This window comes from Gorilla gorilla, chromosome 19 (assembly GCF_029281585.2).
Source record: "Gorilla gorilla gorilla isolate KB3781 chromosome 19, NHGRI_mGorGor1-v2.1_pri, whole genome shotgun sequence".
NCBI lineage: Eukaryota > Metazoa > Chordata > Mammalia > Primates > Hominidae > Gorilla > Gorilla gorilla.
In genome coordinates this window covers 73905497-73977585 of record NC_073243.2, presented here as the reverse complement: position 1 = coordinate 73977585, position 72089 = coordinate 73905497, and the positions used below count along the sequence as shown (strand labels likewise).

The 72089-nt window shown below is 40.5% G+C and overlaps 1 long non-coding RNA gene across 3 annotated transcripts; it reads left to right on the top strand.

Annotated features, from left to right (window-relative positions):
* Positions 1–13993: 13993 nt before the first annotated feature.
* LOC129528071 (uncharacterized) lies at positions 13994–49731 on the top strand. Of its 3 annotated transcripts, XR_010131676.1 has the most exons (5): positions 13994–14725; positions 15606–15743; positions 16369–16460; positions 42816–43062; positions 49404–49731. It is a non-coding gene; the product is annotated as an uncharacterized lncRNA (long non-coding RNA). The 3 variants fall into 3 exon arrangements; XR_010131675.1 differs by lacking the exon at positions 13994–14725 and having other exon boundaries at positions 15512–15743; XR_008673256.2 differs by lacking the exons at positions 13994–14725; positions 16369–16460 and having other exon boundaries at positions 15452–15743.
* The last annotated feature ends 22358 nt before the right edge of the window (positions 49732–72089 follow it).

The window sequence follows — 72089 nt, the reverse complement described above, 5'->3', positions numbered from 1 at the left end:
ATTGGATTACTAAATTATTGAGTACTAAAAGAGTGCCTTGGAGCTTTCTTTCTACTTATAGCTATGTGTATTAAGTGGAGCTATTGGGCTTTATATCTTACTTGTCAATACTACCAATGGTTATTTAACTCTGAGAAATTGTTTAGCATAGCTTGGTCTGTTCCTTGAAAAAAACAAAAATGCAGATTCAACTAGGTAATTTTGGTGGAAATGAGCATCTGGGGAGATGGAATTGGATTCCTAATTGGACACTCTAAGAACATTCATGCTTGAATTCTTCCGGGGTGAGAGAGTATCACCCTCCAGATCTTAAGAGTTCTTAAAAGGGAGGTGTAGTATTTCAGAAACAACCCTTTCAAGCCTTAATGCCTTTCATCAAAGGCTTTTAAAGCACTTTGCCTTTAACACGGCCCATGCCTACCTCCTGCCCAGCTTATACACATGCTTCCCTTTGAGGTCAGTGGAGGCTAATAGTGCTGAGAAAACAAGTGAGTGCATGTAGTGGTAGTAAAGGCTGCAACCTTGTCGTATTTCAGTCTTGCATGTGAGTGTGCACCTGAGACTTCAGAGAAGTCAGCGGAGGCCAGAAGGAAATCAAGCACGAGCACCAAAGAAAACCAGCTGCCCAATGAAGGGACCTCAGGTCTAATAATTGGACCCTCTCAAAATGGAACAGTTTACCACTGGAGGTAGTGAGGTCCTCATTCTTGGAGAAACTCAAGCTGAGGCTGACTCAGCACTTGGTGGCAATGCTGCAGTGGTGGGGGCGAGCAGGAACCAAAGGCAAGCTAGGGGAACCAGTTTATGGTCTATGAGAACTCTTACCCTCCAATGTCTGAGTCTATAAAGTCAACTGTGCCTCTCCTTTCTGGAATGGGCCATCAGAAATCTCTGATTTACTTGGACTCTCACCTACTCACATTTCTCCTGCTACTCAAGTTTAGTGAGAAAGAGGCAAATGACTCCCACTGCCAAAAGTCTAGCTGGAATCAGATAGGAGTTCAAAAAGGAGCTCCCAGAATAGGTTTTGGGACTAGGGCATACTCACCACTGATGTTCTCAGTGAGGGCCCTAAGCCCAGAGAAGTCTGAATCACCAGTGACTTGATAGGTTTCCTACTGTGTGCTTGTCAAGGCAGGACATGGGCCTGGTAGATTTTATCATGGTTAATCAAGTCATTAACTGTCAGTGTTGAGTTTTCTTGGCCATCTCTGTCTGAATGTGTTTGCTTCAGGGGAATAACTGTGATTGCTTAGTCTAGTGAATGGTTCTCAAACTTTTGCAGGCATAAGAATCACCTCGCGGGCTTGTTTCAAGACAGACTGCTGGGCTCCACCCTCAGATTTTCTGATTCAGTGGGTCTGGGGTGCAGCCAGAGAATTTACACTTTTAGCAGATTTCCAGGTATATTAGTTTTCAATTACTGCTGAAACAAATTACCACAAACTCTGTGGTTTAAAACAGCACAAATTTATTATTTTACAGTTCCAGAGGAGGGCAGAAGTCCAAAATGGGTCTCACTGGGCTAAAATCAAGGTGTTGGCTGAACAGAATTCCTTTCTGGAGGCTCTAGGGGAGAATCCATTTCCTTGCATTTGCTGGCTTCTAGAGGCTGCCTGAATTCCTTGGCTCATGGCTCCTTTTCATCTTCAAAGCCAGCAAAGGCTGATGGAGTCTTTTTCAGATGCCATCTCTCTGGTTCAGATTGTCTGCCTCCCTCTTCCTCATTTAAGAATCCTTGTCTTTACACTGGGCTCACCTGGATAATACAGAATAATACCTTTATTTTAAAGCAAAATGACTAATAGACTTAATTTCATCTGCAAACTTAATTCTTCCTTGTCATGTAACCATATATTCACAAATTCCAAGGATTAGGATGAGGATATCTTTTGGCAAGAGTCATTACTGTGCCTGTCACACCAGGTGATACTGATGCTACAGGTCTAGGGACCACATGTTGAGGACCTCTGGCTTAGTGATATGAGGGACCATCTAGAGGGTGCATAGTTATAGGGAGAATTGTTTGTCAATAAAAGTGGGCAAGAATGTGCATGTCTTATGGAAAACTGGCATTTTGTATAGTTTAAGACTTTATCAAACTATTATGAAAAATACTACTTTGTAAAATGTTAATCCCAAGATCCTTGTGGATATCCAAACTGAAGGACCAAAGGCCGATTTCTCACGACTCTAGCACGCTGCCCTTCAGTTTTCCCCCACCAGTCTCATTCACTTCTTGCACCTGATTGGCTTTGCTCTTGTGATGGTCTCTACCTGCCACATTGTTCTCTTGCTCTTTACCTAGTGAGACCCTGCCCCTTTGGCCTGAAGCCTCTCCTGGCCATGATGCCTTCTCTGATTGCTCTACTTGAAAATTATCTTATTTGCCAGTTTACTAGGTATTCTCACACATGAAATCATTTGGTTCCCATAACAGTGCCATGAGGTGGGCAGCCTGTCTGTTTCATAGAGAGAACAAGGCCACAGCAAGATTGAACAAGCTGCTCAGGTTCACCCAGCACTCACAGGTCTGGGGACTCGGCCTGTAGTGCCATGACTCCGAATCCAAGCTTGTCCAGCTTGGATGAAAGGGGCATTTCAGGGGAACTCCCAGCTGGCGAGTTCCTGGTTAAATGACCAAGTTTTGGCCTCAGGTGAGCAGCATATCCTCTGGAGGACCTGACTTTCTCTTTAAGCTCTTTTCTTGTCCATCTACGTCCAAGGGCAATTCTCTCTTGTTATGGTGCTCTTTATTGGGTAGCTTAAAAAAAAAAGAAGCCTCTTGTAAATGAAACTAGAGTTCCTTGCTTAGGAATTTAACTTGTCAAATATAAATGCTGTCATTTTAATTATTATGTGCAACTGAGATGAGCTGCTGTCGTTCACAGCTTCATTCCTGGAGTTTTAAAGAAAGAGACTCTTGGATGATGAGAACCACAGATTTAGGAAGAAGGTTTTTTTTAAAAACAGACACTAATAGCAGTGTGTTTTCTGTGATCTGTAAACCTTGTGTACCATGACACAGGTAGTCACTTCTTTTACTTTAAAGAAAATAATAATCATATGGCTGAATCTGGTCTGGGTGAAAGGTTATATGTTTAGATTAGCTCCATGAGATAGGAGAAGCAAGAGGAGGGGCAGAGACCTATGAAAAATTATAGCCTGAGGGTAGTAATTTTGTAAAACAAATGTATGACTAGATGGTGATTCAGCCCGCATTCTTTTTAAGCAAGTATTTAATTTACTGTTGGTGAGTGGGAGGGGAAACAGTGAATGAACATGGGATTAAGATATAGACCCTTACACCTTCTAATCTTTCCTATCACTTGTCATCCCTGGAAAACTCCCTGAGTTCTCTGCATTCATTTTCTTGAGGCTGTGGATGGATAGGCTGGGATTGATGTTTACCTGCCTGTTTGGAAAGCTTGTTGGGTCAGTTCCCCTGAGTGGTCATGAGACAGTACCCAGCCCAGCAGGTGTGTCCCTAAAGTGCATCTGTCATCAGAAAGGGAATTCCTCCTTGTTGCAAATGAAGTGTGATTGCTCGTCAGGTGAGTGAGCACCTGTGGGCCCTGGGTTTCTGCCAAACTTGTGTGGGTTTGGGCTGTTGGAAATATTGCGGGATGTAAGGGAACATTCCACTGTTAACCCAGGGAGTGAAAATTCACTATAGTGTGATTAATACAGTGATGAAAGATGCACTTCCTTCACATTCTTAGCTGATGCTTTGAACGTTCAGAAGAAATGTTAAATTCATTGATGAAAATATAAAAATTTAACAGTTCTGAATGTACTCCACCATGTCCTTAAGCACTGTCAGAACACAAAATTAACATGTTAAATCACCTCCTGAGTAACGGCCAACAAACATCCTCAAAATAGTCTTCTTAATATTTCACTGGTTACTAAATCAAGATATTTCTAGAACAAGAGACCCAGTTTAAAGATCAATAGGTGGTAGTAACATTACGAGATGGTATCCTCACTCTGCCATGATGATATGATGATGATAAAGAAAGTAAAATAATTCACATTTATGGGGTATTATTTACATGTATTACCACATTTAATCCTCATGACAACCCAATGAGGTAGGTGCTATAATAATCCTCATTATACTAATCAGGAAACTGGGGCTTAGAAAGCTTAACAAACTTGCCCAAGGTGACCCAGCTAGTGAGTTCCAAAATTGAGATTCAAACCACCAATCATTCAAGAAACAGTGCTTTATTTAGTTTTCTTTATTTTATTTTTATTTTATTATTATTTTTTGAGACAGGTTCTGGCTCTGTTGCCCAGGCTGGAGTACAGTGGCACAATCTTGGCTCACTGCAACCTTTGCCTTCCAGGTTCAAGCTATCTTCCCACCTCAGCCTCCTGAGTAGCTGGGACTACAGACATGTGCCACCACGCCCACCTAATTTTTGTAGAGACAGGGTTTCACCATAATGCCCAGGCTGGTCTTGAACCCCTGGGCTCAAGGGATCCACCCATGTTGGCCTCCCAAAGTGTTGGGATTACAGGCGTGAGCCACCATGCTCAGCCTTATTTAGTTTTCTTATACTGCCAGAAATCGTCACCTATTTTCTTCCTTCTTTCCCTCCCTCCCTCCCTCCCTTCCTCCCTTCCTCGCTTCCTTCCTTTCCCTTCTTTTCTTTCCCTCTCTGCCTTCCTCCCTACAGACTTTGATCTTTTCCATGTCTGTTCATTCTTTTTCTATTATTTAATTCTCCAGGCATTGAGTAAGCACTTGCTATGTACTAGGCACATAGGTGTTAAGAGGTAAGGATTTGAAGATGAGCAAGACTCAGATCCTATCTGCAAGAAATTTGCAAGTATCTTTGCTTCATCTCAACTTTCTCCACCTCTTCTTTCTCTTCCCCCCATCCCCCTTATTTTCATCTTCCTTGGCACACATAGCAGATGACTGGGGGCTACTCTACCAAGACTTCTTAAGAATTTTCCCTTCCAGATATGAACAGACACTTCTCAAAAGAAGACATTTATGCAGCCAAAAGACACATGAAAAAATGCTCATCATCACTGGCCATCAGAGACATGCAAATCAAAACCACAGTGAGATACCATCTCACACCAGTTAGAATGGAGATCATTAAAAAGTCAGGAAACAACAGGTGCTGGAGAGGATGTGGAGAAATAGGAACACTTTTACACTGTTGGTGGGACAGTAAACTAGTTCAACCATTGTGGAAGTCAGTGTGGCGATTCCTCAGGGATCTAGAACTAGAAATACCATTTGACCCAGCCATCCCATTACTGGGTATATACCCAAAGGATTATAAATCATGCTGCTATAAAGACACATGCACACGTATGTTTATTGCGGCACTATTCACAATAGCAAAGACTTGGAACCAAGCCAGATGTCCAACAATGATAGACTGGATTAAGAAAAGGTGGCACATATACACCATGGAATACTATGCAGCCATAAAAAATGATGAGTTCATGTCCTTTGTAGGGACATGGATGAAGCTGGAAACCATCATTCTCAGCAAACTATAGCAAGGACAAAAAACCAAACACCGCATGTTCTCACTCATAGGTGGGAATTGAACAATGAGAACACATGGACACAGGAAGGGGAACATCACACACCGTGGCCTGTTGTGGGGTGGGGGGAGGGGGGAGGGATAGCATTAGGAGATATACCTATTGTTAAATGACGAGTTACTGGGTGCAGCACACCAACATGGCACATGTATACATATGTAACTAACCTGCACATTGTGCACATGTACCCTAAAACTTAAAGTATAATAAAGAAAAAAAGAATTTTCCCTTCCAGTGAACACTACCTGCTGAAGGTGGAAAAAGCTAGAAGGTAACTATGTCCTTGTCAGAGGAATTCTGATAGAAGAAAGGTAGACCTGAAAGGAAATAGTGCCAAAAAACAAAACAAAACAAAACCAACCAAACAAACAAACAAAAAACACGAGCAAGATGTAGACAGACTGACAGCCAGAGGCTTCCAAATGAGAAAGTGCAAAGCTGGTGAAGGGGAAAATGGCATTCAGTCCTTGATCATTCCCAGGGTGATAGTGATCTGCTTGTAGGTGTCTAAAGGGTGTGTGCACACAGGAAAAGAGGCGATTGGGCCAAGTTCTTCAGATTAATCTACAAGAGAGATAAAGGAAAATAGGGAGGGGAGGAAAGAAAATGATTGATTGCAATTTCTAAGTAGATTTGTTTTTTTTTTTGGTAGACATTATATGCCATTTCAGACTTGGGGCCTGCTCATGAAAATCCAGGGGAGATGTCCTTGTTTGAACTACTTTTAGACATTCACTTTGCTTTTAATATCAGCTGAATAACATAGTTTATTTAAAAAGCACAATGCCCAAGGGACCTAAAGAAACTCCTCTGCAGTCATATGGGCTTCAGTGGCAGAACACAACATGCTTCTCCCTATGTTTTATTCCATTTATTTCATGTGTCCAGAATTTAATGAGAATTGGATTCCATGAGAGATACTGCCAGATCAAGTGAAATCATGCATGGAAAAGCCCATCCTAAATGATGAAAACTTGTCTTGAAGTCACTTTCAGATCCTGACACCTGAAATCTTATCCTGTTTAGTTATTTTCTTAAAATTGTCTGCTATGAGCATGTATTTGTAAGTAGAAGCTTTACAAAGACTTCTAAAATGAGGGCTAAATGGGATTTCTGCATTTGTAGGTTTCTGCTCTTTGGGATTGGCTTGAACCACTGTGTTCCTGGAAGCTTCTTCCAGTGCAAGGCCTCATGAGAATCAAGAAGCTTCTCATCAGGTTCTGTTCTACTGTAGGGGCTGCTGTTCTCAGGTGCTGCATTTGTCAGAGTTCTCCAGAGAATAGAATCCAGAAGATATCTATGTATATATACATCTATGGGGTATAATATGTATACATAATGGGATATGTATGTATCTCTCCATGTACACCTACACACACAGAGAGAGAGAGAGAGGAGAGAGGCTGGACACGGTGGCTTATGCCTATAATCCCATCACTTTGGGAGGTCGAGGCAGGCGGATCACCTGAGGTCAAGAGTTTGAGACCAGGCTGGCCAACATGGCAAAAACCTGTCTCTACTAAAAGTACAAAAATTAGCTGGGCATGGTGGCAGGTGCCTGTAATCCCAGCTACTCAGGAGGCTGACGCAGGAGAATCATTGAACCTGGAAGGTAGAGGTTGCAGTGAACCGAGATCACACCACTGCACTCCAGCCTGGGCGACAAGAGCGAGACTCCTCCATCTCAAAAAAAAAAAAAAAAAAAAAAAAGAGAGAGAGAGAGAGACAGAGAGACAGAAGAGATTTATTAAGGAATTGGCTCATGATATCGTGGTGGCTGGCAAGTTTGAAACCTGTAGGGCAGGCCAGCAGGCTGGAATCTCAGGCAGGGTTTCCATGTTGCAGTTTTGAGTCAGAATTTCTTCTTTGAGAAACTTGAGTCTTTGCTCTTAAGTCCTTCAACTTATTAGATGAGGTCCAATCATAATGGAGGGTAATCTATTTTATTTAAAGTCTATTGACTGTAAATGTTAGTTATGTCCACCAAATACCTTCACAGCAACATTTAGATTAGTGGTTGTCCAAATAATTGGGCACCATAGCTCAGCCAAGTTAACACATGAATGAGCCATCACAGGTGTCAGGAGCCCAGGAGTTTCTGGGGATTTCATCCAGAGCACAGGGCTGACAGGGCCTGTTTTAGAACTAAAGTCAAACCCATGTTGTGCAGCTGTGGGAGCATACCCTGCCTGATGATGACTTCTTGCCTGAATAATTGCCCACTGTCATGGCGAATCAGCCTAGTGAATCCACGGGGCTTGGCCTAAAAGTGGGAGAGATGGAGCATGGGAGCTCATTTGGCATCTTTGTCTATATTTTTAAGAGGCCCCCCTTCTTCTGAGTGGATTAATCCCCAGCCAGGATGTTATGACTTGGTGAGCCCTGGACATCATCCCCCTAAGATATCTTAGCCAGGTGTCCTTGTGCAGCGAACAGCCCTCCCAGCTGTATGTGTTGGCCTTGCCCAGAGAGAACCAAGCAACATTTCTTAGATGAGAAACTGAGCCTGGATATTGATGAACTTGCTGAACTGTGTGTCCTGGGTAATCTGTAATTGGGAATTCTAGATTCTAAAACTAGAGTCTGAGTGGCCTGACTACCCTTGCTACATGTACCTTACTCCCTAGGTGAGGGAATCAGAGGGAGTATGCATGGGAAAAAACTGCCTATCCAAAGGCTCCCTCTCCACACCTGTCAACTCACCAATTTCAGAATTAATTGGATTGTAAAATAAAAATGCCTTCTGAGAGTGTTACCTTATTCATATGTTTAGCAAGAATGACTTCATTCAGGTGATGATGATAATAATTATTTGTATCTAAAAACATCGAGTGGTTTCAAATACTCATATTATTTGATCTCCAAGACCACAAGGATTTCATGGCTGTTTAGGGCTCACTTGAGGAAATTAACATTTTATGATTTAATGAAGCACTATTTTTGTAAGCATAATTTTTATTAAGTGAAACAAACATACAGAAAAGTGCATAAATCATAAATGTACAGTTCAATGAATCTTCACAAACTGAATATATCTATGTAACTCCCATCCAGATAAAGAAGTAGAATATTTCCAGTACCCCAGAAAACATCCTTCTCTAAAAATTTTGATGCTAGACTCCACCCAAAGAGCCAGGGTCCAAAGAGATAACAATTCCAAAATAAAATCTCAAGGTGAAAATGAAAAATTATGGTCAAATCTGTGGATAAGGCCGGGGTCATTAACCTTTGTTAGGCAAGTTAGGAATAAATGAAAAAAGTACTAAATATTTCCTTGCCTTTATTGCTTTAAAACCTTCTCTAAACCTTAAATAATGTTTATATCCTTTGACCCAGTGATTTTGTTTCTTGAAGTCTGGTGGAGATTCAGCGATTTCTGTGGGAGATAGAAATTGGATTCAACCTAAGTACCCAGCAATGAGGGCTTGGTTAAATCTGTTTTTCATTGACTGATAGATAAATGTAATATTATACAATTGTTAAAAAATCAGAACCCATGCTTAAATGTTCATGACACAGTGAAAAGTGAAATGGAAAGATATGAGAATTGTACGCATATTAGACAATATGAATTTTATTTTTGTTAAAAATGTCTGGGCTGGGCATGGTGGCTCATGCTTGTAATCCCAGCACTTTGGGAGGCCGAGATGGGTGGATCACAATGTCAAGAGATGGAGACCATCCTGGCCAACATGGTGAAACCCTATCTCTACTGAAAATACAGAAATTAGCTGGGAGTGATGGTGTGTGCCTATAGTCCCAACTGCTTAGGAGGCTGAGGCAGGAGAATTGCTTGAACCTGGGAGGTGGAGGTTGCAGTGAGCCGAGATCATGCCACTAAACTCCAGCCTGGCGACAGAGCCAGACTCTGTCTCAAAAAAAAAAAAAAAAAAAAGTCTGAAAATATTAGAAATACATGAAACAAATAATGGTGGTCTCTAAGTGTGAAATTAAAGGCAATTATAATTTTATTTTCATGCTATTTGTTTTACTTACTGTTTAATTTCTAAATGAGTTTATGTTACTTTAATAATAAAATATTCAGAACTTCTTTATAAAACTATTTTTACCTTTGATATATTTTCACTTATTAAATAACTCTGTTTTGTCAAAAATAAATAAAAGGCAAACAATCATCCTTATCTTCTTATCAGGAAGAGGCACAGCAGTAATTCATTTTCCCAAATTCCACACCCTTGACTGATGTTTCAGCCTCACTTAAATTATTGCCTAGTTCTTTTGATTGCTACACGAACCTTTGGAAATAAACCGAAACTGCAAATGACATGGAGATAAAGCAATGCCAGGCATTCCTGTTATCTTTGCCATTCCAAAATGTCTTAGGCATCATGAAGAAAGCATTCACCTACCTGCACTATGGGTTTCAAAGGATGTGGACTTCTGTTTTCTAATTTCTAATTGTTTCCAATTCTTCAAAAATTGATCATCCATACATCATATGCTTGGTAATTTTCAATCAGAACATTCCATTTCTTAATTATTTTTGTTAAATAGGATAAAGAGTTAAATTTTTTCTTTTTCCTTTGCACTTGAAATCCATACCCAGTATATAGCCAGTGCCTGCTGAGGTGTATTTGTCCACTTGTTCAAGTGTGGGGTTTGGTGGTGGGAAGGTCATGGACTTGGAGCTGGGTTTTGCAACTTTGCAATCTTGAGAAAGACAGCCAACTTCTTCGTGCCTTTGTCTCTAGGAAATGAAAGCCCAGAGATGTGATGATTTTTAAGAGTTGAACTGAGCTGCAAGCTTGTGGATCATGTAAGTGCTAACAGAGGCAGACGGAGAAGGAAGATCTGCCATGAAGTGCTATGGTGGGAGGTGCGTCAGCTTGGGGTGGAGGGGTCCCAGGTGGCCCCAGGAGAAGAGGCCTCTGAACAAAGAAGACAATGCTTGGGTTACGGTGGAGGGGACATGGAAGGTGAGTGTTTTCTTCTTATAATTCTAGAATGATAGGGCTCCAAGAGTCCTCAGCGATCTTCTAACTGAACAAACTCATTTGAAATATGGGAAAATGGAGTATACAACAAATTAGAGACTTGGCGAGGAAAAAGGATCCAGTTAGCAACAGAGGTGGGATTTGAACAGGTTTTCCATTTCCAGCCTCACCATTCTTTCTCCTATCTCTATTCCAAATTGAATGACTCTCCGAGGGTGCCAGTGGGAAGTAAGCTTCTTTTCCCCAAACCGGACACTTTGTCAGATGGCACAGCCTTTCCTTAAGAGCTGCAGCTCACATCGTGCCAGTTTCAGATGCCAGTGTTAGCTGCTTACTCCTTGGGGTCTCCTAGGCCAGTCCCATGGCTTTATTACTTAGCCAGGCCAAGAGTTGGAGAGACTAGTTGCTGAGAAATATAAGATTTGAGGGATATTTTGTGGTTTGGATTTCCCTCGAAGCAGAATCTGAAATGAGGAATTCAGGGCAAGTCATTTATTTGGTAGGTGATCCCAGGAAACACCACCTGGGAAGTGAGACAGGGAAGAGGAGGGAGGAAGCCAATAAATGATGTGTTATCAAACCAGTCACCACCATGGGCAACTGGACCTTGGTTCTGCCAGGGTACTCGGGGAGACCATGTAGAACAGATACCTTAGAGCAGGGTTTCACAAACTCGGCACTGTTGATATCTGGGGCTGGATAATTCTTGGTTTAGGGGATTGTGCTTTGTGCTGTTAGATGGTTAGTAGCATCCTGAACTGTACCCATTGGATGCAAGTCGCATCTCCTCCCCACCCCTCCTCCCACCTGTTGTGACAATCTAAAAATTCTCTAAACATTGTCAAATGTCCCCTGGGGGAATCATTTGTGAAGGATTGGGAAACCACTGCCTTAGAGTTATCCCGTTTAAGGGACAAGGAAGCTGGGGTATATTTATCCTCTGACTCCCTGTCTGTCACTGGTAGCAGGCTGTTTTTTGGGGGCATTGACTTTCTAGAATTCATTGGCCAGGCATGTTATCTTCATCAGAAAAAAAGTATTCAGGCCAAGATTTTCAGGAAAACAGCTCTTGGCATTTAGAGGACAGTTCTGAATGTACATGAGTGAGGCAGAGAAAACACCTAAGATTGTAGTCATTTGGGCATATGCTTTATCATTCATCATTAGCCATCATTTCTTCACCATTCTACAAATGTTTATCAAGGACCTACTGTGTGCTAGATGCCAGGCACGACATAGGAGATTCAATGTCCAATGATGAGCAAAAAATGGATACAGCTCCTGCCTTTATGCCTTTTGAAGTAACAGTCTAGAGGAGCAATGAACACTAATGAAGTAATACAAATGAATTTTTAAATCATATAGTGATTGTGCTATGGTAAGCTACAAAGTACTGAAATAAGTCATAATACATTGGGTATTCTTCCAACACCCTGTCTTCAGGGCATTGGCAATTGTCATTCCCTCTATCAGGATCATTTTTCTTCCAGGTAGCAGAGCTTTGTTTTTCTCTGCATTTAGGGTGCAGTTAAGTGGTCCTCTCTTCAGAGGAGCTTCAGAGACCACTTAACTTTGACCACTTTATCTAAAACAGTGCTTGGCCCTTTCACCCTTTACTCTGTTCATTTCTTGTTCATAGCACCTGTCATACCTGACAGAGGTATTTTTATTGTTTATTTTTTGTCCCTCCCTGGCATGTCAATTGTCTCATTGCCTTTACATTCCTAGCAACTAGGTCAATGCCTGGAACTTGGTAGGTGTTCAATAAATACTTGTTGTATGAATAATCGAGAGGGATTGACTTAGTGAGGTCAGGGAAGACTTTCTTAAGGCAATAGCAATAAGCCAAGATCTAAAGAGATAAGGAATTACCTGGATGAAGGGGATAGGGAAAAGCATTCTACACAGGAGGAATAGCATGCGGAATGGCTCTGTGGGTAGGGAGAAGCATGGAGATCCTAAAGAACTAAAAGCAGGACTGTGTACATGGAACAGAGAGAGGCTGGAGCCGTTAGGATTTTAAGCTTCAGAGTAAAAACAGCAGAAAGCCATTGATGCATTTTAAGCAATGGAAAGTTGTACATGGGAAGGTGGAAGAAGGGTGGAAAACACAACCAGATTTTTATTTAAAAAAGATCATCTGGTTTCAGGGTCTGGAATGCTGGAAGGAGCCAAGAGCAGACGCCATCTTGGTGATGTGTTTCATCTTCAGGACCTGAGACCCATCTGGTCAAATATTTGTGTGTATATGGAAAATTTTAGGTCATTTGTTAAAAGGAGCTCATGAATACATGTCCTTGACTTCCCAGAGATGGAAAAAACACTTCTCTCCGCCAAAGAACTTCCAAATAGTGCTTCTAGCCTATGCTCCTCATCAGTGTCCATGTCTCTCGGATGTCCCTAGTTTTGGTTGAGGAATGAGGAACTGTGGTTGCCTCCTTTTATTGGCTGATTCTTCTGCTGAGCTCCTAACTTCTTAGCTAATCTAGGTGAAACCAACCCTTGTCCTGGACCCTGGGCTTTTGTGGAGGACTGTCTTACTGTTCACAAATACTCCACCTTTTCCATGGGAAGCTAATTTATCCCTGACTGTTGAAATTGGGCATGGACAATGACTTGCTTGGTTGTGTAATAAAATGTGAGCAGAAAGGATATGCGTCACTTCTGAGCCAAAAGTTTTCAGAGCCAGTGCATGGTTGGCCATGTTTTCTCTTGCCTTTGTAGGCACGCAATAAATGTTTGTTGAAAAAAGATGAATAAAAGGAAAGGGCCCCAATTAGGAGCTGGGTTAGCTAAGGCCTATTCCCAGAGTTTCCACTAACTAGCTGTGGCAGAATCATTTTGCTACTCTACTGGCCATAAATGGTTCTTTGTTATTTTGAAATGGAGTCTCGCTCTGTCACCCAGGCTGGAATGCAGTGGCACAGCCTCTGCTCACTGCAACCTCCACCTCCTGGGTTCAAGCGATTCTCCTGCCTCAGCCTCCCAAGTAGCTGAGATTATGGGTGCACACCAACACACCTGGCTAATTTTTATATTTTTAGTAGAGACGGTGTTTCACCATATTGGCCAGGCTGGTCTTGAACTCCTGATATCAAGTGATCTGCCAGCCTTGGGCTCCCAAAGTGCATAAATGGTTCTTGAGATTTCTTTTTCTTTTTTTCTTTTTTTTTTTGAGATGGGGGAGGGTCTTGCTATGTTGCCCAGGCTAGTCTTGCACTGTTGGGTTCAGGCCATACTCCTACCTCAGCCTTGGAGTAGTTGGGATTATAGACGTGAGCTACCATGCCCAGCTCAGGATTCTTTCATTTCTAAAACCCTGTGCAGATATTGCAGAAGTAAAGTGATGATTTTTGGATGCTTATTGGAAGTCTTGTTCATGCTGGTGAATGGGGAAAAGACTTGGGTGGGGGTAGGGAGCACTGATTGGCAAGTTATTTTGTGTTTTTAAAACAAAAATCGCTCTTCAGGGTGGTGCACTATTCCCAGATTTTCTCTGGAAGCTGTGTTCCATCACCTTTCTCAGACTTCCCCACACTCCCCCTCAGGACATCAGAGGGACGGCCCCCGAATTCATTCTTGCAGCAAAGAGCCTCAAGACACTGCTCAGACCAGGAAATGAGGGACCTGTTCCTACAAATTGCTGTCAAAATGTATTCTTAATATTTGTTCTCTGGAGTCACTGTTTTGGTGACCTCAGTCCCTGGAGGCTCCTCCTGGGGGCGATAGGATGCCTTCAGAGGGGAGCTGACAGCCCTGTGTTGTGTCTGGGCTCGCGGGAGGCCATCGCTGTCTCCATTGGAGCCAGATGTTTTCCCAGCCCTTAACCTGCTGTGGTTTCTTAGCTCAACGTCTCCAGTGCGACTCTCCCACAACACCCAGCGCCATCTTGTAGACGCGCTGATGCTTCCGGACCGCGGGCGCCCCACCGGGAAGAGCGCTCCACGCTGAAGAGGAAGGAAACTTCACACTTAATTCATCAAATTCAAACTGAGCTGTGGTGAAAGGAACGGGGCGGAGTGAAAGGAACACCCACATGCCCCAGAAGACCCCGGGGCATCGCTGCCTTTCAGCTTCTTTTGCGCTTTCTGCAGCTCGTGTCACATTCCAAGGACACTCAGCTCTGCGCACATGCACAGAGGGCCGCGTCTGTCCCGGGGGCGTGTTACCTAAAACCAGGCGCTGACCTCCAGGTCAGGAACTCTTGAGTATTTAATCTCTCCGCCGTTCATGGCTACCTGGGTGGCCTCTGAAATATTACTTAATGTCTCTGGGTTCTGATTTCCTCAATTGTGTGGTACCCAGTGACCTTACGATGACATTTCACTACCTACGAAAAATGGCGCCATCTGAATGTTTAGTCTTTACCTAGAAGTATGAGAAGGGGTTTCTTGCCTGGGAATGATCCTGTGAAGCTGAGGTCACAGTTTATCTTCTCAATTAGGGCAGGGATTAGTACCACAGAAGGTCATTCGTCAAGAAAAAGGAAAGCTTCTCCCTTTCCAAAAATGCAAGTAGTGAAACTTACATTTCTCACTTTTCCCTGATTGCTCAGAACTAAATATAAAATTTAATTGGCAAGTATGTTAGCACTTATTTTTAACATATTTTCTTTTGGTCATAATTTTTAATTTTATTAACCTTACTGATTTGACAGGGTCAAATCTAAATAAATAATAATATTTTATTTATTATACAGTAAATAAATTTCTGCATAGCTTGAAGGGACCTTGTGGATTGTTAAATCCAACTATGTAGTTTACAGATTAAGCAGTTAAAGTCTGCAGAGAAGGGACAGGACTAAATGTCATCAGCTTGTTAGTTCCAAAGCTGGGTGCGAATAGCAGTTCTTCCTTCTGATTCTTAGACCAATAATTCATTCCTCCATTCCATAATGACGATTCTTAGAACGTGACCTTACCTGTAACAATAGGGACAAAGCAAGACAATTGTCTTTGAGTTTCAGGAACAGACTTTTTAGAATTAAATAGTTTCAGGTACATGTTATAGGGAATTCAGTTGATTTGTCCTGGTTAGAAAGCACTTTGTTCACACCTATACATATGACTCTAGGTTATGGGTTCTTCTGGAGTCTTCTGAACCTGCCGGGCATTTCTGACTGGATGAAAATTAACAAAAGTCCACGTTCATCCTGATGAAAATTAGCAGCAGTTCATCTTAGTTTAATTGCCACAACGTGCAGCTATGAGAGTATGTATATTTTCATTCACGTATTTGAAATATTTATGGATTGTCTGTTATATGACTAGTACTAGGGGTTCTATAAATTTACCCTATAATGTGTATGTGTTAAATATATATTATTAATATGGGTAAATGTAATATGTTTATATAGGTAAATGTAATCTATTTGGTATGTAGATACACAAATTTAGAGTATATAACAGATATGTTTCTGTATAGACATATATTTTGGAGACATTCTGTTGTCTGGCTTCTTTATATTCCCATATGTGCTCAATTTCTATATTCCCTTTCCTGATTCATTGTTTTCTTCTAGTATTGAAGTAGAATAAAGGCAACCATGTATTGTGGAGCAGGGGGTACACAGCACAATTTTCAAGGACTCATTTCTACCTCTACAACCATGCACAGCAGCCTTGCAGTTCAAATCACGAAGCTACCACCCATCTGATGACATTTTGCTGTCCTAATCGGAAAGGGTAGCTTTAGACAAAATGAACCATCTTTTGAGGGCTGAACTTGCAAATATGTTCGTGTGTGTGTGTGTGTGTGTGTGTGTGTATGTATATATATATATAAAACAATTGGATCAAAAACATGAATCAAACTAATTGGTAATTTTTTTTTCCAGAATTAGGCAAAGTGACAAGACTGAATCCTCAGGAAATATACTTAATTCTCCTTATTGGTGTTGCCTCTGAGGACATGCTGTGATGTGATGGTGTAAGAATAGTAATGTTATGTTGAAATTCTTTCAGTTCTCACTGATATGAAAAGAGTTCTAAATGTATTCCAAGTTTTGGACTGTAGTAGATTGAAATATACCAAGACCACAGAGTAATTAACTTCTCCATAGTTTGGAAAATTGATTGGAGAAGACACTAAGAATTTTGCAGATAATCTCTTTTAAAGTAATATTGTAAATATTTAAGTATGGTTAGCATACTTAAGTATGGTTAACCATACTTAAGTGTGGTTAACATAACAGTAATACCATATATTTATATGTCATCCTATCTCCAAGGAGCTCTTAGTAATTTACAAATTGTTTTTAAATACGGTTATAGCTCTCAGATTCTCTAGAAAGCAAGCAGGAACAAGTTCTATGAATACTGCTTAAATCAAGGAGTTTGAGATTCTTTGAGTGGCAAATCCAGACTCATCCAGTATGTCAGCATCTGAGTTAGATGCTCTTGGCACCCATGTCCTTCCTGTTTTGTGGTTTTCAGTGGGAGCCTAGATTCCTATTTGATCAATCTCTTCTTTCTAGCTTGCTTCCTAAACACTACCACACCACACTCCACTACATGAAGTTCGAAGCAATGTGGAATCTGTGCTGTTTTAGTGAGAGATTGAGACCTCTTTCTGTGCTCCCAGGAAATTTTGCCAAAATTGCAAACACACGGTTCTGGTGAATCTTTTTAAAATATTTGATGGTTAGCAAAGAATAATGTTTCACTGGATTTTTGAATTTTACCAATGAAGGGAGGTGATGGGGTGTAGTGGATTAGACACTTGCCTGTGATTCAGGGACCTGGGTTCTAGTCTTCAGCTCTGAGGCACTTATATAAGTTTGGCCCGGGAACTGAGCTGGGAACATGAGGACCTTCCTCGGGAGATGGGGCCTCAGGAAATGACCTTGGCTTATAAGGGAAGGTGTAACTGAGGCCTTTATTGCAGATCCTTTCTATAAAAACACAGTCTTTCCCTCTTCTCCTGTTACTATCACAGACTTTTGGAAATTTGAAATACAAGGACAGACCTAGTAATAATTGCTGCCATTCTTGAGGTCTTTACTTGTGTGCAGTCATTACTCCCTTTCATCTTACAATCTAGGTGTTAGCTCTGTGACCTTGGGCAAGTTACATAACCACTCTGGTTCTCAGTTTCATCAAATATCAAAAAGGAGGGATTTGACTAGGTATAGTGGTTTTCAAATTGGGCCCTGTGAATCTCTAAGGATCAGGGGAGAACCCTTAGGAACTAATGAGTGCATCAAAGAAACAGCTACATAGGCAGGTCTCCTCAAGCTAGCAGTCCCTTCCCTTACTCTCAATCACAGAAGCTTTGCTTTTTATCTGTGTTAAATAGTGGAGTTATTTGGAAAAAAAGCCTCTCACATTAAAAAAGTTTAGCTTTACTCGGTCAAGATGGTATAAAAAGAGACTAGATTTACCCTTCTACCTAAAACAAACACATAACATATAAAATACAGTTGTGAGCCACATAATGACATTTCAGTCAATGATGGACCACATATACTACGGTGGTCTCATAGAATGTAATGGAGCTGAAAAATTCTGATGGCTTGGTGACATCATTCATAATGTCATAGTGCAATGCATTACTCACAGGTTTGTGTTGATGCTGGTGTAAACAAACTTACTGCACTACCAGTTGCATAAAAGTCTAGCATATAAAATTATGTAGAATACATAATACTTGATAATAAACTGTTACTGGTTTATTGTAGTATACTCATTATCATTGTTTTAGAGTGTACTCCTACTTATAAAAAAAAAGTTAACTGTAAAACAGCTGGTCCTTCAGAAGGTGTTCCAGAAGAAGGCATTGTTATCATAGGACATGACAGTTCCATGCATGTTAATTGTCTTTGAAGACTTTCCAGTGGGACAAGATGTGGAGATTGAAGACTGTTGTATTGATAATCCTGACCCTGTGTAGGCCTAGGCTAATGTGTGTTTGTGTCTTAGTTTTTAACAAAAAATTTAAAAAGTAAAAGCAATACAAAAATTTTAAAATAAGTAAAGCTTATAAAATAAGAATATAAAGAAAATATTTTGGTATAGCTATACAATGTTTGTGGTCTTTTTTATTGTTTTGAGATGCAATTTCACTCTTATCACCCAGGCTGGAGTACAATGGCACGATCTTGGCTCACTGCAACCTCTGCCTCCCAGGTTCAAGTGATTCTCCTGCCTCAGCCTCCTGAGTAGCTGGGATTACAGGCATGCGCCACCACGCTCAGCTAATTTTGTATTTTTAGTGGAGACGGGATTTCTCCATGTTGGTCAGGCTGGTCTCAAACTCCCGAACTCAGGTGATCTGCCCACCTTGACCTCCCAGAATGCTGGGATTACAGGCATGAGCCACCGTGCCCGGCACAATGTTTGTGTTTTAAGCTACATGTTAATACAAAAGAAGTTAAAAAAATTTAAAAGTTTATAAAATAAAGTTACAATAAGCCAAGGTTAATTTATGATTAAAAATGAAAACTATTTAAAAAATTAACTTAGTGTAGCCTCAGTGCACAGTGTTTCTAAAGTCGATTGTAGTGTACAGTAGTGTCTGAGGCCTTCACGTTTACTCACCACTCACTGACGAAACCAGAGCAACTTCTCGTCATGCAATTTCCATTCATGGTAAGTGTCCTAACAGGTTTGCCATTTTTTATCTTTTATAAAGTATTTTTATAGTACGTTTTCTATGTTAGATATGTTTAGATACATAAATACTTACCATTGTGTTACAGTTGCCTACAGTATCCAGTACAGTGACATACTGTACAGGTTTGTAGCCTAGGAGCAATAGGTTACACCACATAGAGTAGGGATGTAGTAGGCTATATTGTCTAGGTTTGTGTAAGTACACTATGATGTTTGCACAATGATGAAATCACCTGATGACGCACTTCTCAGAAGGTATTCCCATTATCATTAAGTACTCATGACTGTAACAGTTTTCAAGACAGTGGACATTAGCCCATGCACATGAGGAAACTAACAGAGGCTAGGGAAAGAACCACCCAAAAGAGTTAGAAAGAATGACATCTGGTACTCACACTGGGCCTGGAATAGTGCCTGTTCCCACCAGTCAGACTGGAAAATCTCACAATTCGTGAAGCAATGGGTAAAATACTTAGAAAACTCTTGTCTCAGTGGAGGGAAATAGCCCTAGGCTAAACACTGCTCTAGTCCTGCCTAACAAGACTTGAAAGCAAGAACAAAAAGGACCAAACTGTATCTTTGTAATTTAATTGTATCTCAGAATAAAGCTTAAAATATTTATAGGAATATGAAAATGTCCAGTAACAAACATGGTGCAGTTTATAATGACTACAATCCAATAAAAAATTACCAGGCATGCAAAAAAGCAGGAAAATACAACCCACAATGAGGAAAAAAAATTAAAGTCAACCTATAATTTATACAGATATTAGAATTAGTAAACAAGGACATTCATTATAACTATATTCCACATGTTCAAAAAATAAAGTAGAGACATGGAAGATATTAAAAAGAGAAAAAAAGTTTACATCAAGCTTCTGGAGGTGAAAGCTATAATGTCAAAGGTGAAAAATATGTTACATGAGATTAATGGTAAATTAGACATTGCAGAAGAAAAGATTAGTGAATTTGAAGACATAGCAATAGAAACTACCAAAAATGAAACACACAGAGAAAAAAGAATTTTAAAAAATAAGCAGAGGATCAGTGAGCTATGGGACAACTTGGAGGCCTCATATATATGTAATTGGAGTATTATTAGAAGAGAAAAGAGAGAAGAACAAAAAATATTTGAAGAAATAATGGCTGAAAAATTTCCATATTTGATACAAACTATAAACCCACATGTATTAGTTTCCTTCTGTTGCTCTACCAAAAATGTAGTGGCTTAAAACAACACAAATTTATTATTGTATAGTTCTGGAGTTCAGAAGTCTGATATGGTTCTTACAAGCTAAAGTCAATATGTAAGTTCAGCATAGCTACATTCCTTTTACAGGCTCTAGAGGAGAATCTGTCCTTTGCCTGTCCTAGCCTTTCAAGGCTGCGTGCAGTCCTTGGCTTGTGTCTGCATTGCTCTAACTTCTTTTCCCACTGTGACATGTCCTTTTCAGACTCTGACCTCTTGCCACCCTCTTACAAGGACCCTTGTGATTACACTGGGTTCACTATATAAGGCTGGATACTCTTCCCATCTCAAGATCCTTAACCTAATCACACCCACAAAACTCCCTTTTGTGATGTATAGTAATGTATTCTTAGATATTATGGGTTGAAATGTGTCTCACAAAAAGATATGTTGAAGCCCTAACCTGTGGCCCTTGTGAGTGTGACCTTATTTGGAAATAGGGTCTTTGCAGATACAACTAACATAAATTAAGATGAGGCCAACCTGGAATAAAGTGAGTCCTTAATCCAATATGACTGGTGTCCTTATGAGAGAGAAGGGAAACATAAAGAGAGGAGAATACCATGTGAAATCACAGACACAGATGGGAAAATGGCAGTGTGGCAGAGGTTGGAGTTATGCTGCCAAAAGTCAAGGAATACCAAGGGCCACCAGAAGCTGGATGAGGCAAGGAAGGATCATACCCTAGAGGTTTCAGTGGGAGCCTAGCCCCACCAGCACCCTTGATGTTGGTAGTTCTAGCCTCCAGAACTACGAGAGAATAAATTTGAAAAAAAATACACAAAGGCACATCAGAATTGTCAAAAATCATCGATAAAGGAAAAATCATAAAAGCAGCCAGAGAAAAGAGGCTTAAATACAGAGGAACAAAGAAGAATAACAGCTGCTTTCTAGTCAGAAACAATGCAAATGAGAAGACAGTGGAACATCTTTAAAGTACTGAGAAAAAAGCTGTCAACCTTGAATTCTATACCTAGTAAAAATGCCCTTTGAAGATTGTTGGGAATAGGCCTCCAAAATCTGGCCATAAACTGGCGCCAAAACTGGCCATAAACAAAATCTCTGCAGCACTGTGACATGTTCGTGATGGCTGTGAGGCCCACACTGGAAAGTTGTGGGTTTACCAGAATGAGGGCAAAGAACACCTGGCCCACCCAGGGCAGAAAAACCACTTAAAGGCATTCTTAAACCACAAACAATAGCATGAGCAATCTGTGTCTTAAGGACATACTCCTGCTGCAGATAACTAGCCAAACCCATCCCTTTATTTAGGCTCATCCCTTTGTTTCCCGTAAGGAATACTTTTAGTTAATCTATAATCTATAGAAACAATGCTTATCACTGGCTTGCTGTCAGTAAATATGTGGGTAAATCTCTGTTCGAGGCTCTCAGCTCTGAAGGTTCTGAGACCCCTGATTTCCCACTCCACACCTCTATATTTCTGTGCGTGTGTCTTTAATTCCTCTAGCGCCACTGGGTTAGGGTCTCCCTGACCGAGCTGGTCTCGGCAGAAAATAAAAACAAACAGACATCTTCAGACAGAAGCTGAAAGCATTCATTACCAGCAGAACTTCACAACAAGAAATGTTAAAGTCCTTCAGACAGAGAGAAAGTGATACCAGATGGATCTACACCAAGGAATGAAGAGCACCAATGGTAATTACATGAATAAATATGGAAGAATTTATCCTTTATTGTTAATCTTTTCAAAAGAAAATTGACTGTGAAAAATAATAATGCCATTACACGTAAAATATGTAAAGGTAACGTGACAGCAGTAGCTCAAAGGCCAAAAGTGAAACATGGAAGTATGTCATTGTTAAGGTTCTTATACAATACTTAAGATGGTATAATATCACTTGAAGGTAGATTATGATAAAGAAGTATACTATATCCTAAAGCAACCACTAAAATAATAAACCAAAGATTTATAGCTAAAACATCCAATGAAGAAGATCAAATGGAATCATAAAAAATAATTAATCCAAGATGATGGCTGTATAATAGTTGCATAGGAGAATGATCTTAGAAGATATTGCTGGAGTGTTTGAGATTGAAACTTAAGAGTACATGAAACTTACTCTCAGAGAGTTAAGGAAAATATATATGTAAAGAGAGCTCACAAATTACAGAACAAATCAAGCAAAATGTGGATAGTAAGTCAATCTGAGTAAAGGATATATGGGTGTTTTTTGTCCATTCTGGCAAGTTTTCTGTAAGTTTGAAATTCTTAAAAAGAAATTACCCATTCTGGGCAAAGAACTTGGAGAGAGATTTCTCAAAAGATGATACAAATAGCCAACGAGCATATGAAAAGATGCTCAACATCGCTAATCATCAGAGAAATAAGCCATAGTGAGATATTGTCTCACACCGAATATGACTGCTATCAAAAAAACCAGAAACTAACAAGCGTTGGTGAGGATATGGAGAAATTGGAACACTTGTGCCTTGTTTGTGGGATTGTAAAATGGTGCAACTACTATGGAAAATGGTATAGAGGTTCCTCAAAAAATTAAAAATGTAATTACCGTATGATCCATCAATTCCACTTCTGGGAATATATGCAAAAGAGTTGACAGTAGAGTCTTGAAGAGATATTTGCACAGCCACGTTTATAGCAACATTATTCACAATAGCCAAGAGATGAAGAAACCTAAATAGCCATTGATAAATGAATAGATAAACAGAATGTGGCATACACATACATTAGAATATTACTCAGCCTTAAAAAGGAAGGAAATCCTGTCACATGCTGCAACATGGATGAACCTTTAGGACGTTGTGCCAAGTGAAATAAGCCAGTCATAAAAGGACAAATATTGTATGATTCTACTTATATGAGGCACTAAAATGGTCATATTATAAAAACAGAAGGTAAAATCATGGTCAGGGTCAGGAACAAAAGGGAGATTGTTGTTTAATGGGTTTAGAATTTCACATTTGCAAGATGAAGTTCTGGAGATCTATTTCACAACAATATAAATATACTTAAGAATACTGAGCTGTACACTTAAAAATGTTTAAGATGGTGAATTTTATGTGTTTTTTACCACAATAAAAATTTTTAAATAAAAAAGAAATGAACCTAAGTCAGAGAAAGAAGAGTTAGTAGATAGACTGTGGTATATCCTTACAATAAAATACTACTCATCAATAAGCAGGAATAACAATTGATACATGCAACAACATGGATAAATTTCAAAACAATCATGCTGAGTGAAAGACCAGAAAAATAGTGTATATACTGTATTATTTAATTTATATAAAATTCTAGGAAGTACAAATTATTCAACAGTGACACAAATTAAATCAATGGTTACCTAGAAATTGACAGAGTGAGGCAGGCAGGGGTGGGAGGGAGGAACTGTAAAAGGATGTAAGGAAACTTGTAGGATTATTGAATATGTTAACTCTCTTGATTGTGCTGAGGATTTCACAGGTGTAAACATAGGTCAAAACTTATCAAGTCATATACTTTAAATAGGTGCAGTTTGTTATATGTCAATTATACCTTTATAAAACTGTTCAAAAAAACCTTTTACCATTAGTCTACTTGAAATATAACTTCTCTTTCAGTTCTAAACAATGAGCAAAATTTCTAATGAGGGAACTGCTGATAGTGGTGTAAATTATTATAATCCTGTAGAAAGGAATATGGCAATATGTATCAAGATCTCTGAAAATGTTTATATGCTTTGCCCCAGAATCTCATTTTTGGTAATCTGGCCTAAAGAAATTATTGAGAAGACAAAACAAGTATTATAGGTAGCCTTACAACCTCTCCCTCTCACCTCAAATCCCTAGAAATTGGGAAAATACTGTGTTTAAAATCATGTTGGAAAGCAATAAAGGAGTCTCAGTTGGCCAAAAATTTGATGAATTTCAGAAAGCTGGAAAATAGTTGGGATCAGATTGAAGAAGGAAATCACAACCCAATACTCATGCAGGAGAGAACATCTACAAAAGTGGGCAGGGCTCTAAGGATGCTTCTAGTTCAGAGATCTGTGGCTCCCAGAGGTCTGGCAAGAAGTCCCCTGGAGCAACTGACTGGGTGATTAGTTGGTGTTCTGCAGTAGAAGAATCTAGGTTCACTGACCATCTGCACCCTCCCTCTCCTCTATTTCTTTCTTGCCCAGCAATCAGCAACCAATGTGTCTGCTTTTAGGCAGGAACAGTCAGTGAGCAGAGGCTAGATGGGGCCTTTGGTGGCTGTGACACCAGGTGAAACAATGAGCCCAACATCAGGAGACTGACTGAATGCCTGCTTTGAGGAATAGCACATTCTGTTCCTCACCCAAATCACAGTAGACAGGCTAGGGGTCACACTGCCCCGAACAGCATGTCCTGCTGTCTCCAAGTAGGCTGAAGCCATACAGAGGTTGAAATGAAAGGAATGGAAAAATATATAAAAGGAAAATGCTAACCAAAATAGAATAAATTTGGCAATGCTATTATCAGACAAAAGGAAATTCAAGGCAGATATTATTAAGAAGGCCAAAGAAAAATGTTTCAGGGTGATAGAAGGTTATGTCAATCAAACAAGCCTTAATTACTCTGACAACATAGCTTCTAAATATAGACAGCAAAACCAAATAGAAAATATAAGGATAAATGGGCTGCTCCACTATCACAATGAACTTTAACATACATGTTTTAAAAATTAATAAATCAAGTACGCTAAAGATAAATACAGATGTGTGGGATTTGAATACACAATGGATAAATTTGACATACATACGTAGTCAACAAACAGCATCCATTTTTTTTTCAAAAGCACATTAAACATTCAGAAAACAATCAATCGTATATTATAAAATATTAACAAATTTTAAAAAAAGAAATCATGTAGGCAGCATTCACTGCTCATGATTAATTAAAATTAGAAATAAGAAAAACAGCAAAAACAAAACAAAAGTCAACTATACTCTTCGAAATTAAAAAAAAATCACTTTTTTGTAATACTTGTGTTAAAGAGGAAATAAAAAACAATTTAGAAAGTACATCATGTTAGAACCAATGATATGGCCAGGACAGTACTTGGAGAGATATTTATTATCATAATTATATTTATTAGGAAAAACAAGGATGACAAAAAATAAATGAACTAATCTTTGAAATCAAGACACTGGAATACATCTGAGAAAAATAAACTAAAAGAATGTGGGGTGATGGAATTAATAAAGATAAAAGCAAGAATTAATAATGCAGAAATTTAAAAATAAGTAACAGTGGAATTACTCTGTAAAACCAAGAGCTGTTTTTTTTTTTTTTTTTTTTTTTTTTGCAAAGGCCTTTGCATTCTGGTTTGTATTCCAGGCCTTTCCCTCTGTGTCCATCCTTCCTCCTTCCAACCCCACCCCATCAACCTCAGTTACTAATGCTGAAACCCAGTGGACATCCTTTACATCTCTGCTCAGAGTCCCTGCCTCTTGTACTTAACGTATTTCATATACTTGTAGCAGGTGGCATTTATTGGTTTATTCTATTAAACGCTACACATGCCACATTAGGAAATGTGAATACAGCCTGTGGAACTGTACACACTAGAGATTGTGTACAAATCTCAGCAATCTGGACCCTTTCTGAACCTACTATCAAAAATCCAGTACTTATAAACACAGAAGAATTCCATGGACTTTCCCATTTCTTTTTTTTTTGGGAGGGGGGGACGGAGTCTTGCTCTGTCACCCAGGCTGGAGTGCAGTGGCACGATCTCAGCTCACTGCAACCTCCACCTCTCAGGTTCAAGCGATTCTCCTGCCTCAGCCTCCTGAGTAGCTGGGACTACAGGCATGTGCCACCACACCTGGTTAATTTTTGTATTTTTAATAAAGGCGGGGTTTTATCGTGTTAGCCAAGATGGTCTCAATCTCCTGACTTCATGATCTGCCAGCCTCAGCCTCCCAAAGTTCCCCATTTCTTTTGTGGGGGAGGCCCGAAGGAGGAATGTGCATTGCTTCAGTCCGAGAGGCCCTGCCAGTGTGGCCATACGTGCTGAGGTGAGGTGGGCACTCTTGCTTTTATTTTTTTCCTAGGTATGTTGTGTTTCACCTCCACTTTTTGCTCTACAAAACAATAGGCCCTAGGAACATTTGCGAAGGTCACTGTTGCATATGTGGTCACATTCCCAGCCCTTTTAGTACCAGTGAAGTACCTAGTACTTCCCACTTTGATCCCACTGATGTAGGATGGAACCTTAAATTCTAACCACTTTCTCACCCATCTGAATTAATAGTCTCATGACCTTGTATCTCCAAGGTTCTGGTAACTAATTAGCTAAAATGATTTGAATGTAGAATTCCTGGGTCTTAAAGGAGCCTGAGAAATAATCAATTTCACTGTCCTCAACTACTTTAAATCTTTGCACTAAATTTAAACAGGGACCTTTCTCACCTCCATCTTTGGAACAGTCGTACTAGTCAGGAGGCTTTTGTATAATTTTATTTTTTGTAGTGTTTGTGAATAAACCAATGGGATGTAGGAATGCTCCTAACCTGATACCGAAGTGCTTTTCTCAGGAGGTCTGTTCTCCTGGGGGGAAATCACTGATACCCAGTGCAGTATTGGGGATTGTATTTTAGTACGTAATAGAAGCACAAATGCAGTGGCTTAACCAAATAAGGCTTCACTAAAAGGCTAGGTAATAAGCAGTCTGGAGGCAGAGAAGTTGGGGGAACAACTAACCTTCCCCTTCTAACTACAGCCTGCTACTGAGAACTACCAAAAAGGACATAATAGTTGTGTGTGCAAAATGGTTTAGGCCAACTTACAATGCCTTTGATAAATATTTGTTTAATAAATACATGTTTCCAATCTTTGAAAATCAGCACTATGGTTACAGATGATCTCTTAGACCTCAGTAGGCCACTATACTGCGGATACTCTGGGAACATTTTACTATGTGGTTGGGCGTGATCTGGATACCAGATTCTCATCCTGAGTAACTTTATGTAACAGAGAATTGCTTAGAGCAGGTGTTTTACTTTAGATTCCCCTGTGAAGCAACTCTGAGACAAGGACTTGGGTGTCATTAGTTTATTTGGGAGGTGATCCCAAGAGGATAGGGAGTGGGAGGAGACAAAGAAGGGAGAAATGCAAATAAAAGGAACATTAATGGTGCGTTACCACCTATGCAGTTAGTCTTCTTGCAGGCCTTCTGAGAGTTTGGGTGGAACACACCAAGGATTGAGTTTTTCCACCAAGGAATAAGAACACCAAGGTATTCATTCACCAGCCTCCATGCCTCACTGGTTGTGAAAGCCAAGTGTGCTCCTGAGTCCAGAGAAAAACCTTACACCGAGAGAAATGCAGGGGCTTGAGGAAGGAAGGCTTGGGCCTGTCTGGGAACTGTCCAATGAAGCTTCAAATGACCTTCAAATGGGCTGAAGGAATATAGGCAGGGCCTGACCCACAGCGAGAAAGACTGGCCTGCTTGCAGTAGCAGAGCCTTTCCAAGATCATAGCAAGCCCAAGGGCTCCCCTCCTGGCAGGGCTGTACTGGAGGGAATGAGGAGGAGCTTGGCACCCCACTCCACCCTGCTCCGTGGTAACCAGCCTGTACTGAGATGGGTGGGAATTGGACCCTAATGTGGGGGAGACTGAAGGGAAATAGTAGTGAACCTCTTGGCTAGTTCATTCCCATTCCTATCTGATTATGCTCCCAGTGGATTTGGGAGAGAATGTCTGCCTGTTGGGTCCTCACCACCACCACTTGTGCTTTGCGGTAAAGAGCAATTCAAGTGTGGTCTCAGAAATCTCCTGACTCTCACATGTTCTTTGAAACAGGGACGCCTGTGGCTTCACTAAATCCCAAGTGCTGCCACTGTAACTCCTTCCTCACACCTTGTGTCAGCCACAGTGAAGAGTGTCAAACTTTATGGACAGCAGTGATGCAGTCCACGTGTTCAGGCTTTCCTCTCTTCAAGGAACAGCTGCTAGCTTTTTATCTTAGCCTGCAATGGCCCCAGGCTATGGAAGGGCAAGACACCATCTTCAAAAAATACAAAATAGAAGAAATACCTTGGCAAACCCAGAAAGCTTTAGCAGTTAGCTGAGTCAATTTATTTAAATGAATATCAGCTTCTCCATCATGAGGAAGAACTGAAAATTAAATCAGCCTAATAATAACCGTTTGTTTCTCCCTCTGCACATACTGGTTAGCAAAACTTCCGTCTGCTTCCAACCAGGACATTTTATTCATTTCTGGTTGCATTCTTGTCATCCCAGTTCAATATGGATTTTTTTTGGTCCTGGAGCTAATTAGTTACAGCTGATATTTACTCAGCATCAAACTTTTTGGAGATAAATACAAGTTGAATAGCCAGTTGGTGGGATGGAGTCTATTTTTTTTCTGTGTTTGTGCCATCTTTACTCTCTTCTCTTTTACATTTTTCTGCAGAGGCTGATAAAGAAAAGAAAACTCAAATCTTACAAAAATCTATCAGCATAAAAGGACAAGAGCTTTACAAGATAGATAAGAGAAAAGAATCATTTGCCAAACCTCGGGGCAGGTTCTGAGGGAGAATGTACAACTTTATTTTGATGGCAGGAATATATTTGCTGGATGAAAAAAAAAAATCCTGCCTTGGCATCATGGGTACTGTTTGTAGCCTACAACTTGAGGTTTTTGCACTGGGGATTGAAAAAGTTATCAGTGTTAATAAAAAGAAGTTTTCCTGAGAATGGCTTTGGTGCACTGTGTGCAAGCATGTACTAGTCCTAGTGTTTGGTTAAAAAGAGACTATAATATGGAATGCATTACACAGAAGAGCCAAAAATAACATCTGTCTCACAAAGAAGGGGAACGATCTCATTTCATATCTCTTCTTATTTGACAGCCTCTTTTTTCTTCACTGGAAAATTATAGTTTTGTATAGTTTACAGAAATAACATTTAAACATTGCATGTGATTTTAGACTCAAATGGGATCTACTTAATACAACACACAAGCAATTAGAGAACTTCGTTGTAATCACTTCTGAAACCCCAGAAGGTTCACATCTACAGGCTGAGATGCTGCCTTCCCAGCCTCTCCCGTTTCAGAAGCTTAATAAAGGAAATCACTGCTGCCCACATTATATATACAGATCATCTTTACCTAGAAGTGCAGATGTTTTTGAACTTTATGCTGCTACTGGTTGGGTGGATTTCTTGTTTCTCGAATAAAAATTATATTCACCAGGGATTCAAGTTTGGTGGACACAGAGGTTAAGCACATTTGGCAGCTTATCCCACAGATCTTTTTAGAGAAGAAAGAATGATTAGAAAGAAATTCCAGTTTTCTGTTTCTAATTTTAGGTAACAGAGGAGTTACCTGTTTCAGCTGTAAGCTAAGCCCACCTACTTACTTTTTTTTTTTAATGCTTCCAAGTATATAAACTCTTCTTCAGGTCCAAATGTGCATATGTAAAGGCAGCTATTTTGGCAAATGTCTCCTGGTAGCCTGGGTATTTTCATTAGGATTTGTCTTGCTCTTGGATCCTATTCTGTGCTTCAGCTGTTTTGATCAAATGGGCCTCCATATTTCAGAAGGAGCTGGTGCTCCCTAGTATTATGACTGCTTGATAAACTACCAACCTTCAGTTATTATAATCATTATTGTTTGATTGGAGATCAAAGTCTTTGATTTCAGTGTCCACATCCATTGGTTGAATCATCTCTTGAATGCCAAGAAAGAGTCTATTTGAAAAAGTAACAAATCTATTGCTTAAGTAATTCTGATGGTCTACAATGGACAATTTTGAGTTTAGAGATGGTAGTGGTCTGGTGGTGTTGATGATGGTGTTGAAGTTGGTGGTAGAGGTGTTGATGATGGTGTGGATATAGGTGGCAATGACAGTGGTAGTCATGGGGATGGTAGTGATAGTTGAAAGGATGGTGGTAGAAAAGGTGGTGATGGGGTGGTGAGACTAATTTTCCAGGCCCAGTTTTTAGAGGGAGTTACATGTAAGAGGCACAGAAGGCCTGCTATTAGTGGTGATGGTCAAAATCTTACTATTTAAAGTGTTGCCCACAGACCAGTGGCATTGGCCACCACCCAAGATTTGGTTAGAAATATAGAAGCTCAGACTCCGTCTCTACCAACTGAATAAGAATATGTATTTTAACAACATTCTCAGGTGATTTGTATGCACATTAAATTTCCCAAAGCACTGGTCTAAAGGAGAAATAGCCACAAACTTACCTGTCACCTTTGTGGCCCCATATTCCTGCCCTGACTCCTCCCATGAGGGAATCTCAGCCCTTACCTGTATATAAGATAAAAGAGGTCAGTTTTCGGTTGACCGGTGATGGTTATGTGGTCTAAACTCCAGGGTCTAGACTCAGCTTTAAGTATGGATCCAAAAGAAAGCTGTTCATGCCCTGAGACTTAAGATTTCCCAAGTAAAATAAACATATCTTCTCTAAAGATTGCCATCATGCCTGAAGCTCTCATTGGCTTCACTTTTTAAAAGAAGCATAGCTTTTTAACAGGAATAAGACATTTAGGCGTCACACTGAGGCACTGACTGTTATCTTATTAATAAATTGGCATACAGTGAATCTTGGGACTGCGACATATGGGCTCTTTAGGGAAGTCTGCAAAGGGCTTGCCGATCTTACCTGATATACAGTGGCAACCTATGGCACCATGCACACACACACACACACATGCACGCATGTAAGCACATCCACCCAGAATAAGCACATTAGCAGAAATTTCGGGATAGTTAGTGGTTTGTGTATAAATTGTGTGAGGGTAGACAAAGTTGATTTCACACATATATTATGGTTATGTGTTGCTATATATCAAACTACCACAGGACTTGGTGACTTAAAACAACAATCACTTATTTTTACTCATAAGTCTATTGTCTGGGCTGAGCTTGGTGAGGAAAGCTTGTCTCTGCTCATCACATAGTGTCAGCTAGGTTGGCCCAACTGAGACTGGAGAATATGCTTCCAAAATTGCTCTCTGACATGGCTGGCAGGTTGTTGCTCAGCTGGGGCTGTTCACGGTCCTAGGTTCCTCTCCAAATGGGCCCTTTGACTTGGGCTTCCTCAGAGCATGGTGGGTGAGTTCCCAGAGCAGATGTTCTAAGAGGCCTGGGTAGAATGGTAAAGCTTCTGAGGATCTAGCTTCTGAAGTCCCAGATGTCACTTCTTTGTGATTAACCTTTTTCTGGGTAGCTGTCCTTTTATCCCAGTGGCTGGCACATTTTTTGGACAGCACTAGTGTGTTAATAGCTAACGAATCTTCTCATAGCTGCATGAGAATTTTTAACCTGGACTTCATCTACTTGCCCAGGTACTGTGAGAAAAAAAAAATCCTGCACAAATAATGAATATGTAGGTTAAGCTGTGGAGTGCTCTAAAAATTACATTGGACTGTGTGGAATAGGTTAGTCTGGAGGTCAAGAGGAGAGAAAGGTCAATACGGTCTCTGGCTCAGGTTGAGCTTACAAAGATCAGAACCCTGACAGATCAAACTACACTTGCTCTCACAAGAAAACTGCATATGAAAATGTGAGCAATATTAGAGGTGAAGTTGCAGTTCCTCACATCTGGGAATATTCCCCAAATAACACTTTTATTAGGGCTTTCCGCAACATGAAAATCTATAATGTCTTCCTATTCCCATGTCTGGCTTTCAAAGCTCCCCATAAATAGATCTCATGATCTCTGTCCCACCATATTTCCCAAAATTTTTCAACATTTTTGGCCTAAGCCAACTCCATTCTCTTCAAGATCTTGATTTATCAGAACTCCACCATTCATCCTTGTCTTGCTTGGCTATGCTGTTCCCCCAACAACAACAACAACAACAGCAAACTCTCTTTGACTTTTCCACCTAATCAGATCACATTTCCTCAAGGTTTAGCTTCCATTTTCCTCCTTCCACAAAGCCTTTTCTGGCCGTTCTAGCTGTTAAGGAGCAATTTGTTCTCTGAACTCTGATAGTCCTACAATCAGTGCAAAGAACACTCCCAACCTTCTTCAACTTTCCATTTCCCCCACTTGGGGAAGGGTTCCCTTTTTCCCTACCACCCCTTCTCAGTATTGAATTTTCTTCTTGGTCTTCTCTCTGTTAGTCCTAATCCAAACATCAGAACAAGAAACACCATTCACATGCAGGTATTCAATGATGTGAAAGGTATATAGCATTTTCTTTCTCAGGAATGTTTGCCTTATAACTAGTGACTATATTCTTATTTCAACTAAGTCAAACCAACATATATTTATTGAGTACCTATTATGTGCAAGGCAGCAAGGAGGGCTATAGAAATGTGAAATCAGCAGTAGACATGACTTGTCCCCAAGGAACTTACATTTTAGCTGAATAGAAGAACCTAATATTTGAATGCCCTGTGTTCAAAATCAACAGTTTAGTTTTAAACTTGTATTTTGTTGCTGCATGGAGCTTCACCAGATCTCATGTCTTTTCTTCTTGAGGGCACACAGCTAGACTAACTTTCCCTACCTCTTTTGCTCCGTGGAGCAACAAAATACAAGTTTAAAACTAAACTATTGATTTTCAACACAAGGCTTCTCATGAAGCATGGTAGACTCACCACCAGGTAAAAACATAAGGGGCAGCTGGAAGGTTATTCTTCTGCCACCAGCCTTGACCTTTCAAGGTGCTTAGTTCTGCTTGTATCGTGGGAATGTTTGCAAGATCTCAGGGAAGCTGTGACTGAGAGATGTTTACGGTGGAAGTGGCAGTGGTGGTAAAGGGGGAAAACTGGTAAAACTTCTAACTCATTATGCTTGCAGATGCAATCAGGTGACTGAGGAAATTATAAAGGAGCTGTGAGGACATGGCAGATGTCATTGTACCTCATTTTATTTAAATAGCCAGGTTTCTTTACCATGATCATATACTTTCTTTTGACACAATGCTGCTGGTGTTTGGAGGAAACAACAATTCTGATTTTCAGAGAATGACAATCTGGATTGAGCCATGCTTAGAAACTGCTAGTAGGCATTTCTTCCCTTCTGTTCAGTAGAGGGCAACAGAATATATGGTGATAGGTCAGGAACTGAGGCAAGAAAATTAGTAGCACAGAGAATGGAAATAAGGGAAAACAGATTTACAGAAAATAGAAGAGAATTAATAAGCAGGGAGGCATGTGGCATACATTTAAATGAGACAGTTTCCTAGCTTTTAAGACAAATTCTACCAACTTTTTATATATACAAGGAGACCACACAGTGTTTGTTATAAAATTCAACTAGAATGTATTTCTGGAGATCCCCACTTCCTCCTGTTCCAACCCTCTCCAAGAAACAAAAAGGAAGCCAAATTTGGGGGCTGGTAGGTAACATGACTACAGAAGAATACCACTAACTGAACATGGAACTGGAACTGTGACATTTAGTTCTAGGCCAGGCTGGCTGCCAAGTCCTACAGAAAGCAAATGCACACCCAATGTTTTAGCCACAAGTTAACACTGAAACAGCCCATTAGTAATTTGTAAATCAGTATTTCTACTGGTATGGTTACTATCTCATCTGGAGCTAGGTAGAGGCAATTTTAAGGGGGTTTGAATCAGTAGTTAACTGCTGATTCATTCATTCATTCATTCATTCATTCATTCATTCCTCCAGTCACAGTCTTTTCTTTGTGCTAGAGCTGCATTCTGTATACATTATTCTTACAGTGTTTATCACATTATATTGTTAGCTTCACCAGATCTCGTTTCTTTTCTTCTTGAGGGCACACAGCTAGACTAACTTTCCCTACCTCTTTTGCTAGAGTTCTGTCGAAAGAAATATGAGTGGATGTAGTGTATCCCACATACAGCCTGGCCCATAAGAAAACCTCTCACATAAAACTATATATGCACTTTTCTTCCAGCTGGCTGGAATGGATATAATGCCTGATGAAATTTTTTAATTTTCTTTTTTTATAATGTCTTTATTTAGTTTTGGTATTAAGGTTAGGCTGGTCTCATAAAATGAGGTGGGAAGTATTCCCTTCCCCTCTATTTTCTAAAAGAGTTTGTGTGAGACTGGAATTATTTATTCCATAAATATTTGATAGAATTCACCAATGAAACCCTCTGGGCCTGGAGTTTTGTTTGTGAGAAGGGTTTAAATAACAGATTTAATTTACTTAATAGCTACAAGGCTATTCAAAATTTTTACTTCATTTTGTGTTTTTTGATGTTTGTAGAATCTGTGGTAATAATCCTTCTTCCATCCCTGATATTGGTTGTGTTCTTAATGTAACTTTGGAAACCAAGTGCAGAAGATGTTGAAGCCACAAGACACGATGAACCTAGGTCGTTGGATAACCTTTTGGCAAAAACCTACCAACTGATCAGAAACACCTGCATCATTTTGTTACATACACTAGAAATCAACATTAATTACATTAAGTCACTGAGATCTGATGGGGGTTGGTTTGTTATAGCAGCCAGTGTAACCTGACTTATTGCAGATTGTCATTATTGCTTTATGTGTTTATATTCCCCACTGGCGAGGGCTCTTGGAGGGCAAGGGGCCTGATAATCCCGCTCTTGGTTTTTGTTTCAGTGCTTAGCACAATACTTGGTGAATATTAGGTTCTCAATAAATGTTACTTGAATATAAATTAATGACTAAAATGTTTCCTATATATTTGGAGTTAGAAGTTTTATTTTCCTGGAATGGTTGACTCAACTCCAGTGGAAAGCTCTGAACACTCAGTATTGAATTACTTAATCTTTTTCTTTCTCCATTTCTTTTCCCTGCTTTTCTCCTCCCTTCTCACTACTGTCTTTGTTTTTCCTTTATTCAGAACTACATCTCTGCATTATTGTCAAATACCTTTTACTAAGGTAAAATCTCTTCAATTCAGATCCCACTGAAAAGGAATTCAGGATAATAGACATGAGCTGGGCTTATGTTTGCTTTTGCTTTCTTATCAAAACATACAGACAAAAATGTCAAACAACCAAACTATAACCATGACACTCAGAACTCTATGCAAATGCTGTATAAAAATGGATCCCAGGGAGAGACATTGAGATTATTTGAAAGAATAAACTTTTAAAGGACTCTTCCAGTGACATCAGTTTAATCTTGTTGCATATAAACAATAGACTAATTACAAATTACATTTAAAGTAGGTATCAGGTCCACATTTTGCTACACCTTAGTATATATTCCTATAAAATTATTCCTTCAATAGTATTTTCTAATTCAGACATTCACTGAATTGGATCAGTCCTCTTAAACAACAAGATAGCTTTGGTGAGGGGCTCCCTGCACTAAGTGGGATGTTAACAAAAGTGGTGCAAATCATGCCCTCTGGATTCAGTCTTTTGCCACCACTGCTTCTTTGCCATAACCTAAAAAACATGACCAGCCTAGCTGCTAAAAGACTGTTCTGAAAGACCCAAAGAAAAGATTCAGGTTCTTTGAGGCCATCCAAGAAGAGTCAGCCTCCAGCCACCCTGCTAGCTGACCCCAGACACAAAAGTGAGCCAAGACATGATGGAGCTGAGCATGGCCCACATCAGCAGAACTACCCAGCTGACCCACAGACTAATGAGAAATAGTAAATTGTTGTTGTTTTAAGCCACTATGCTTTGGGATGTTTTGTTACATAGCAATAGCTAAGTGATAGAACTTCAATTGTAACAGTGACTTTCACTACTTGTGATTCCCCATTTGAGTGTGCATTCAAGCTTTTCAGCATAGTGGTTTAGGTTCTAGGCTCTGGAGCCAAACTACCTGAGATTCAAATCCCAGTTTTGAGCTCACTTAACTTAATAATAGTGCTTGGCAACTAGGAAGCACTGTAAGCACGTTAAATAAAATGCTATGTTGCCAGTTCTGTGGCAAGTGTATACACAAGTGATCTCTCTCTAGCCCTTCAATAACTCAGTGAAGTAGATCATATGACCCGTATTTAGTAGATATGAATACCAAGGCTCAGAGAAGCTAAATAACTTGCATAATATCACAGTTAGTAAGTGACAGAGCCAAGTTTATGAATCCAGAGCTGACCATGTTTATAGTCACTCTATTACACGGCCATAGCATCTTTGCCATTTTGGCCTTCTTTTGGAGATTTGGTCCCAAGTTGAGCTTTTGCCTCAAGTAAAATTTTAAAAAGTAAATTCAGAAATATAGGTAATATTAGCAGGGCAGGAGAGGATGTAGTGGAGAAAAAAAATGTGGGCTGCATCAAGTCCTAGGTATCTCCTGTTACCTGCTAAAGATACTTTGACATAAAAATCCTGTGTATATGCATCAGTTTGGTCAGGAGAAATGAAGATAAAGGGAAACCGTAATGGCTAAATCTCATTTATTTAATACAGTAAACATGTTATTAAATCAGCCTTATTATTGGGTATGAGGATAAAGTTGGGGAATAAACCTAACTGAACTTACAACATTTGTTATGGATTTATTTTTCAAAGAAATGCAGTTTTATTAGGTAAAGAATATTTCCATGGCAAAAATTGTTGTTTATAAATCCTACTGAGCAAATATAAGATAATAACTTATATTTAGCCTTTACCTCTTCCTTTTCCCCTGCTAAAGCATATGGAATTATAATGTAATACATTGCTTAAACACAGCCTCTAGATTTTTTCATTGTTAAGTTCCTTGGAAAGACAACAATGATAGAATGAATCCTAAATTCTGAATTCTAGGATCTGTTTTACTGAGATTTTACAATTCCTTCATTAATCCAGATTTTCCCATCCAACTGTTGATCATTGTCACCAACAAGCAACAAAATGAACACGTTAAGCTTCCCGCTTTCTTACACACATGCTAACGAGTCATTAAAAAGCCCCAAAACCCACTGAAGTTAATTCTTTGGGAGCAGACTTTGGAAAAAGTGGCCCGCATAACATGCCTCTACACTTTGGATTCTGTTGTGAATGTTCTTTTTCAAAGTGTTCAGTTTCTGTTTTCTTTTACTCTATCCAGTAAAGGAGAACCAAACTGCCATTTAACAGTTCATGCCTGGAACCAATCTTAAATGACCCAGGTTTTTCTGTTTGTTATCATGTACATCAGAATCATGCTGTGCCTCCACCAAACATTTGAGAGTTGTAATCCACCGCAGGAACACAAGACCAGTAACTTCATGTGTACAGTGACAAACGTCTCTGCTAAGATTGATGGACAGCCTTCTATGTTGGGAGCTTCCTTGCTGAGAATCAGCTGTTGTTGCATGCAACCAAAGCCGCATCCTTGGGGATAGGCTAGTGGCCAAGTCCAGACTCATGGACAAATAATTATTATCATAGTAAAGTAACTTCAAAGATAGAGTGGAATTCTGTGGCTGTGAGATCACGGTAGATCTGAGTGCAACTTTTGCAGCATTTCATTAGTTTTCTCCTGGAATAGTCCAGGAAGTGGCATGCATGAGGCTTTCTGGCTCACAGATTTGCTATGCTTCTGGCTGAAAAAAATATTGAAATCTTAAGAAATATGTTTATTGTGCCCATATCTTAAGAAGCTTTTACTTGATCTTGGCAGGGCGAGCCGCTGTTTGAACAATTGAAAACATCTTTTTTAACTGTTTCCAGAAAGCATTTGCAAACACCCTGAAGTAAGGTTACATACTTACAGTTCAGCTCTAAGCCTCAATTAAGGCTGTTGTTGTATAGCGTTTGCTGCCTCTAACAGCCTGACACCATAATAATATTATACAGTATCCTGAGATAATGAGAAGAATGCCTAACATCTGCTTATACTCAGAGAACAAAGCAGAAATGGAAGGATGCGTCCGGCAACATTTGCAAAGCATTGCCTCTGCTTGCTGGAGATACACGGTGGATTTTCCCAAGGATTATTTTTCTGCCATCCAAGGACAATGGCATAATGTTCAGAAAAAGCTTAACATAGGCCACTTGGGCTGGGGGCTCAGCAAGACTGACGTCATGAAGGGAACCATTTCTGAACTCCTCCAGAATAGTTAAAGATTATATTTTTTAGTTAGTTTATTAAAATAAGAGGAGCTTTTTTCAAGAGAGTGGAGAATACTCACTTGGATCTTTATTCCAGTCTTCCCTAACCTCTAATGCTGTCCTCTGCAACCAAGTGATGGGGAATGATGGTGTTACGCCCTTCTGATACTTTCAGCAACAGTCTCACTTGGAAAGAAGTTTAAGGTGGACTTGCTTTTTGCCATGCTCTGCTCTCCTGCGGTCATACATTTTAGGAACAAGGGTCATCATTCCCATTATTCTTTAAGTAGGAACTTGAGATATGGTGAAGATAAATAACCTGCAAATGGAAACACAGCAGGTAGGAGAAGGAGCAGCAGAAATGAAACTCAATGTGTACGCTTCCTGGCTCGTTAGGCAATTCTGTGTTCCTGTCGGTTTAACAACGCTATAGGAAAAAAGCATGATTGGCTTATCCAACTGAGAAAGAGGGAACAGTAATTGACTGTAGTGGACACTCATTGGTTGACTTTACAGTACTTTCTAGTTTTACCTTTTCTCTTTCCTAACAGAACTCTGAATTTCCTTCCCTGTAGCTTACTAGGTCTTGTCCTGATCTGGATACTTCTGGAAGCAAATCTGACACATGGATTCAAGTAAAAGTAGTTTATTCGGCAGAATTACTGGTGGGGATTAGGGAAGTGAGATAAGGAGAGGAGAAAGTCAATAAAGAGTGTGTGCTATGGTCTGAATATTTATGTACTTCCAAAATTCATACATCAAAATCCTAACTCCCAAGGGGTTGGTGTTAAGAGGTAGGCCTTTGGGAGGTGACTAGGTCATGATGGTGGAGTCCTAACAAATGGGGTTAGTGCCCTTATAAAAGAGGCCCCAGAGAGCTCTCTTGCTCATTCCACCATGTGAGGACACAGCAAGAGGATGGCTATCTATGAGGAAGCAGGTCCTCACCAGACACTGGATGCACCCATGCCTTGGTCTTCTCAGACTCTAGAACTTTGAAAAATAAATTTCTATTGTTTAGAATCCACCCAGTCTTTGATATTTTGATCTAGCAGTCTGAACAGACTTAGTGTGTTAACCAACCTCTATGAGCAACTGGAACTCAGAACCCCTGGGGAAACTCTGGAATACTCTGTAGAACACACCTCAGAGTTATCCCAGCTGAAGAGTGAGATTGCTGAGATATTTATCTGCCTGTTAAGCATTAGTTGAGGGCTGCCTCAGAGGGCGTTGGCTCTGGAACTTCTAGCTTGTCCTGTGCATGGGCCAAACATGTTGCTTGGGTGAGCAAGTTGAGTGCAGCCAGGATGTGTGTGGGCACCAGCAGCTACTGCTGCAGTACTTGACTCCTCCCCCATCCCAAGGGGCTGACCTTGATTGGCTTAAAGCAATCAGCTCAGTCCATCCCCTTGAACACCGCCACTGATTTGTTATTTGGGCATGTGACTCAAATCAGTCTCTATCAGGAAGGACGCTCAAATCCCAGACTTTAAGTGGTCTTGCAAAAGTCATCTCTGTCTTCCCCATTAGATATGAACATGCATGGAGCCTTGGAAATCGCTAGTGGCCATCTTGGAAGCACATTAGAAGCACCACGTGAGCCTGCTGACTCGTAGCCAAAACTGGAGATACAGAAATGGTCCCAATCATAGAATTTGAGCTTTGTTTCCCAGGGCTTTTGTAACACAGTACCCAACACTAGGTGGCTTAAAACAATAGGCATTTATTGTCTCACGGTTATGGAGGCAGGGGGGTTGTCAGGACCATGCTCTCTCTGGTGGCCTAGGAGAGACCTTCCTGCCTCTTCCAGCTTCTGGTGCTTGCTGGCGATGCTTGGAGTTTCTTGGCTTGTAGATGCATCGTTCTAATCAATATGCTGTCTTCTGCTGGTGTGTCTTCAAGTTGTCTTCCCTCTGTGTCTGTCTGTCTCTGTATCCATGTTTCCACTTTTTTTTTTTTTTTTTTTTTTTTAGAGACAGAGTCTTGCTCTGTCACTCAGGCTGGAGTGCAGTGGCACGATCTCGGCTCACTGCAACCTCTGCCTCCTGGGTTCAAGTGATTCTCATGCCACAGCCTCCTGAGTAGCTGGGATTACAGGCGCGTGCCACCACGCCCAGCTAATTTATTGTGTATTTTACTAGAGACGGGGTTTCACCGTGTTGTCCAGGCTGGTCTCGAACTCCTGAGCTCAGCAATCCACCTGCCTCGACCTCCCAAAGTGTTAGGATTACAGAAGTGAGCCACCGTGCCCGGCCTCATGCTTCCACTTTTTATAAGGACACCAATCAGATTGAATTAGGGTCCACCCTAATGACTTCATTTTACCTTGATTACCTCCATGGAGACCTCACTTCCAGAAAAGGTCACCTTATGAAGTATTAAAAGTTAGGACTTCAACAAATGTATTTTGGGGACAAACTTCAACCCATCACGAAGCCAAAACTGTTTAACCATGATAGGAAAGCAAATTTTTTTTGGTTTAAAGGCATTTGGCTTGAGACTTCCCATTGCCTGCAGTGACATCTTACATACCAATTCCTTGACCTTTGCTTATGAATGAAGCAAAACAAAAAAACCCAAAGCAAGTGAGGTACTTTTTTGCTGAGAGCTCCCATGGCTGGCATCATCAGAATGTGGGAGCAAGCACCAGAGTCAGCATAAGTATTGCTAAGGTACTCAGTAAAGGTTTTAAAAAGGGCCTCCTTTCATTCATTGACTCAACAAGTATTTCCTGAAATCCTCTCCTCCCCATGTGTCAGGTACTGTTCTAGGCACTGGGAATATAACACTAATCAAAAAAGACACATTGCCCTTCCCTCAGGAAACTTACATTCTGGTAGGGGAGACAGGTAATAGACAGGAGAAATCAGTGAAATGTAGAGTATATTAGATAATGCTACAGGAATAGGAAATATCAGGGAGACTTGGAATTTTAAATAGTGTGGGCAAAGTAGGCCTCACTGGGAAGATGAAATTGCTTTCGAATGTCATCACAAACGAAGTGATGTAGTTATTCATGTAGGTGAGTCTTAATGGAAACATGGTATCCATTCTGGGTCTAACTGGATGCATAAAATGGGTGAAAAGCAAGAAAAGCTTATTCGTAGAGGAGAGGCGCTCTGTCTCTTCTACGGGCTTATAGGTAGCAGCTTTTATGTTTGGAAGGGAATTTGGTTTATTTTCACCTGGCCCATCTGGGCCACCCTAGAAAACTCTACAAATCACTGCATCTACAGAAAACTAGTCATGGTAAAGGTTGAGTCCAATTCATAGCCAATGACAGGCTAAATGTGGCTTTAAAAGCTGAGACAATCCTTGCCAGCTGTTACGAGTATTCTCTCTGGCTTCAGAGTTTCAGTACTATGAAAATGAATGAGAAGGACCAAGTCTGTAATGTCCCCTGAGGTTAATTATTTTTAACAGCAAAATATTGACTTTCTAAAACACTCAAATATACAAGATGTGACTTGTATGAAATGTGTGAAGGCCCAAGACTGATGCTGTAAGTACCCCATGAAAATAAATTGTACTGCTTCTAGTTGTAGCCTCACAAGTTCTTAGGGATGGACAACTGATATTGTACAATGTTTAGACCTAGTTGAATGTGCTATTTACAGTAAGGACTCTTCATGCTCCAAAATAATGTTGAGAAGAACAATTTGTCACTTTGCCAGTTTGCACTATGTAGCACAAATTTTTTTATACAATTCCAAATTAAAACAGCAGCCATTAGTTAAGTAAAACGAACCATTTACTCCAGTGCAGTTGGTAAACATGGTTATATTCTACTACATTATTGCTGCTGGATAGTAGCTATGTGAATTGTAAGGGTAAGTTTCCTACATACATTGTGGTAGTAATGATAAATGCTTGGACACTTGAATAGGAAACTTAAAAATGTCCCCTCTGTAGGCAAAGTTAAGTTAGAGGAATTTATAATTGATGTAAGCTGTTAGGTAGGGTTTAAGTTCATATCTTAAAAAAAAAGGTGAGAGAGGACCCCAAACTCAGAGGCATAAACGAGAGACAAATGTGTGTTTTTTCTTTTTTTTTGAGACAGGGTCTCATGTCTCATTCTGTCACCAAAGCTGGAGTGCAGTGATGCCATCTTGGCTCACTGCAACCTCCACTTCCTGGGCTAAAGTCATCCTCCCACCTCAGTCTCCTGAGTAGCTGGGACTACAGGCACGTACAATACACCCAGCAAATTTTTGTATTTTTTGTAGAGACAGGGTTTTGTCATGTTAGTCAGCCTCTTCTCCAACTTCTGGGCTCAAGTGATCTGCCAGGCTTGGCTTCCCAAAGTGCTGGGATTATAGGCGTGAGCCACTGTGCCCAGTGACAAAGCTGTTTCTGATGTAACAGTCTATAGACAGATGAGCAGTCCAGAGTGGAGAGGTGGCTCTGCTCTCTAAGTTTACCCAGGAACTAGATTTCTTTTGTTTTGTGGTTCTGCCACGCCTTAGGTTGTTGTCCTTATCTCCCTTGTTGAAGCTGACTCACCATTTTGTTTACTTTGCAGCCTTTAGGAAGGGGGAAACAGCAAGTGGAGAAGAAGCTTCCTTTTTAATGACACGACCTGGAAGTTGCAAATATGTCTTCAACTCACATCCAATTGGCCAGAGCCTAGCTGCAAGAGAAGCTGGAAACATCTCTAGCTGTGTGGCCATATTCTGCGGCTTCTGCACTTTCTTTCATGAGAAGGAATGAGATTGGAACTATAAGGCCTGATAAAATTTGGAAGTCATCATTTATTTAACAATCACCAGGTACCGAGGGCCTGCTGTTTTCCTCATAGTCTTATAGTCCAGTTGGAAAGATAGACAATTAAACAGAAATTTAAAATAAAGTGTGAAGATGTTGTACTGGGGAAACAAAGTACTGTAAGAACACAGGGCAGGAGAACCTAACCTAGTCTAGCGACAAAAGGATCTGCAAGACCTTCCTGGGGGCATTGATGCTACGCTGAGAATTCTGTGGAAGGTATTGTTTGGGTAAACAGTGGAAATTTTCAAAGGGTGGGGATCAGAGACAATGTGTTTTCTAAGAAATCTTCCAAAGACAGAAGTCATTTTACATGGCTGCTGCAAGAAATCTTACCCCAAGGCAGGAGCAAAGAGAAAGCTATGTAGAATTTATCCAGAAAGGAAGAAGGATTACTGAGCTGGAAAGAAATTTTCTTGGCACCAGTCTTATAGCAAAGTATAGAGTCATGATGAGCCCCAGATTCTGGTCATCTACAGTGATTTGAAACATGGACCTGGTTATTGTTTGGCTGCAAGCACCGATAAATCAATCAAGCTTTTCAACAAGAATTAGAATATTCCTATAATTCTCCATTAATCACGTCGTTTGGAAAGGTAGGAAGTGGTAGGGATCACATCTGTTTGGTTTTTTGGCAACAAAGTATTAGCTCTCCTAGTGTTTATCTGGTGTTCTTTTACTAAAAAAAATGTTGTAAGTTTGAGTCATGATGAAATCTATTTTATTTGGAGAGCTGCTTTTGAGAATGGATAGCAAATTGTCCCAGGGAAAAAACATGATCAGGAAAAAAATATTGTAAGATAATGTTTGGGTAGGAGTAGAGGAACTTACTTGAATGTTTCTTACTAGTTTGGAACAAAACATCTAATCTTTTCCTACTTTGAAACAGGATATCTCCCTTTTGGTGTAAATATTTTATTAGGTTTTGGTTAAAGGATGGATTCTGAGCTACCGCATAATTTTAATTTGACTTTTCTTTCTTTCTTTTTTTTTTTTTTGAGACGGAGTCTCTCTCTGTCGCCCAGGCTGGAGTGCAGTGGCGCGATCTTGGCTCGCTGCAAGCTCCGCCTCCCGGGTTCACGCCATTCTCCTGCCTCAGCCTCCTGAGTAGCTGGGACTACAGGCACCCGCCACCGTGCCCAACTAATTTTTTGTATTTTTAGTAGAGACGGGGTTTCACCGTGGTCTCGATCTCCTGACCTTTCTTAAGATTATTCATGTACAAGCACTTATTGAGTACCTGTCATGGTTAAGTGCTGCTAGGTATTGCTGGGAGTGGCAGGCCCTGGGTGTTGCTAGACACTAGGTGTTAAGGCTCTGATGTTGAAAAACGTAAGCCCGGTTCAGACAAAATAGAGACAGTGCTGGAAATTGAAGCACATTACACTTCAGCTTTACTTCTGAAATGCTGTATGTCTTTGGCTAGTTATTCATCCTTTCTCCTGTAAAATTCCTTCTGTATAATAAGAATGATCATAGTATTGTCCTTTCCCTTTTCCCGCTTCATTTCTACCCTGTGGCCAAATTCCACCATTTCCAGTTCTATCACTGTGGCTAGGATATCGTTCATATTGGACAAAACCAAGTATAAAACACCAAGAGTTTCCATTCTAAGACTGTTTTGAGAAGAGTGACTCAAAGTATTTAATGGAAGGAGAGGTAGCTTCTTCATCACAGACCTTTTATAGTTTTTTTTTTTTGAGACGGAGACTTACTCTGTTGCCCAGGCTGGAGTGTGTGGTGGCGTGATTGTGGCTAACTGCAAATTTCACCTCTTGGGTTCAAGCAATTCTCCTGCCTCAGCCTCCCGAGTAGCTGGGACTACAGGCACCCGCCATCACGCCTGGCTAATTTTTGTATTTTTGGTAGGGACAAGGTTTCACTATGTTGGCCAGGCTGGCCTTGAACTCCTGACCTCAGATGATCTACCTGCCTTGGCCTCCCAAAGTGCTGGGATTACAGGTGTGAGCCACCACACCCTGCTGGTTACTGTGTTTTTTTGTTTGTTTGTTTGTTTGAACGGAGTTTCGCTCTTGTTGCCCAGGCTGGAGTGCAGTGGCGTGATCTTGGCTCACTGCAGCCTCTGCCCACTGGGTTCAAGCAATTCTCCTGCCTCAGCCTCCCAAGTAGCTGGAATTACAGGTGCCCACCACCACACCCAGCTAGACCCTTCACGTTTTTACTCAAAAGATACCAACTTAGGTATCTCTTGGAGTTCAGTGTCAAACTGAGGCCATTTCCATTGTCACACACATCAGACACGTGCTAAGTAGAAGAATGGAATGTAGGAAGGTAATTTCTCCCAGCATCTGACAGGAGTAGTGACATGGAGTGGGTCTTAATGTTCATGATGATTATATGAGAGTCACTGTGTTGCATCTATTACCCAATTTTGTATAACGAACCACCCAACAGTCAAGCATTATTATTCCTATTATGTGGATGAGGAGGTTGAGGGCCAGAGAGTCTATGTACCAGCTGATCAAGTGCAGAGCAGGATCCAAACCCACATTTCCACATCTCCCAACTCCAATGACCATGCTGCCCCTCCTTAAAGTGTTTGTCCTTGAACCACTGAAATTCAGACACCTCATTAGCTTGGTTGGGTTAGCCCTGTTCCTTTTAGGAATTCAGGGTGGGTAAATTTAGGAATTTGGATGAGTAAACTTCTCCAAGGCTGGGGCAAAAAGAGACAGATTGAGCTGAGAAAGGAAGTTGGCTGGAATACTATTGCTTAAGCTGCCGTCTTACTGGCAAGAACAGACCACTTTTGTTTAGCAAAATGATTGGAGTTCATCACCCTGTCTTTTCTTTAGATGGGACTTAAAGACACTAATAAAACATTTTGTTTTTAAAAATTTTCTGGGGTTTTAAAAACTTGTTCCAAATTTATGTCCTGACCAGGTATCCAGAGAACGTGTGTGATCACCTTACACAGAACAGAAGTTGTTCTTGCCCTGTACCCTGTGTTGTAGTAGTCTTTCTCATTAACTGTGGGCTTCCAGAGGGCAGGGAGTGGAACTTATTCCCTGCGAAATTCCCAGAACTCAGTGCAGTACTTGGCACATGGCTCAGTAAATGTCCACGGAAATGAACTAGTATCGCAATGTTTTTTGTTCATAACGAAAGGAATCTGTTTTAAATTCAATGGACAAATGCCAATCAAGTCATTTCCAACTGTTTCTGTTCCTGGGGTAGTAGTGTGAGTTTAGTTACGTTTTAGTTTTACCTGTAGGGCTGGCATTGTCTTTGTGCCACATCCTGCCTTCTTTAGGGGAAAGCCCTCCAGCTGTGAACACTGATTCCACAGGTACAATCCCTGGTGGTCCACCAAAGAATCTGACAAATGGGTAGTAACATTTGTAACATGTCCATTTTATCTGTGAATATAACTGTCAACTTTTTCAAGCGAGAAAGGAAATTTGGAGAGAAATTAGGGGAAGCCTGTAATAATCTTGAAATAGATTAAGTTTGGAGAGCTGTTTGGAAAATCGTTGAGTTCTCACTAGCACAGGAAGAGCAGAAAGCAGCACATGAATGAGGACAGCTGCTCTGTGGTCTGAGTGGGTCTATTTGCATTTTTACTGTTAGGGTAGCCATGGCCTTTTTACTGACGTTGGTAATGCTCTGGTGGTTAGCTTCAATGATTTTCTTTATTGTGACTTGCAGATCAATCTCCTACATGGTTGTTCCATTTAACCTGTATTCCCTAGGTTATTTCTTAAAGCAATTTATTGAACATTATCTTAAATTGAACTGCATTTACTATCCCTTGGCCCAATTACTTAAATGGTCCACATCCATTTGATTTTGATTGCCTGCTCTCTTGCCATTTGCTTTCCCTCTAATTTTACTATCAGTTGCAAAAGAGACTGTTTACTTCCACAGCCCCTTCTTTCCCAAACCACTCTGTTTGAGCAGTGTAACTCATAAAGGCAGCTCTTCTAATTTGAAAAGTCCTAGTTCTTCCATATGAATATGGTTTATTTCAACAATTCAATTCTACAAAGATTTATGGAGTGCCTACTTTGTGATAGAACTTAGCTAAGAGCTATCTGCTTGCTCCGTGTCCCCTTTGGAGTGAGTTTGTGAGGCAAAGGTCTCTGATCTCAGATCAGGGTGTCTCAACTCTGGATCCTGTCAGATGGTTTTTCAACACCAGTTTTGACTCCTCTGGGTTCCTTTCAACACTCCTCTCACAGTGCACAGCAAATGTCCCCCAGGTTAGTTGACTGTAATCTTTGTGTGTTCATATATTTGTTAACTTCCAATTCATAAGCAAGCCTGCTCCTCCAGGTGTTTCCCCTGTCCATAGAATGGTTTCTACACTTTGTCTAATAACGTTTGTATAATATGCATGGTCCTGGTTCGTGTCTTGAATTATTTAAGAAAATTAGTATCAATACAATTTGTCATTTCCCATTCTTAGGATTTTCTCTTTAAACTTCTGAACTCAGGCGAGATCCACCATCTTCTTACATTTCTCCTAACCCTTGTAAACCAGCACTGTGTTTTTATTGGCCTTCAAACTTGTTTAAGTAGAACTAGTGGTGAGAATGGAAATGATTTTCTCTGAGAAACCTGATTATTTATACTGCTTGAGTAAAGACATCTTTAAACAGGGCTCCCTTTTGGTCTTTTACAATTTCCACCCTGGTGTGAAAGTGACATTGTATTAAGCTTTCCCATTATTTGCTAATTCCCTTCTCCATCTTCTGACGTCAGTACTGCTGTCCCCATTTTCCAGGGAGCCCATGGAGAGCCCAGTTGCAGGTAGAGTTCTCTCTTGAGGTGTTTGGCTCTACCCAGTCCCGATCAGCACAGACAGGATTGACCTGTTCTCATGAGGTGGAGGAAAGATCTAGTCTAAAGCCACTTAGTCATTCAGTGGCTGAAAACCCAGAAATTCCAGATTTGGGGATATTTGCCCTGATTACTCAACCATACCCTATTTTGAGTGACCCTATTACTCAACCATACCCTATTTTAAGTGACAGTGATTTGATTCAACCATGACATTGAACTGCAGATTGAATTACCAGGGTGTTGAGTTTACTGAAGGGAAAGACAAAACAAGGTAGAAAAATAGTGGCAATGGAAAGAGGCAGAATTTGGTGGCAAATGGAAGGTAATGGAATTAGTCTGCTATCTGAAAGAGCTGAGAGGGTGAGGATTATTCTCATGAGCCCATGAAGTGTTTTTTTAAAAACCATGTACAATTCGGGTTCTCTGTGAAATGCTTTCTGTGTCACGGCAAAAATAAGGCCCTGTTTCTTAGCCAAAAAGAAAAACAAAGACACATTAAAAAAGAAACAAACTTGTATGTTTGAAAATATGACTTTTGGTCTTAGAAATCCTTTTCCTTTTCTTCCTTTTTGGATTTGTTCTATGGTAAATGGAAGAGCAGGGTTCGATTACCTTCCTTCTATCTCTGCTCCCTTTTCTGGTGGTGTCTGGATTCCACTAGACTCTCTTACTGGAGTGAGGATACAGCAGTTTGACACATAACTGGAGGAAATATGACTTTTTTTTGTTTGCAGCTGTATTGTATTCCAAAAGGAAATGTGGTTCTATTAAAAGTTTGCTATAATCTTAAGTGCCTGGGCTCTGATACAATTGTGCACTAATAAAGAACGGGTCAAACAGTCTTTCGAACATTAGGTGCTAAATGTTCTCTTTCTGGAATATGCTGATTTTCTCCATTTGAGATTCAAAACTTTGTGTAAAAATTTGCTTCTCCACCAAAAGACGGCTTTTTTTCTCTCTCAAGAATTAAAGAGGAATGTCTAATGTAAACACTTAGTCCAGTGTGAATAATTTTATCTTGGCTGTAAGACACTTTTGAAATAGGTTCATATGAAGGTTCAAAGTTAAGTTTGTGTGTAAAATACATTTCAGAACTTCCCAACCCTCATGTCGGGTACAGTATATTTGACAATAAGAGATCAATTTTCTCTATTCACTCTGTCAACTAAATACATTTCCCCTTCATTCTATTTGTTTCAATAGAATGAGACTGGCTACTTTTGGCATTTGGCATTCGTTATAGTAGCTTGTATTTTTTCCAGATGACTTTAGTGTATATGTCAGCACAGTGTTCATAGAGCTATATTTTTTAAAGCAGAATTTAGTCTAACTCTTTTATATAGAAGAAAATAAAGCCATATGGAAAGATTTCATTTTTCAAATGTACTTTTAGAGGACAGAAATTTTAAATTATGCTTTTGTAGAAAGCAGGTTGAGTTTGTTTCATGTCATTTTCACTGTTGATTCTGAGTTTGCACTCAGAGCATTGCACTGACTCTTGGCTTCACTTGCTCAACGTGTCTCTTGCCCTTGTGTTTAGGCAGATATGAAGAGGAAGGGGGACTTGGGCAGATATTTCGGACAGCCAGGCAAAGTCAGACATTCTTGGAACTGATGCAATCTAGGTTTCAGAAGAGATTGTAAAGCCCCGAAGACCTTTATCTGTTCCACAGTGATGCACTGGGGAGGACACCAGCCAAACAATGGCATCTGTGGCCCCTGGTGGATTGATACTTAAAGGCCAGCTAAAGCGGGAAACACTTTCCCAAGATAGCTGGACTGCCTTCACTTGGAGATCTGACCACTTTGTAGAATTTCAAGAAAACTCTCATGGAATCATGGAATAAAGATGTCAGCCAAAAGCCCTATATATGTGTGCAACAATCTGCTGTTTGAAAAACAAAAATCCTATGCAGTGTGGCTTGTAAACTACACTTTGCTTGAGAAAGATAATGATTATGACTAGAAATACATCCGGGTCTCTTTAAAATACCAAGCACCGCACTCATTTATGAATGTGTGAATGTTGATTGCAATTAACCATGATTGGGTGATATGTCTTCTCACTTCCAGCATGGGCTGGAGCAGGTTGGAGATTTTGAGAACACCTGTGATAGATGGAAGCCCCAAGGGGAAAAACAGGTTCTAATGGGAAAGGCCAGTTTTAAAAACACAGCTGTAAAAGGGGAACTTTAGGGGGTATTTTCTTTACCAGTAAGCTGCTCCTGGCTATTCCAATGAGAAGAGACCAGTGGCTTGAATACTATGGAAAAAGCTGGGTAAGCATATTCAAAACTGTGCATTTCTTAACAAAGTGATTGGCAACAAATATAGATTAAAATGAAAGATCCAATAAAAATTGAATTGAAAGCAGCTGTAAAGTTATTAAAAATCAAATGAGAAGGGACAGTATATACTTGTTTTTAGCTGTTTCACTTTTTTTTGTTCTGGATTCTTTTAATTTTGATAATATCTAATGGCTTCTAAATAAGACTTGAGCTTTCCATCTTACTGTTGTAAATAAAATTAAAATATTTTGATATGTCATAGCGTGTCTTCCTTTGGTATTTTTAGTATCTAATGTAGTATATTTCAAATTGCAGGTTGCAAGTGATTAGTAAGTAGGAGAATCTAACTTAGTGGCTTGTGACCAATATTTTTTCTTAACATTTTATTGAAGTATAACATACATACAGAAAAGTGCACATGCAATTTGATGCATTTTCATGAATTGAACACATCCCTGTAACCAGCATCCAGATCAAGAAACACCACTTCCCTAGAAGCCCCCTCATGACTCCTTTAAATCACTATCTCTCCCAAAATAACTCACTGGCCTGACTTCTAACAGGATAGATTAGTTTTGGCTGCTTTTGAACTTTATATAAATAGAATCATACAGTATGAACTCCTTTGTGTCTGACGTGATGCATGGGATTCATCCATATTATTGCAAACAATTGTAGCACTCCACTGTGTGAACATACCAACATTTATTTATCTATTCTACTGTTGATGAGCCTTTGGATAGTTTCCAATATTTGGCCTCATGAACATTGCTTCTGTTCATATTGCTTCCATAAACATTCTAAAGTCCAGTGGTGGACACATGCACTTATTTCTCTTGAGTATGTACCTAAGAGTGAAATTGCTGGGTCATAGGATGTGGTATGTTCAGCTTTAGTAGATACTGGAAAAGAATTTCCCAAAGTGATTGTATCAATTCAGAGTAAAATATGATAGAGTAAATAGAAATATAATAGAATTGAATGAAACGGAAAAGAAAACGGAATGTCACATGCTGTAGTGGTGACTGTTGTTTCTTCAAACCTTTGTTTCATTTATAGATACTTATGTTTGTTGATCTTAGTATGAAATATACTCCTTTTAGGAGTTTTCTTTGTGTCCTGTGTATTACACTTTTCTTCCTCTTACTACTTCCTTTCAGTTTCCCCTGGAAAATGTCCTGGAAATGTATGGAATAAAAAATGGATGATTGGGTAATGGTTACCCAACAATGTTAAAAAAGAAAGAAAGAAAGAAATATACCCCTTTTTCTGAGTTGCCATAAAAAAAGCTTTAAAAATACTTGTCTAATCTTAAGGCTCAAGTCCAGACAATTATATTGACTGTATTGCTTTAATGAGCAAATTGTCCTCGTGTCAGTGAGTAATAGAAAAGGCACAGTCAAGAGTGGGGAAATTATAAGCTCTTTTAGGATCTGGACCAACTTTCAACATTAATAATATTTTAAAACATGCTGTGATAAGAGCTACACAAAGAAATGAAAGCATAAGGTTAAATAGTCATTTGATATTTTGAGACAATCAAAACAGCAACCTGGATAATCTCATGCTGATATTTCCCATCCTGGGTATGGAGAATGCTTGTGGAGGGTGCCTTAAAAAGCCTTTCCTCACACTTAGCACGGTTCCAGCTCTCCTAGTTCCCCAACCAGGGAAATCAACCCCTCCTCAAGTCCAAGGCAAAGGGACAGTTCCTTCATAATAAGGAAAATGGATACATCACATACAAAACATATATGTCCAAGTTTCCTGATTGATCACCTGAAATGGTTGGGACTCAATAAAGAATGTAACAGACATCATAAGACAGGCTATAGTAGAGCTGTCTGTCTGAGATCATATCCTGGCCCTCACTACTTACTACCAATGTTTCCTGAATTCCCCTCCCTTCCCTTCTCCTGCTGTCTTTCTTTTCCTTCCTTCCTTTCTTCCTTTCTTCCTTCCTTCCTTCCTTCCTTCTTTCCTTCCCTCTCTTCCTCACTCCTTCCTTCCTTCCCCTCTTCCTTCCCCCTTGCTTCTCTCCCTCCCAAACTAACTTCCTTCCTTCCTTCCTTCCTTCCCTCCCTCATTCCTTCCTTCTTTCCTCCCTTGCTTCCCTCCCTCCCAATCTTCCTTCCTTCCTTCCTTCCTTCCTTCCTTCCTTCCTTCCTTCCTTCTTCCCTCCCTTTTCTTTTCTTTCTTTCTGTTCTGATTATAAGGGTGGCACCTATTCCGTAGTATAGTTCTATCTTTTAGGCTTATAGTTCTATTAAAAGTGTAAATCGGATCATGTCATTCCCTTCCTTAATAACCTTCAATGTTCCCATTGCGCTTATGAAGACATCTTCCTGTGGCTTACAAGGCCATGTGCCTTCTGGCTCTTCCTTACCTGTCCAGGCCTGTTTACTGCCATTGCCCTTACTTTGAGCCATATTGAACTCCCTTTGGTTCTCTGAATGTGCCAGTCTCACTTTACTTTTGCGGACTTACCGTGGGCTGTTCCCTTTCTGTATTTCGTGCGTGGCCAATTTCTGCTCATTTTTCAGGATGACATGTTCTCCAGAAGGCTTTTGCAAAGTGTGACTCATTTGCCCTCACTCCCATGGATTCCTGTTCTTTTCCCATAGATTCCTGTTCTTTTCTAAATATGCTGTCTTGTATTTGCTTGTTTAATTTTCTTCCCCACTGGATATAGGCTCTGAAGGAGCAAGGACAATGTCTTTTTCATTCATCTTTAAATCTTTAAAACAGTGTTCATCAAGACAATCATGAAACACAGGAGTAGTCTCTGAAGGGCAAAATTGCAGAAGGCTTTTTAGTTTCATCTTTCTACTTATCTATTGTTATCGATTTTGCTACAATGAGCATGCATTACCGGTATTATAAAATTATGAAAGTTTAAAATGAGTTAAATATCAAAATGTAAAATAAAAAAACTCAGATAGCTGTAGGAAAAGGATAAAGGGTGGCAACACATTAGTGAATCTGTTATCTGTGGCTGGTGTTTAAAGAGTGGTAGAATTCAGGGCCCCCGTCTGCCCCCATTTCCAATCCCATATTTGTTAATAGGACTTAGGGTGTGGTATTATAGGGTCCAGCCTTCTAAGGGCAGGTGGAATCAGAGAGGAAATGAATTTAGTTCAAGAGGAACAGGATCATTTAGAAGAGACAGATGGGACCAGCTGTGAAAGTTCTTTGGAAAACTGGGAGAAAAATAAAAGGTTTCCAAGTAGAATAAATATAAGAGCTGCAGAACCAGGAAATATGAGAAAAGGCAGGAGGAATAAGAAGCACAAAGCATATTAGAGAGAGAAAAAAGGGCTCAAAGAAAGAGAAAGAAAGCAAGAAAGGAATTAGGCTTAGTAGGGGAAAATATATATCAGGAAGATATTTTAGGGGGTAGATCAGGAAGGAACAGAAAGCAGGAATGTCCACATGCCCTACTCAGAGAAGCCTATCTGGCCTCCTGCTGGCAGTAGATCTGCCTCATCCAGCCCTCCAGGTGCAGTCATCATAGCCACAGGGTCCTGCAGGGGACTCTGAAAAGTCTCCTTGGGTCCCTCTTTTCTTCAGGAGGTTTTGTCTTCCTAACTTAAGTGCACTGGGCCTCTGGTGTGAGCCATTTATTTATGTTTTGAAATGTGAGTGTTCAGTGTGAACTTTCCCTCGCCTGCTGTATCTGTGTGCCTGGGACAAAAGACATGACTGAGCTGTCAGTGCTCTGAAGTATGCAGCCTGCCTGGAGGTCAGGTCACAAAGCAAAACTGCTTAAAACGTACGGGGCTCCTCTCGGGAGACAGCTTAGAGTCCATGCAGCATTTGTCAGCTGGGCTCAAGATGGAATTGAGGACAAAAAGAAACATCCAAAAGAGCACTCTATGAATGGAAGGGCTCCATAAAGTGTTTTAAACTGGTGTGAAGTCAGGTTTGAAGTGTGGAGGTTGGAGGGTAAGCTCTCTTTCCCCTGGAGCCTAAGTCATTCTCTGGCAGATTTTCAGAAAACGAGTTGTGGTAGGTACAAAATGGCTGCAGTGAGACTCACTGGCCATGAGTCTTCCTGCTAGTTTACCCAGGTGAAGACTATAGATCAGGGTTTGAAGGTTGGTTTTAACTCAAGTGCTGACTCCGACTGATTGACAGAGGCTCTCTGGGGCTCTGTTTTGAGAACGATTCTAGGCCAAAGTCCAGTAGTGATCATGTTTCCTTGGGCTTAAGAAGGGCTAGTGGTCATACTGTATCACTTATTTTCTAATCCTGCCATAGATTATACTTTTAACCATGAATAGTTGGTCTTAGAAATGTATAATCTTGGCCATTGTCTAGTGAGTCCATCTAATAAAACTGATCTTGAAGTTGAAAGGGCTAAGGCAGGAGGTAGTTAAATAGCCTCCATGATGCCTGGGGAAGAACTTAGCCTTCATGAGATCATGAAATTCGATATGTGGAACAACATGGGCTGAAGGATGGGAACTTGCTTTACGTTGCGGACTTGAATTTATTTATGAGGCCATAGAGATTATTATTGAAGTTGGTTGTTAAATTTGTAAACAATTATAGAAAGTAGGGTTAGGCAGAGCTAGGTTGGCCCCTTGGCTTCAAGAACTCATCCTTTTTTGCCTCTGGCATGGATTTCAGAGAACTTTTCACTTTTCGGTGTTGTTCTCTCATTGGAATAATTCACACACAGTGTTACATTCTCCAGTTCAGAATTCGAGTGTGATGTTTGATGACCCGTTGTGGAAACTATTCATTTTGCAGATCCACATGTTCAGATGATAAATATGGAGGGCCATTCCACCTCTGTCTTTGGGAAACTGTTATGATCTTGTAGAAATTGCACTGGTTTCAGAGTGAGATAGTTCTAGCCTCAAGTCTGGGCTCTTCCACACTAGGACATCTTTGACAAGTTATTTAACCTCATAGTTTTAGATTTATTTTAAACCTATAAAATGAGGATAATAATGCCTTCTCATGCAATTGTGAATGTTATCTGTTGGGGTTCTTAGCTGCAGATAACAGAATTTGCTTTAGCTAATTTAAGCAGAAAGAGATACATGCTCATAGATCATTGGAAATGCAGAAAGAATGGTCTCTAGGCTTGGCTTCCAAAATTTACACTGCAGAACTGGCCTGCTAGGCAAGTTGCTGCCACAGCGGGCCCCATAGCAGGTTGCCTCTGCCCTGATGAGAAACTGATAAATCAAAAGCTGTCTTTGCTGTTGCCAGTCCTGGAAGAGCCCAATGCCTCCACCTTCATGCTTATCAAAACATTTGGACTCACCTGAGTGGCCTCCACTTCTTATTGTGCACTTCCTTCCTTCTCCCACCCTCAGTCCTGATATGCTACTCTTCAAAAAGTTATGGTCAGTTCTACGAAGATGACCTCCAGATGCCTTGCACCTGGTCCTTTTTTCTTTTACTGCTACTTTGCTTTCCTCCTGCTCCTACTCATTACAATTTTTTAACCTTAAAGACACATCTCAAGTTTTACTGTTGCAAGCTTCATAGAATTAAGTTATCTCTCTCTCCTTTACATTTTAAAATAATAAATTGTCTGATTACCTTTATTTCTTCTGGTATTGTCTTTGCCTATTATCTTAAAATTTTGTTCTGTGGTTTTTAAATGTGTTTTTGATCTGCTCTCCTCAACTAAACTGTAAGTTTCTTGATAGTAAGGATATACATAAAATTTGGTGGTCTCTATGGTACTTAGCACATGGTATGTACTCAACAAATATTGGTTGCTAACAAGCCAACTGGAAGGTTAGCTGTTAGCATACTTGGAGCTGGCTCCATTTGGAACTGTAGTGGATGCTGTGATGAGCTATCCAGGTTTCCCTTTGGGATTTATTCCTCCAGCTATTTGATCTCAAGTTGGGACAACTCTGAAAGGATCAACCCAGATTCAGAGGCCCCTCTGGGGTTGGCTAAGGTGTTTGCTGAGACTGCATCAGCTCAACTTCTTCTCAATCCTGCTTCTGTTTCTTTCCTTCATCAGGTGCTAATCTCAACAGCAGTTCCTAGTAAACTTTCTTCATGCTAATCTAAGGGTGCTTTCTTGGGAATTCAACCTGCAACAGGAACCTTGTGATAAGACAAAAAGCAATGAATAATTTTAAGGTTATGAGCTTGGTTAGATAAGTTTGGGAAAATTAAAAGAAGCAGTTCCAGTTCTAGCAAGGTTTTTTTACGCCTTGTATTTAAAATCAGAGCCATGTAATTATTATTATCATTTGCAAATGAGGATCCTAAACCAAATTAATGATTAAAGTGTGTCTTTGCATGCAGGTAGGATTTATCACCTTATTCAGAGAGTGATGTGTGAATCCACAAATAGATCTGTGTTAATATGTATATCTTATTTATTATATGCAGAAACCTTATCTAAAAAAATTGGGGATTTGTCTTGCATGATGGAAAACTGAATAAATCATAATGTTAATAAAAGACTATTATCTGAGTTTTCCAAATGAGCATAAAAACAAATGAGTTGAACTAAAAATAAAAATAGAACAAATTTGTTTAAAAGTTGAATTTTTGAAGACATTACCAATTTAATATATAAATGGTTTTATTAATTTATTGTTTTACAGTGAGGATTATGCATTTTGGAAGATATTAACTGTTATTTTGTAACAATTCTATTTACAAATGAGACTACATTTATTATGGAATTTGTAATTATACTACATGTATAACATGGCTGTCTTTCCTCCTCTCCTCCCCTAAATCAGTCATATAGTTAAAAGCAATTCTAGATTTCATCCAGTGAGTCTATGTCTCTTAGTTTACATACAAGGATAAAAGAGATGAAAAATCATGTCTAGAGTCAAGATCCATCTATTAGCCAAGGCAGGCACCTAATCCAGGATCTTCTAATTCCTCTCATTGTGTGTGGTAGTCTCTTCCCTGCTGGGGATTATCTATGTAAATCATCTCTGACTCAGTGCTGAAGGATGGTTTTTCTTACTCACTTTTTTTTTTTACACTATGCTAAACAATTTGGAGCATTCACAGATCAGAGCATCTGAATTCCATAAAAATTACAAAAATCCAAGCAAGTTTAATTCAGTCAAGAGACTGATGTTTTTGGTTTCCCTGGTGCCCAGCAGGTGAGTGGACAGAAATATTTACTTCTCAAATTACAATTCTACCTACTATGATGGCACATGGCTGCCTGATAGGAACACATATGTAGAAGATGAGGGCGGGGCCATATCCTTCTCTACTTTAAAGATAATTAAGTCCAACTCAAAGGCTCAAGAATGAAGGGAAGTCTACTTCCCATAAATCAGCTTTATACATCATCCTTCCTTGCCTACAGAAATACCAGAACCTTAGGCTTATTCCTCTCACTTCAGGTTGGGAAAATGTTGATTGGCCTTGGGCTTGTGGGGCTGTGTTTCTATATTTATTTACAAACTTGGAATCATTCTTAGACTTCCAGAAGGACAAAAGTAAAGCATGTCTATCAAGTTAGCCTGGACCAAAGACTGAGCCAGTGTTAAGCACTGTAAGTGGTGATTTAGCTTTTACTTGGCTAATTTGCTTCTCTTAGATAACCAAATGATCATACAAAGCAGAGTAAATGTTTTGGCTATATTTGGTTGCCTTTATGAATCAAATCTACCAGGACAGAAGGAACTTGTTCTGCTACTTCTAGAAAGGTGAGGGCTCGCCAGAGCTGGTTTCCTACAATCTGTGTACCAAAACGAAAACAAACAAAATGAATAAACCTGATCTATAACCATGAAAAGAAAAGGAAAAAAATGTAAGTAACGTATGTGAAATCCATTGTAAGAATAAATCTCATATTCGGCTTCAATGGAGTTTAAGGTATCAGTACCTAAATTTCTTTGTCGGGGTTATGACACAATTTGGAAAAGTAGTTTTGGGGGCTCTGTGACTTCCTCAACCCCAAACAGACAATGCTTAAAATTGTTATGCATTAGATGATAGAAATTTGGTTTCCAGATCCTGATCCTCTAGCAATAACTACATTATTAAGCACAATTATTTCTTTTAGGTGAAATAAAATGTCAGCTTGAAATTGTGCAGTTGCAACCTGTCTTGGGAAGAGCTCATTCCCTAGTTCTCACACAATGATGTTTATAGTTCTTCTCGTTTCCCAACAGTTATTGATTACTGGCAGACAGATTCTTCCTGACATGCCAGCCAGAGTATATATGTGTCTACATATTCTTTCTGCCAGATGCAGTCTTCAAAGTTCTAATTTTTACCACTAATAGTCCATTATATTCAAGGATTATCAATATACATGGTGGGGTTTTGTGCTTATACTTGTAAACCTCAATGTTGTACAAATTCCTTTTTTTCTGAGGCCAGTTCTATATTAGTACCACTACTATTACTACAATGGCCATTCATTGAATGTTAGCCATTGGCTAGACTCTGTGATAGAGGCTTTGCACATACGATATTTAATCCTTTCTGTACCAATGCAAGTTAGGTATATTATACCCATTTTGTATATGAACAAATTGAGGCTAAGAGAAGTGAAATAACTTACCTGGGGTCCTGCAGCTGGTTTCTAATAGACTTGGGATTCAAAGCCAGTTCTGTCTGGGTTCAAAACTCCTGATTTTTCATTTTTTTTCACTAGGAAAATATGCTCGTGTGATGCAAATAATTTGGAGATGAATTAACCTGCCCATTTTCCATATAATAGCTTAATACAGAAACATCCTACTTTTTTTGCTTTATTATAAATGCGAAGTCACCCCGTTTGTCCGTAGAACCTAACATGGTAGTCGTAATGCTTAAATTGCAAGCCGTCTATGGTAGTGATACAGAGTGCCTGGGTTTGAATCCCCTCTCAGCCAGTTAGGAGTCATGTGGCCCAGGTAAGTCATTCATCTTGGTCCCACAGGGAGCTCTGCAGCAGAAATCCCATGTTAGATTTGTCCTGCCAAGAAGCAAGGGGATTGGGCATTCATGCTCTCTCCTGACTCAGTCACTGGCTAACAGTCAGGAGATGAGGTGGAGAAGAGAGGATGCAAACGCCTGGCACTTTCAGCTCTCTGCACATGTGGCAGAGTGATGCGCTTGTGTTAGCCACAAAAGCACCAAGACACTGAGGAAGGCGGGTCACACTGAACTGGTAAACCGGGTCTGAGGGTTCTGGCCAGAGTCTAGGCAGAGTTCTTGCAGTGCGGGAACCATTTCACTCTTCATCTACTGCACTGCACACATGTCCTGTGCTGTTGGGATGGCTGTTCTGTGCCCAGTTCCTGCCATGCTTCAGGGTACCTGGGATCCCTTTCTCCCTGCCTCCTTTTTCTCCTCTTGAAGCCCGGTGCTGGGACACTGAGTATTGAAAGAGGGGTATGGTAAAGTCCCTGCCATTTGTAGGGCTCACCATCTTGTGAAGATACAATTGTACACAATTAGCTAAAATAATTCCTAAAGACAATGAAATTGGGGCCATAAAGAAGTAAAAACTCTGTGCTATGGGAGCACAACAGAAGTAGAGGATTCAGCTGAGGGCTGTAAGGAAAGGTTTCCTGGAAGTAGTGGCATGTCTGCTAAGCCTTGAAGGATAAATATCACCGAGATTTTGAGACGAGAAAGAAAAGGGGAGGGCATTGCAGATTGAAGGAACAGCATGAGCAAATACTGTAAAGCGTGCAGTTTGCTTAGGGGCTAATGGATGTTCCACTGGTTAGCTGGGATACCTTGGAGGGACACAGGAGAAGCAGGGCCTTGGCACTATGGTGGCTTTTCCATCGGGACGGTTCTGCCCACAGTGGCCAGGTTCAGCAGCATGGTGCTGTTAATGCTGTGGCTTTGTCTCCTCACCCCAAATGTGTACTTTGGTAAAGTGTCCTCCTGAATGACTGTATGTAACAGGAGGTTCAAATGAAAGTTTCTATTGAGGCCCAGCGACAATGGAAATAACATTCTAAACTGAAGCATAACACCATGATTTACAAAACAGGTAGTAAAAAAACTTAGACCCCTTAGTCCTTCACCTATATTGAGTGTGTAAAAGGATTGAGGAGAGGAAAACCTAGGAGGATTTGTGCGGAGCATTTTGGGGAGAGTAGATTCCAACCCAAGGGTGCTCCCCCTAGAGGAGTTCTTCCTCATTGACTTCAAGCGAAGAGAGAGGGGCTTCCAGGACACTACTTTGGAGCTGTGTGTCTCTTGAGCTTAGGGGATGCAGTCAATACTCATGTCTGACTTCACCTGGAAAGTCCAAAAGGTGAGAGATGGACTGGCTAGTTGCTCTGAGCTGAGGCATGAAGGGGAGATGGCCATGGCGGCAGGCTTATCGGGCACTTCGAGGGCTTGTCAGGTGGATGACTGGTGTTGCAGCAAGAGATAGATGGCACTGGGTATCCTTATCTGGCAGGGCCTCATAGAAAGACCCCTGCAGAGGGAAGCTGGAGGTACAGTGGGAGTTCTCAGGGCTGAAGAGGGAACAGGCTGCCAGCTGGAAGAGAAAGGCATTCTTCTGGTGGCAGAATTGTAGTTTGTAGAGCATCTCCAAAGAACCCAGAAGAGTGCCCATGAGACAGGTGTCTTTCTTAGACATCTACTCGGCCCATAGAGTGACAGCGCTGAAGTATCACAATAATAATCCATGAAGTAAGAATGTACCTGCTCTACTTCCTTTACTTCTGCAGGAGTTCTAATTCAGAGGGCTTGGGATGCACATTTAGCAAGCTAAGAAAGGAAGAAGAAAAGTACTGGGCTATGGAAGAGGGAAGAAATTGTCTTTAGTCCATGTCCTAACCTTAGGTTTCTTGACTATAGCAGGTCCTAGCTTGGTAAGGTAGGGGTAAAGGGTGGAGGGAAGAAGTCTTAACTTTGTAGCAAGACAGAAGTTCACATGGGATTGGACATTGGAAATAATGGATTGAAACCAGGCACGGTGGCTCACACCTGTAATCCCAGCACTTTGGGAGGCTGAGACAGGAGGATTGCTTGAGGTCAGGAGTTTGAGACCAGCCTGGCCAATATGGTGAAACCCCATCTCTACTAAAAATACAAAAATTAGCCAGGCATGATGGTGCATGCCTGTAATTCCAGCTACTTGGGAGGCTGAGGCATGAGAATTGTTTGAACCTGGAAGCAAAGGTTGCAGCGAGCCAAGATCGAGCCACTGCACTCCAGCCTGGGTGACAGAGTGAGACTCTGTTTCACAAAAAAAGAAAAAAAAGAAGATAATGGATTGAGTGCATTCATATTTTCTAAAGGTAATCATAAGGTCATGGGACTGCCCAAATTTTCATCCAGGAGTATCTACCAATTAAACCCCATTGAGCAAATTGTTTTATGGCTAAATACCATGAGTTATGCTTGTTTAATGTAATGGTTACATTACTAATTAGTCTTAAAATTGTTTCCATGGGAAAAACTCATCCAGTTTCCCAAAGATGGAATACAGCACATGGACACTCCCTCATCTGCCCATGTTAGGTAATACCATGATGGTTACATGTATGCCAGACAATAAGTTAATGATTTTGATTTAAGAACCAGGTAAGTGACTTCCAGACTCTTAGGATCTCCCCTAATGTAAAGTGAAATGAGATACTGTTTTCAGTGGTCTGCTTAAAGTGACACCAGCTTCAGATCTGTGGAATCTTGCCCCTAAGGTCCAGACCCTCACCTTTTTGTCTTCATGGCAAGCCACAGACCCTCAGTTGGGTTCTTTAACAGAGACATGATTTTTTTTTCCCCAGTGGGGTTTTGCTGGCCCTCTAAGACTTCAATAAAAGGAAACCCAGATGCTAATGCTCAGGGAGTGACTGCATTGGCTGAGCTCTTCAGAGAACTATGTGCTAAGCATTTCTCAAAGAACCTGCATATTCTATTCAATTCTGCATAAGTTTTGTGGAACAAGTTTTCTTTTAAACTGGGGTTGACAAACTTCCGTCCATGGGCCAAATCCAACCATCTGTGTTTTTCTGTGGCCTGTGAGCTAGTAATGGTTTATCAAAATTTTAAATGTTTAGGGGAAAAATCAAAAAAAGAATAATACTCTGTGACATGTGAAAACTATATGAAATTCACATTTCAGAGTCCATGAATAAAGTTTTATTGGAACACAGCCATACTCATTCGTTTATATCTTGTCTGTGGCTACAACGAGAGTTAAATACTGGCGACAGAGACCAAATGGCCTGCAAAGCACAAACTGTTTACTCTCTGGCTGTTTATGGAAAAAGGTTTGCCAATTCCTGATCTAAACTATTATACTACCTTCTATTTATGACTTTATGTTGATCCAAGAAGGTTCTCTTTTCCATATATTCACCATTTTACTATGAACTCATACATTACATAGTGATGGGGTTGCTGGTTTAGAAAATGAATCTTCCCCTGCTAGTTGATTTCAGTGTAATGTAATGGGCAAAGCATTCGACAGAGTTAGGACACCTGGGGTTTAGGCTTGGTTCCGTCATTAGCTAAGAGACCCTAGGCAAGTCATTTCACCTTTTTGGGCTTTGAGAAATGAACGATTTCACAGGTTTTCAACCTGTGCTTGGAGGAGTCCTAGTTTACCGTTAAGTCCTTTCAGGATCAAATGGACAGAGGGCTCCTACCACCCCACTATTGATCTTCAACCAGAGTCCCCCCAGTTATGTGGATTTTACATATTGGGCATTTGCATAAGATTTTAAAGGATACAAAGAATTGACAGCTAAGAATTTTTTGAAAAGCCACAAAAACAGATCAGACCCAAGGTCCCTCATAGTCCCATGAGACGAAAAGGAAAGAAGAGCTTTTGGGATATGATACTACTCAGAGGTTTAAGCCATGGGCGGGAGATGCTGACCTTCAAATTCTAAATTCAGCTTGTTGGCATATTATGTAATAGTCCACCTGTTTTGCTTTTCCCATCTGGATAACAGAAGTAGTACATAACTGGGTTCTCTAAAACATATGGTAGTTATAGCAATATACACTATTTGAAAAAGAAATGGTGGCCTAGCTAGCTTATTTCAGTTTTCGCCTTACTAAAAACTCACAGATGTAGATTCAGCCAAGAAAGCTGAAAGGTAAGGAGCATCTTATTTATTTTATGTTAACCCTGGGGATTGACAGGACTAAAAACAATTTGAAATCTGTGTTGATTTTATATGCTCGAGTGTAGACCATTATGGTTTTGACTGGTGAAGTTCATTAGAAAGCCTAAAAAGGGTAAATATAATAAGCCCTCATTTTCCTTACTCCCTAATGTAGACATGACTGGATATTTTTAGATGCATTATCTTTGAGTTGATAAACATTTTCAGTTATTATCTTAAGAAGGCAAGTTTAACGGAATTTTCAGCCCACATTCCCTGTGTTTTATGCCCATTTGCAAATGACCATTCACCCGCCCACTTGAAATGATTAATGACAGAAGGCAAGCAAATTGCTTAAGATACAGATTTGATTTATTTTTTACTAAATATTGCCTAATGGCTGGTACACTGGGGAGATGATGCTGAAAGTTTTTCTTCAGTCAAATTTTGGAAGTACAAGTGAGCGAAAAGAGGTAAAGAGATGTTCAAAAGAACAATAGGGGCCGGGCGCGGTGGCTCACGCCTGTAATCCCAGCACTTTGGGAGGCCGAGGTGGGTGGATCACGAGGTCAGGAGATCGAGACCACGGTGAAACCCCATCTCTACTAAAAATACAAAAAATTAGCCGGGCGCAGTGGCGGGCGCCTGTAGTCCCAGCTACTCGGGAGGCTGAGGCAGGAGAATGGCGTGAAACCGGGAGGCGGAGCTTGCAGTGAGCCGAGATTGCACCACTGCACTCCAGCCTGGGCGACAGAGCGAGACTCCGTCTCAAAAAAAAAAAAAAAAAAAAAAAAAAAGAACAATAGGAGAGTCCATTAAATTTTATTTAGATAGCCACACTCAATTTATTCAATAAAAGTTTATTGACCACCACCATCTCTCACGCACAGTGGAGGGTATGACAATGAATTAGACGGAGACCTGCTTTCAGGGCACCTACTATCTGGAGCGGAGGTCAGAGGCAAAGAGGAGATCCTCTCTACTTAACTCAGACAATCGACCAACTATTAGTGATTTGAAGCCCATCTGGTGGAACTGGACTTAACTGAATGGAACTTGACTTAATGGAAACATTGCATGAGATGGTAATTCTCTCCCATCTTTTCTAATTTTCTTCCCCAATTTCTAGTTTTGACAGCTTGATTTATGTTTCAAATCTTCAGATAGTAGATTTGAAGAGGCTCTATGGGCTTACAATCCCATCCGTTCAGCACGAGGTTTGGAACAGTGTCTGCAATGTAACATTTGGGAATAGAATTGTGGAAGTTCTGAATCCAAATCTTCTAACTCTGAGCTTTTACTGTGAGGGTTCCCAGGGAAAGCCTGGAATCCTACCCTTTGTCTGCAGTTGAGGCTGAACTGCTGGCTCTGCCCCCAATCACTCTGTCACTCTTGGCCAATCACTTAAGTTCCTTCTCAGGTTTGTGGAGGGGGTTGGGGGTAGTGCTTTTTCTATCCACTCTTCCTCACAGCAATGTTGTGGTAATTCCCCGGCAGGTAGCTCTTAACCACTTGACTTTCATTGGACACTTCCATGAAGCAGGTGATCAAGATCGAAAAGGCATGGTGGAATGAAGTATCCCAAGATTTACAGTCACAATGGGGTGGCTGGAGGGATGTAGTGTGTATTTCAAAGCCTGTTCAATCTCCTGAGTTGGGAACTTTGAAAGGAACTTGGACTTCGGAGGGTTCGAATTTGTTAGTTCTTGGCCAAGCACAACTTTCCATTCCTAAGAAAGACGTCTATAAAAAGGCCATTTGGACTTCAAAGAGATGATATTTTGATGCATTAAGTGTACATATGAATCAGAAACATGTGGATTAAATTTCCCACTCAAACACGTGGCCTTGAAAATTTCAGGGGAAAATGTTTGGCAAAGTGTGCCTGGGATTTGGCTAAAGATGGAGCTTTTTTATGTTTGGGAAGTTTTATCTTCTTCCACATACCCCCCTGTGATGTGACTGACATAGTCCTAATGTAAACCCAGAGGGTGGCAGGGAAAAAATGGCCTCTGACAAATACATATTGAGTTTACTAAAGGGATGGAGGATATAGACCTTCATTAAAAGGGTCACCGAAGTTTACAAAAACCCCAAACCCAATCAAATAATGTTTTCCTGGAATAAGGGCATGGGAAAGCAAGACACCAATTACACTGGCGGCAAGTGCTGTGGGACAGTTGACTCTGTTTTAATGACTAGTGTCCTGCCCTTTCAGTCTAAGGCCACCATCAATATTAGTGGGACCTTTGCTAGACACCCCTTAAAGAGCTCAAGAGGAAATCCAGCCCTTCTGAGCTTGGCTACCTTATCAGCTTGGCACTGGTTTCTGCACAAACTTTGGTTGTAGTGTTTATCTAGAGTTCACTATAGGATTCACTATCTAAAGTTCACTATCTATAGCATGCCTCCCTGGGTTCCTCTAGAAGAGACTGTCTGCGTGCAAGAGAGGCTAGAACACTGCACCAATCAGTGTCAGGGGAGCTCTCCAAAGTGAATGAATGATCACCTTCCATTCAAATACAAAAGGGTCCCCCATCTGTCCTTGAGATCAGTATGGAGCCCAAATCATTGCTTGGTTGAAGATTAGGCACAGCATTTTTTCTTTCTTTTTGTTCTACAATAATGTATTTTTTCCTCTGAATATAAATAATTCTTGCTAATTGTGGAAAACTTGAAAAAACACAGGACTGTATAAAAATCATGATACTCCAATAACTCAGGCGCTATTAACATGGACATTTTTTCATGCCATTAAATATTTTTCGAAACATGACTTTTAACAGCCCTTTCCAATTCTACGATGCAGCTGTCTCAGAATCTATTCAACCAATCTCCTATTGTCAATGTTTAGTTTGTTTCCTTTATTTTTTTTTTATGATAATGTGGCAATAAACATTCCTGAATATAAATCTGCGTTCCCATCTCTGATTATTTCCTTAAGGTAGATTCCTGGCAGGAAGATTTCTGATTTAGTATGAGTGAACATTTTTATACATTATGCCAAGTAGGGTTCCAGGAAGGTTGCATTAATTTATACTCCCACCTGCAGAGTACTTCAGGGTCTCATCCATTCTTTGAAGCCATTACTGTGTTAGGGGGCACCCTCTTTATTCATGAACAGCCTCACAGATGGGGATATTTGTAAATCTTTGCCCTGCCGAGCCCTCCAGTAAGCACGGCAGTGACCATGGATGCTACCCACTGAGTCATGGAGGAGGTGAGAGGCTTGAAGAGCATTTAGAAGGACCATGGTGGCTTTAGGACATATTGGCTAAGTTTTTCTTCTCCCCTAGCCCATCAGAGGTCAGATTATCTCCTCTCTGAGTTGTCTAAGAACCTGCATGGCTGCTTCCCTGGGGGCTTCCTCGGTTGCGGGCATGATGGAGGCTCTCTTCTAAGTGTATTATAGGGTTTATCTCCCAAAGACAAGAGAATCATACCCTTAACTTCCCAATCCAAAGGGCCCAAATGAGAGCTAAGATCTGGGACAATGAGGCAGGATATAACCCAAAGCCAAGATGTTGTTCTCCGCATTGGCCAGGGAGGATTACCCACTCACTGATTACCAGTTTAGACCTGACCAAACTGTGTTATGTCACCAATTTTTCCTGGCTGCAAAAACCAGTGGGTCTTAGCATCAGGGGATTGGCACTCCATAGGTATTATCCTGTCTCCCCAGTTAAGTGGGGGCTGCCTTCGGGGATCTGTGATCCCAGCCCAGCGGCTCTCTCCCTATACCATTTAGGCTCCTGTGTCATCTTCTCTCTTCTCTTATCGCTACTGTATGTTAGGAATGCCAATTAGCACTAATATTAGGTTAAGTAACATGTACTTTGGGAAAGTAAATTTTCTGTTAAGCAAACCAACAACAAATTCCAAAGTCAAACACACAGATTTCACAGTCATTTTGTTGAGTTATCCATGACCAAAATAATAATAATAATAATAAATCCACTCTCTTTGTTAATTTAGTACTTACAGTGTAATAGGAGAGTCTGTGGAAACATAAAAACAATATTTTTAAAACATTTTAAAAGCTCAAAATGAAACAAAAGAAAAAAGAAACACTAAGTAAGACATTTTCATTTACTTTAGGCCACATAGCATCCTGACAGGCATAATTAATGATATAATTTCCTGAGTGTCCATAGGACCTGTTTTTTAAAAAAAAAATAACACATATAACAAAAAACCAAACAGGTAATTAAAGTGCTTCCCATTTTTAATGAATAGACCCTTCAGAAACCTGGCAGGCAGCATCCGGGCCCCACCTCCCACTCTTTATTAACTGACATGTCAAAGAAAAAAAGCCATATCATTTTTATGTTCCCATAGCGCAGAAACTAATTTTGGGTATTTTAGGCCAGGGAGATTTATAGATCAGCATCAGAAACTTCTCTTGGGTTCCTGAGAGAGTAGTAACATTCCAGAGTTGGATGGATTTAGTAGCCGCCCTGTTTAAAATACGGGGTCCTGTCAAGCCTATGGGTATCCCTGAGTAACCTTCTATTACGGCCCAGCTGTTCCTTAAAAGAAGTCATGGAAAATGTCAGGGCACTGTGGCAGGTCTCCCCTCCTTTGCGGGATCACCTTGAGGAGTGAAGGTTGAGCAGCAATTCTGCAGGAGGGTTTCTGAGGCTCACAGGAACATTGCCTGCCAAATGCTATTGAAGATGGCCCTTGAGGTTGAACATTTAGTAGAAAGGAAGAGAAAGAGGACCTGGAAATCAGCCTTTTCAGGGAGACTTGGGAAGGAGGAAGTTGATGTTTCAGAGCACAAGTGAAAAGATGATATAAGGTTAAATCAAGAATTTATTTGTTTAAATTTTTGGTGTTAAGAACAAATATTTGTTGTTCATTTATTGGCCAAGGAGAAATAAAGGTATAATTGTCATTTGGCTGGGTTAACTACTTTTTGATAGCCACAAAAGGAAGCTTTTTTATTTTATTTTTCCATTAGTTATTGGGGTACAGGTGGTATTTGGTTACATGAGTAAGTTCTTTAGTGGTGATTTATGAGATCCTGGTGCACCCATCACCTGAGCAGTATATACTGCACTATATCCTTAGCCTTTTATCCCTTGCCCCATTGTATCATTCTTTTGCCTTTGTATCCTCATAGCTTAGCTCCCACATATCAGTGAGAACATATGGTGTTTAGTTTTCCATTCCTGAGTTACTTCACTTAGAATAATAGTCTCTAATCTCATCTAGGTCACTGGAAGTGCTGTTAATTCATTCCTTTTTATGGCTGAGTAGTATTCCATTTTATATATATATATATATATCTCTCACAGTTTCTTTATCCTTTTATTGATTGATGGGCATTTGGATTGGCTCCATGATTTTGCAATTGTGAATTGTGCTGCTATAAACAGCATGTGCAAGTATCTTTTTCGAATAATGACTTCTTTTCCTCTGGGTAGATACCTAGCAGTGGGATTGCTGGATCAAATGGTAGTTCTATTTTTAGTTCTTTAAGGAATCCCCACACTGTTTTCCATAGTGGCTGTACTAGTTTACATTCCCACCAGCAGTGTAGAAGTGTTCCCTGTTCGCTGCATCCATGGCAACATCTACGGTCTTTTGATGCTTTGATTGTGGCCATTCTTGCAGGAGTAGGGTAGTATCGCATTGTGGTTAAAACGAAACTTTTAAAACCTTATATCCACCTGCACCATTTCCTCTTTATTCTGAGGAAGGTGATAACAACATATTTGTTCCATGAGGTCCTTAAGCTGTACAACTAGATCTTTAAGGAATACTTCATAGAGTAGGTTGCTTTAGAATCTGAGAGGCTTGCATCTGAATTCTTCTAAACTGTGTGAATTGGGTCAAATTTAAACCTCTCTGGGCCTGAACCCTAAGCTGAAAGTGAGGATAAGCACATTGACTATATAACATTGGTTCAGACCAGGCGTGGTGGCTCATGCCTGTAATCCCAGCACTTCGGGAGACCGAGGTGGGCAAATCATGAGGTCAAGAGATCGAGACCATCCTGGCCAACATGGTGAAACCCCATTTCTACTAAAAATACAAAAATTAGCTGGGCATGGTAGTGTGCACCTGTAGTCCCATCCACCCAGGAGGCTGAGGCAGGAGAATCGCTTGAACCTGGGAGGCAGAGGTTGCAGTGAGCCGAGATTGCGCTGCTGCACTCCAAACGAGTGACAGAGTAAGACTCCGTCTGAAAAAAACAAAAAAAAAACAACAACAACTGCAACAACAACAATTGGTTCAAGGATTCAATGCAAGAATGCATGTAAAGTTTCTAGCAGTGTCTCACACATGATAAGCCATCAATAAATGGGACTCTTTAGGAAGATTCTTGGAGAAGCACCAGGAACAAGGGAAATGGATGACTAACTGGATGGACTACAAGAAGGGTGAAAGCAAGGATGTGGAAACTGCCACTATTGGCTCTACAAAGAGATGTAATGGAAGTCTGGTCATCTCTTAGAAAGCACCATGAGAACAAGTACTGTGCCTTGTTTTGCTTACCACATTTCCAGTGCCTGGAACATTGTGGTGCATAGGGTGTGACTATTTGGTGAACGAGTAAATGAATGAATGAACACTAAGTCCAAGTTCACATCCCCATTTGTGTTAGTGCATTCTCATGCTGCTAATAAGGACACACCCAAGACTAAGTAGTTTATAAAAGAAAGAGGTTTAACTGACTCACAGTTCAGCATGGCTAGGGAGGCCTCAGGAAACTTACAATCATGGTGAAAGAGGGAAGCAAACACGTCCTTCTTCTCATGGTGGCAGCAAGAAGTGCAGAGCGAAGTTGGGGAAAAGCCCTTTATAAAACTGTCAGATCTTGTGAGAACTCACTCACGACCACAAGAAGAGCATGGAGGTAACCGCCCCCATGATTCAGTTACCTCCCATTAGGGCTCTCCCATGACACATGGGGATTATGGGAACTACAATTCAAGAAGAGATTTGGGTGGGGACACAGCCAAACCATATCACTGTTCTCCATGGAGATTTGTCTAATCCATTCTGATTCCTCTCTTTGTGTGTGTATGTTGGCTGTGTGTGTGTGTGTTGGGGGTGTGTGGGTGTAGGTGTGTACGGTTTAGTATCTACAGATAGTAGAGGCAGGAGTTATGACTTACACTTCTCTGGAGTCTTTCCCTGCCCTCCCCTCACCACTTCTGACATTTCAAACAAACGCCATCCTTAGACACACATTAGTGACTAAACACATACACATTGAATTGGAATTGAAAACAGTGCAGTGCCTTCGTGGAGTAGAGTAAGCAGACGGAGTTATAGGTTTGTGGAAATTCACCCTGTCCACAGTTGGGCTGAATTTTCTGTGCTCCCCTAATCATTTCAGGAGTCTCAGGGCTTGGCAGAGGCTGCCTTGTCCTTTTCTGTAGAATGTCTGCACCAACTTAAGCACGGTTGTCATGTGTTTAAAGTTCCCTTATTGCCTTCCATGAGACATATATTCTCCCCAGTTTAACTTTGGTTGAACCAGTTTACAAATCTCTGCCAACAGAGAAAATCCTTGAGCTTTCCCCACTTTTTGAATGGGCAACCTGAGGATAAATTCAGTTGTTTCTCCAGACTTCGTTTTCAAAGTTGAACAGGTATCAGAAATATGACTCCAGCTTGATCATATTTCATGGCCACCACAAGTGGCTGCTAAGAGATTTCGCTTAAGGCTGCAGCTGGGGCTAGTTGGGTGCTTGCCAAGAGTAAGGGCATGATATATTTGTGTGGTGTATATGAAAGTCTGTTTTTATAGGTATAATATTCATATATATTGCTTTGGGATTAAGGGAAGGGTGTAAATACCTTGTGGGTTTATTCACCTTTGTGTCTACTTGGCCTTCAGCTGGGTCCTAGAGATGACATATCCCCAGAAAAAGCCAGAACTTGATAGTGATGCCTTCAAAGAGGGAAATTCTGATGCCATATATAAGGCTAGGTTAGGCATTAGGCAGAGTGATATTAAGATTTGTCAATGCACAGTTAAATCACAAATAACCATCAATGTTCCTACATTTTTGTTGGGAGCTTCAGGTACTATTTTCACTCCTGTCCTCACTCATCTTATGGCCTAATGCCTTAGTCTGGGTATCTCCACTAAGGAAATGGCTCATGGAAGATTTCCAACAGCACTCCCTCCCCTTCTTATTTAACAAAATTTCTATAAAGAAGATAGAATTTCAGGAACTGTTGGAAAAAGAAAAAGAGAGGCCTTTGTGACTTAAGTTTTCTATCTACCTCCATTTCCCAATTCTTTAACACAAATTTGCATCCACCTTTAAAGCGCCTGACATGGTGTCTAGCTCAGTACGTTGCATATAGAGAGCACTCATTAAATATTTTTGAGCCTTCCTAGGTTTAAAATATCTTATATTGCAAGAGTTTGTACTTTGTGTGTGTGTCTGTGTGTGTGTCTGTGTGTGCGATGGAGTCTCATTCTGTCGCCCAGGCTGGAGTGCAGTGGCACGAACTTAGCTCACTGCAACCTCCGCCTCCTGGGTTCAAGCAATTCTTCTGCCTCAGCATTTGGAGCAGCTGGGACTGTAGGCACCCGCCACCACGCCTGACCAATTTTTGTATTTTTGTAGAGACTGGTTTTTCCCTGTTGGCCAGGCTGGTCTCAAACCCCTGACCTTAGGTGATCCACCTGCTTCGGCCTCCCAAAGTGCTGGGACTACATGTGTGAGCCACCGTGCTTGGCCAGAATTTGTACTTTTCAGAGAACAGAGGTTAGAGGACAGTGGAGGGAGACTGAGTGTATGTATATGTGTGTGTTTCTGTGTGTGACTTAGGTGCTGAGAAAACTGTGTGGCTACAGGGGACAATAATAACCACGGTGCCCTGAGCTCTTACTGTGTGACAGGCACTTTCCCATGCATGGGCTTTGCCAGC